This window comes from Haliotis rufescens, unplaced genomic scaffold, assembly GCF_023055435.1.
Source record: "Haliotis rufescens isolate VD_foot unplaced genomic scaffold, xgHalRufe1.0.p SCAF_3, whole genome shotgun sequence".
Taxonomy (NCBI): domain Eukaryota; kingdom Metazoa; phylum Mollusca; class Gastropoda; order Lepetellida; family Haliotidae; genus Haliotis; species Haliotis rufescens.
In genome coordinates, this window is record NW_025964001.1 from 29,090,563 (window position 1) to 29,162,651 (window position 72,089).

At 37.4% G+C, this 72,089-nt stretch overlaps 6 protein-coding genes across 6 annotated transcripts; all 6 read left to right on the forward strand.

Moving 5' to 3' along the window:
- Positions 1-8,753: 8,753 nt before the first annotated feature.
- LOC124146629 lies at positions 8,754-9,753 on the forward strand. Its single transcript, XM_046517009.2, has 2 exons — positions 8,754-9,006; positions 9,217-9,753. Exons 1-2 carry the CDS (start codon positions 8,793-8,795, stop codon positions 9,567-9,569), a joined length of 567 nt encoding a protein of 188 aa, XP_046372965.2. The 5' UTR covers positions 8,754-8,792; the 3' UTR covers positions 9,570-9,753.
- An 8,469-nt stretch (positions 9,754-18,222) lies between these two features.
- Positions 18,223-19,443, forward strand: LOC124146633. Its single transcript, XM_046517023.2, has 2 exons — positions 18,223-18,502; positions 18,666-19,443. Exons 1-2 carry the CDS (start codon positions 18,253-18,255, stop codon positions 19,064-19,066), a joined length of 651 nt encoding a protein of 216 aa, XP_046372979.2. The 5' UTR covers positions 18,223-18,252; the 3' UTR covers positions 19,067-19,443.
- Positions 19,444-31,100: 11,657 nt separating this feature from the next.
- LOC124146643 lies at positions 31,101-32,391 on the forward strand. The gene is made up of 2 exons (XM_046517035.2): positions 31,101-31,425; positions 31,642-32,391. Exons 1-2 carry the CDS (start codon positions 31,113-31,115, stop codon positions 32,196-32,198), a joined length of 870 nt encoding a protein of 289 aa, XP_046372991.2. The 5' UTR covers positions 31,101-31,112; the 3' UTR covers positions 32,199-32,391.
- A 9,247-nt stretch (positions 32,392-41,638) lies between these two features.
- Positions 41,639-42,901, forward strand: LOC124146289. Its single transcript, XM_046516526.2, has 2 exons — positions 41,639-41,888; positions 42,227-42,901. The coding sequence occupies exons 1-2, from the start codon at positions 41,639-41,641 to the stop codon at positions 42,643-42,645; spliced, it is 669 nt and encodes a 222-aa protein (XP_046372482.2). The 3' UTR covers positions 42,646-42,901.
- A 5,299-nt stretch (positions 42,902-48,200) lies between these two features.
- LOC124146649 lies at positions 48,201-49,281 on the forward strand. The gene is made up of 2 exons (XM_046517047.2): positions 48,201-48,459; positions 48,602-49,281. The coding sequence occupies exons 1-2, from the start codon at positions 48,210-48,212 to the stop codon at positions 49,027-49,029; spliced, it is 678 nt and encodes a 225-aa protein (XP_046373003.2). The 5' UTR covers positions 48,201-48,209; the 3' UTR covers positions 49,030-49,281.
- A 5,493-nt stretch (positions 49,282-54,774) lies between these two features.
- Positions 54,775-55,838, forward strand: LOC124146655. The gene is made up of 2 exons (XM_046517063.2): positions 54,775-55,075; positions 55,235-55,838. Exons 1-2 carry the CDS (start codon positions 54,781-54,783, stop codon positions 55,681-55,683), a joined length of 744 nt encoding a protein of 247 aa, XP_046373019.1. The 5' UTR covers positions 54,775-54,780; the 3' UTR covers positions 55,684-55,838.
- The last annotated feature ends 16,251 nt before the right edge of the window (positions 55,839-72,089 follow it).

The window sequence follows — 72,089 nt, forward strand, 5'->3', positions numbered from 1 at the left end:
TTTTGCTATTCTGACTTATAAAGAGTCAGGTCGGCAAGGAGGGCAGCACCATTGGTTCCCATGGAGTTGGCTACTTCGTGTCGAAATTTTATGTCCCCAAATTTCATAAAGATGTTATCTTTGAGGAAGTCCACCATTTCACATATTGTTTTCTCAGTAGACTTCAGATCACATTTGCTTTCATATTTGACAAATTGTCCTCAACCTGAAATTAGATATGAAATTGCGGTTAATTCCATTTGTCTCATATACTTTCTGTGAATATAAAGACAGTCCTTTGGTGATAGTATGAAGGATTATAGTTAATGTTTGAGACAAGAATTTTGTTGGTATATTTTCAGGACGCAGCAACATCTCTTTGGAATCTAGCACAAAAAGGATTGGATGTGTTTTCAGGTTTTCGAGTCCAAATGTTTGTAGTAGTGATGCGTGATTTGGCAGATTTCTTCCCTAGTGAACATACTTGCCTTATATGTGACAAATATTGTATGTGTTACTTGTACCAAGTTCTTTGATCAAATAATTGAGTTCTTATCATATATAAAACTGAGGTACAGCTCTGTTCCAAAAGTAACTTTAAACATTGAATATGTTAATGTTTCGGTGCCGCTATGCCAATCATGTTCATATATATATACTTTAGGCGTGAAATGAATTCTGATAAAAAGATTTTGAATGGCGAATATGCTGCTGTTGCCTGATATGGGTTTTTTTGTTGTTGTTGTTTAACGACGCACTCAACAATATTCCAGCTATATAAAGGCGGTCTGTAAATACTCAAGTCTTGACCAGACAATCCAGTGATTTATATCATGAGCATCGATCCACGCAATTAGGATACGACGATATACATCAACCAAGTCACCGAGCCTGACCACCCGATCCCTTTGGTCGCCTCTTGCGACAAGCATAGTCGCCTTTTGTCCGAAGCTAAATCTAATCAGGGTATATTAGAATTTGCAAGTTTGTCGAGTGGGATTGTTGAACAATTTATTTGATATGTCATTTATACCAAGGTTGTTGTTTTTTATCAAACAATAGATGCTTACATTATAATGGTTATGTTAAGTTTAGGCTTTGTCAAGGGGACAACAGTTACTGCAAACTGTTCATGTTGGACAGCCAGGCTTTGGATGACGGCTGCCTGGGATAGAATGAGTTTATTCTATTCAATTGTTGTGTTTCCTTTTCCAGTTTGTGCATTCTTCCAATGATCACACTCCAAAATGCCTTAACTCAATCCGAAAAACATCCATCCGGTTCATCTTCTCCTTTGGTCCATTTTTAGCATCCCCTTTGACAGGATCCATAGGAATATTAAAGTAAGAGGGTGGTAGCAGGCTGATATTTGGAGACATTTGAGTAACTGACGATTATCTGCCAAAACAGATTCCATAGGAAGTAAAAGGCAAAATAACGGTGAAAATGATACGTGTAGATCAATTCCCTTGTTTGCAAATTTCCAATTCAGGGAAATGCGATCTTTTGTGATTTAGTGGAGTCTGTTTCGGATTTGGCCAAATGTTTCAAAGAAATATCAAAACTATACTCTCTAGTCGATACTGTGGGTTCTTACTCACATGCTGGAGTCGTTTGATTTCCTTCAACGACACACAGTATAACCTTGTTCTTACTTTCTGCAGCCCCAATAGTTACTGAAGGAGGGTCAACTAATCTTCCAAATCCATGGTACCATTTGGCCTTCGTCCTTTCCTATGGCTGCGGTGGCGTCATTGGGATGCCGGAAAAAGACTAAATAAGTTGACGGTACGTCGATGGGAAAGTTAAGAATTATATCCACACTACGTAAGGTATTGTATATAAACAATTAAAATATATCCATCTATAAAACTCCCAGGCCCACTGTAAGCTCGCATAATGATATCGTAACACAAAATCTATTTCCACAATAGTACAAACATGAAAGTAAATTGGCATGAGCAGAAATTTACGTTTGTGGAAGTAAATCAGTAAAAGGGCATCCTGCTCTATGTAAATGTCTCTCCACAAAGACACTTTACTATTAACAACAGTTTGTGTACGTTGCCTTTAAGCCATGAAGAGGAGAACATTACGATTCACAATTAATCAGACTTTAACATGATGTTAAGTTGAATCGGTTTCATTCAATAATGTAGTGATGGATGGACGTGTATTGGAAGAATCTTCGTTTCGCCTTTTATCATTGTCATATAGGTTATATTTTATATTTGACCCTTTGGTTTAGAAATATTTAGACAATCTAATACTTGTATCATTAGAGCATACCATTTATTATATGATATTATTCCGACGATCCTTTTGTTAAACAATTAAATTTGTAATATGTTATTGTTAATTGAGTGATACCATCAATTAACCGACTTGTATAATCTTGCCTTTTACATTTGATACATAATATATATGTACTTGCTTTACAGAGCGATATTTATCACTTAGAGATGAACCTACTGTGTTTTGAGAATCTGAGGTAGTTACACAATAGAGTAGATGCTTCTTGATTTGGAACAGTGCGCTTTAGGATAATGCCATCGAAATCAACTTAAAACGTTTAGGTAAATATAATTGCATGTTAAGGTGAATAATATTCTTCAAATTTCAACATGCCCAATTCTGCGACAACTAATTTGTTGCCTTTAGCATTGCCTTGAAGGTTTATATTGACATATATAAACTTCATATAATATTATTACTAACCTTTTACTGATATTCATGTCCTCCGCAATGATAATACATGATTCTACTTAACAAAATAGGGAATGGTTTATTGACGGTTTATTCAATAGCTACCATGTATGTACATTGTAAATAATGAGTGAGTGAGTATGGTTTTTACGCCGCTTTTAGCAATATTCCAGCAATATCACGGCGGGGGACACCAGAAATGGGCTTCACACATTGTACCCATGTCGGGAATCGAACCCGGGTCTTGGGCGTGACGAGCGAACGCTTTAACCACTAGGCTACCCGACCGCCCCTGTAAATAATGTATTTATGTCTCTTTTGTATTTTGTCCCAGAGGTTTTAGTTCTATTAACATGACTGATATATACATCCTGTTCAAGCTGGAGGTGAAATGACTCTCTTTCCACAATTTTCATCTTTAAGAAATAGTTTAAGAAAATAGTAATTTCTTTGCTTCATAAAAATCCTATTATGTCTCCTGTATGTAAATATCTAAGTGATTGATCGGAGTCAATTTTATGACATCAAAACAGATGTTTCAAACATGGCTGTTGTCAACTTGCCCTGTGGCACCCAATAACGACTCAACTGATGACGTTCAATGAGACTCCTGGGCTTAAGTAATTCGCTCAGGTTAACACATTATATCAGTAAATCCTGTGCTATGACGCAGTGAGTTTTATCAGTTATTGAAGAAGAAGAAGAAGAAGAATATTTTATTATAGTGTCACCCGCTGTACATATAAAATGACAAGGCAAGATGTAAAACTTCAGCGGCCGGCCAAAATGGCCTACGAGACACTAAAAGACTCATAAAAACATTATTTTATATATGTACACACCACATTTAATAGCAATTATGAAAATAACATTCATAATATTATCCCCCATACAAAAATCCTATATACACACAACCACATCCATTCCCACATCCAGACCTTCACTCACATCAGCTTACGCAAACCACGCAAACACACCCGCACATTCAGACACACCCAAACCCTCATTGACATCACTTCAATCACATCCGAACCCTCACCGTCACAAATCACTCTCACACACACCCTATTTCTTAAACACACCCTCACCTGTATCCGTTCCCGCATCCACACCAACTCCCTCATCCGCACCCATCAACCACGTCCTCACTCGCATCCTCATCCCTCCCCGTCTCCACAAAAAAGAAGCACCAACCACGCACAAAGACACCAACAAAGTAACAATCTACCGCCGCATACACACACTCCCTCCCAACGACCCCCCCCCCCCCCCCCCCCACCCCCACCCCACACACACACACACATACAACATGAAACAAGCACCCATCACAACCTCTCGGGCCAGCCACCCATCACAACCCCCACACATCAACCCTACAACACAGCAAAACATGATAGATGATAAGAATTATCACACGCACACAACTACCCAGTTTATTGTTTTATATATTTTCTTCTCCGATACATTGAGAAGATTAATGCAGCAAGTGGTTTAACCAGTTCGTCGCACTGCATTAAGAATACGGTTTGGTCTGCCGGAGACATCGTAATAAACGAGGGGTTAATAAGGGATACTTTCTGCCAAAGATTAAGTCTTAGCTCTCTATAACAGTCACACGTTACCAAAAAGTGAACTTCATCTTCAACAGTTTGGCCGTTACATAGTTTACAGACGCGTTCAGAAACAGGGGTTTTCGGGCGTGTATAACGACCTCTTTCTAATTCTAAGGGTAAAGTTCCACAGCGAAGTTTAGCTAAAGTGCTTCGTCGTGATCTATCCAGAATATGGCGTACATAAAATGAAACATTCAGTGTATTTTTAAACAATCTAAACGTTCTAAGCTTATTGCCTGTAGTATGGCCAGTGTCATTCCAAACTCCACGCAACCAGTTTTCTCTGTCAAGTTCTATCAGTTTTGATTTCAAAATTTGGAAATCTATATTACCAATATTATAGAGATCCAAAAATGGTAGATCAAAAGAACCAAACATTCTTACAACTCTGCTGTCCCAGGACTTTCGGTATGACAGAGACCAATTTCTGATACGAGCTATAATTCTCTGCGGGGGAGCTGAATTCAACTTCTTCCAGAAACGCACAACTTCGATTTTATGTTTAGTAATAATCGATGACCAACCCATCTCCCCTCTTACGGCCAAATTAGAAGTAGTTTTTCCTACACCCAAGAAAAAGCGGCACGCTCTATTTTGGATGGCATTTATGCAACTAAATTCTCTGGTTCCCCAAATTGCTGCACCATACGTTAAGATAGGTTGTACAAGATTGTCATACAAAGTACTGAAAACATCATAGGTCATTCCTCCAACTAATTTAAATTTACTAATAATTACACTGAGGGCTCTTCCGGCAGATTTAGCAATTTGTTTAGCTGTGAAATTTAAATCTAGGTGTTCCTGGAGCCAAAGTCCCAAATATTTATATGCATTACAAATTTCAATATTCTCTCCTCCACAGTGAAAACTGACACTGGAACGCGTAACAGACTGCTGTCTATAATGGACAATTTTAGTTTTTTTGGTATTAATTTGAAGACGCCATCGTCTGCACCAATTATCAACGCTATTACTCGAGTTAGGTAAAAAGACACAAAGAGCCTTTGACGCTTATTGTTATACAGCGTGCTTTATAGCCCACTTACAAGGCGATGGTGTCATTTGTTTACAACGCGCCCATAATGGTAGGCTGTGGGAGATCTGGATTTAGTGACGTTACTCATTGTATGGTGACAGTTGAATCCAGCTCTATTGCGTCTACGTTCACAAGCCGCTTATATCATTTAGCCTTAGAGCTTTAATAATACATTTTAAAAGTTGAAAAATGCAACGTACAGAGATTTACAGCTAAATTTAGATGTGGTACCCTCCCTCTGGAAATTGAACTCGGTCGTTTCTTGAAACCAAAAATTCCCTTACATAATCGTATTTGTAAACACTGTAATACAAACAGTTATGTTTGGGGTTATGCCTCGTCTCTTTGCCCAAAATTTTGTCTCATGACCCCTATAGATCAAACCACATTCCTTATGAAGTGCGATAATTTATCCTATTCTGTAGCTGCACTAATTAAATCCATGTACAAACGTAGGTTATATAACAACGATTCATAAACCCATTCCAGTATTGTATGCCTCTGTATATTTTATATTTGAGAAAACATGTAATTGTATGGCAATGCTTGTCATAAATGTACGAGCATTATACTTTTATCTCGTATTTTGTGCACCATTAACAAATAAACCACTGTCCACTATAACTATTTTAGCACTTGCGGTGCTTTTAAGAACATTAGTGTCTAATAGGCCCACGCTGGCCGGGCGATGTATATCTTTTAATATATTTTACCTCTTGTATAAATTGAAGTAATTTTATGTATACACCGCTGGACACTTAAATAAACTATTTTTCTTCTTCTTCTCTTTCTCTTTAAATTTGAAGATGATGAGCGGTATAATAAATGTATTAAAATACAATATGCGTATAACACTTGACAGCCTTCACAGAAAGATACGTGGAAAATAAAGATTTATTGAAATGTTATAAAAACGTACGAACGTAAATTTCAGTCTTTACTTTTCACCTCATCAATGTATGGTACCAAGAAGGAAATAAACGATAAATAGTCGAAAGAAACAATATATTAGCCTTTGTATGTGCATCCTCCTTGGTAATCTGCTCCTCTCGGTTGATTTTATTATGTTTCATTTTCATTTAAGAATAGCTTTTTGACCGTCAAAGAATACTTCTACATTGCTTCAAAACAAACAACTTATAACAATCAAGTTAAACAACCGTTCTTTTAATTTACATAAACGTATCCGGGGTAAATGTTTGCTTCTCCGTTTGTTACCCTGAAACAATGTATTCAACCGATAACGGTTTCGTACAATATTTTAACTGAGAGCGAGATATCCCTATGTTCTGAAACTTTGATCTATCATGAAGTGATATCCACTCATGATCACTTCACAGGGCGTTTTCACACATATCAAGCATCCTGTGTCAAATAATTTCCGCCAGCATCCAGCAGGTCTAATCATCAATAACCAACGTATCCGTCTTAGATTGTTGTTTAATTGCACATGCCATCTTGACAGGCATCAATACACCGACGTAATCCACTCATGTAGATTGCTTGTGGTGTCAATTAATTTCTGACTGATCACGGGGAGCGCAAGGGTCATTAATCACAATTTTCCTTGGCATGCAGATTACGTCATGAAGTTTACGCCTTTATGTATTGTTCGGACTAATTTTTTCAAAAAAGTAAATACAAACTTATTTTTCAGAAATTGTCTGGAATGATTTACATGCCACACAGCTCCAAAACATAATGTGAGGTTTCTAAAACAAAAGATACTGGAGCAATGTAAATCGAAAATATATTTGACGTGTTGAAAGTATACCGGTACGATAAGACATGTAAAGATAGTGTATCGGGGTAAAATGAAACTTTTGAGACTTACAGTTAACAATGTCCACATCTTTTTATCATTCATAGTTTAGTATTTCTCCCAATAATGGGCTTTCTTCGACGTGCTCTAGAATATTAAATGCGGTAACAGATTAATTACAAAACTTCAATACATCTTATCATCAGAGGACACGTATAACATTTCCACAAATAGCGAAATCATTCACAATTCCAAATAGTTCAGGACGTTGTAGTGCTACCACCTGCAGAATCAATCATTGGCTTGTCTGGTCAAGACTCGATCATTTTTCAGACCGCTGTCATATAGCTGGAATATTGCTGAGTGCGGCGTTTAAAAACAAACAAACAAAACTACCCTGCAGCGCATATGAACACATTTTTCAAGCCTATATCACAGTATTTGATATAATGTGGCGTGTTTGATTTTGTAGATTTAAAATGACGAATGACTTGTTGGTTCTTTCACTAAATGTAGGAAGAATTTCATAAACATACCGTGCTCGACATAATAGGTCGAATCTGGTAATAAAGAAGGTTTTAGGTAATTCCAAACATACTCTATGTTAAAGAATCGCTTCTCTGATAGAAGTTTGGGGACAGTGTCGTTCATAACAAAATCAAGGTGCATTAACTGTAATTCTCAATATTCTCCAAATATTTGAAACATATTCCACAATTCTCAATCTTTTCCACGTGATAGTAATTGTAATGTGTTCTGTTGACTTATATAAAGAATTGACTAGGTATTGTGACTTAATGTGTTGGGTCCAAACCACTATCAGAGAAGTCCAGATGAAGTCCAGGGATTTCTCTGAAACACACGCACAATCTTTCATATGAAAATTATATGTAAAAATAATTTGACAAATATTTATAAGGGACGTATCTTCAGTAAGTTTCATAGCTGAAGAAGTGAGTGAGTGATATGCGTTTCTGTGCAAGCAATATTCCAGCAATATCACGGCTTTACACGCAGTACGTGTGCATGTATGGGGTGAATCGAACCCGGGCCTTCTGGGTTACTAGCCAACGCTTTAAACATCAGGCTACGCCCCCATAGACAGAGACACCGCCAACAGAAAACAAATGAAAAATCAAATGCCATCCTTACACAGGGAAGACGCGATAACCCAAATTAAAAAATAATACTTTTGTAGTCTCACCAGAACTTAATACCCATGGGTGAAGCATTAAATCAACAAAGCCAGCTATTTACTACGATTACACAGCGGTGAATTGAAAGCGTTTCAACGTGTGAATAATTACAACCTCCTCGTATAAATTGCCAGACAAAAACAACATCAAAGCTGATTTGTAATCCGCGAGTATTTCACAGGTATTGTCAAACAAACACCCCGGGGTATACAAGTATTCAACCTCGGGGGATTGGAAGGGGACGGGGTGGGGGTGCGTGAGGCAATACATCGTGTCATTTATGTTAATCATCAGTCACACAATGGGCACCGCTGTGGGTAATTCTAACCGGCGCGCCATGGTTGATTAAATCCTCCATTGATTGGATGAGTACAGTCGGTCCCAAGTGATTTGATTGGACGCTGCCACAGTGAGTCTTAGTGACCTGAGTGACACGAGGGGTATAAAGTGACGTGATGTAATCGGTTGTGCCATCATTCATACCCAGTATCACGATTACCATGATGGACGTACCTCCCCACCTGCTTCAACCTCTGTGTATCGACACCAACATCACCTACGAACTGGATATGTCCAAGTTCCCAGGTCTGGATGACCCACAACATATGTACCAGCCTGCTCTGTTGATAGCCACTGACTGGAGCGACTACCATGAAGCACAACTTGTCACACATGACGCCGATGTTCCCGAGGATGACTTATACTCTCTCATAGGTATGTGTCTATCAAATCTATTAAATTGCATGAATCAGAAACATTTAAGTGTATCTTATACAATCCTTCAGCCAGTATTATTATGCAAAGGTTATGCAAATATTTCAGCTAAATCTAAATCTAGATATATCTAATCTAAATCATTACCAGATATTGCAAAACATATTGTTGTATATTATATATACTTATATCTGCATTGTTATTTTTCAGAATCCAGTCAGGTCCTGTTCCCGGAATTTACAGATTCAAGCAGTGATGAAAATGCCAATTTCGAAGCTCTCTTGGATGAAGTGATCTCCTCAACGGCATCTTGCGGCAACCTTTGGGATGAATCAGATTTCACTTTGTCGGATTTAAAATCCTCAACAGACTGTTGTTACCAATCAGAGTTATCGCCCCTAGGCGGAAGGGGCCAGAAGCGACGTCATTCCAGTGATACTGACCATTTGTATACCAGCAAGAAATACAGAATGACAGAAGTTGACACGCATACAGCAATGCTCCCATCGCTTGTTTCTGTGTACCCAACTTCCAATAATTGCATCTTTGGAAGAGATTCATAGACATTATTGAAACCAAAAAGAGACTTATTACTTGACCTTGTCAAACACGAGATGTGCTATGTTATGTCAAATCAGAGTTATTATTGAGCAATTTGGTGCCAAGAAATTATTTTCATGCAAATATAACCGTATTACTGATATTTAGTACATAGTGCCAAATCCTGTTACACATTTTTACAAATGGTTTTGCTTGTTATATTTGTTGTATTAAAAATGTATATATTCCCCTTTACGCTACTTTCTATTTATGTCCAATCTGTATTACAAAGGAGTCGACTCTGGTAAAAAGGAGTCCAGCAGCGCAAGATTACCATAATCCGTTTGGTTTAGAACGAATGTGTTGTTAAATGGACTCAGTGGTAGACTAGCCTGGAGGTCTGTTCTTTATCAAAGCGGTTGACATCACAGTGGGAAATCGACACCCATTCAGCATGAATGCCAACTGCGAACACAGGGAACGGCCGATCAACCTACCACCTGGGACGACGTCAGATTGGTACCCATTAACGGGATATCTTGCCGCACATATAAGAATGACCCCCCCCCCCCCCCCAAGTCACTTCACTTACACGTGGCCTCAGTTTGATGCCTTTGTAAAGGCATTGTTATGGCAAGTTGTATTACAAGGGTTATGATGTTCTTGTTTTACATCAGATGGTAAATCATAGTGGGCCAAATTTGGGAACCGACCACTGGTAGTTTCTTATAGATCGTAAGCTTACATCTTATCAAACACCCAATTCCATTCTCGTCCCTACTCTCTAGTCCTGAAAACAGTACATCAACTTGATGTAAATGTCTGCCAGGAGAACGGAAGGCCGATGGTTTCGTTTCCCTGACCGCGTCATACGAAAGATGGTACTTGTTGTTGCCCTGACTGCTTCTCGACAAGGGGTAGAAAGCAACCTCATCACATGTACAGCTCTGAAATAAGAGACTTGAGAGAGAGAGATGGTGTTTTTACGTGCGCTTTCCGACTTAATGCGTATTTCGCACACGGGCCCGCCAGGCCATTTAGTGGTTTTACCGAGTAGGGTATGTCCGAAAAGGGAGGGCATCCTGGGGGACTTTGCGGTTGGTTGCTTATCTAATTTTGGGGAAATATGAAACTTTGAAGAATGCCGTGCTATAGGTGAGAGACTAAGGGAGTTTGTGTTGTAGTGTTTATTTTTTTTAAAAAATAGGGTTTAAGCATGGTGATAGCCTGTTATAATTAGGAAAATGCCTTTTGCTGGTCGTTTAGTGGGTTTAGGAGTGTTGCTAGAGATATTTGGTTGTTACAGTTTATTGTGGATTTGGGGGTTATTCTGCGTTGTTGGTGGTGTGTGCAGTGTAAAAGTGCGTGTTAAGGTGTTTCTCTTAGGTTACAGCGAGAGCATCACCTGTGTTGTGTTTTGAACCGATGAAACTTGAACCAGGAATTCCTTGCATAGGGTTCCCGACTTGGCTCGAGGTATCTTTATATGACATGCAACAATAAAGGTATGCATAAGCTCAGTGCATATCGAATGTGCATTCGTTATCGCATGACAGGTTACTCAAACAATAGTGTATGATGAATCAGAAATCTTATTCATGAAACGATCGTAAGATCTATTATTATTATCCCCCAAACCGCCTACTATTTGGGTTCGGCGGTTACATAAAAGGTATCCCACCAATCAATTTTATACTTACATGCAAACATTGTTCTCGGACATCAAAGACGACCCGCGAGTTACATGGCAATTTGCTGCAATTCATTGTTGATCTCCCTAATCAACCATCGATTAGCACCGCGGTTGCTGATATGTCGTCTTTCTTCCTGTCGACATTGTTTATAGTTTTACGTTTGATATGTTCTTCATTGAATCAGAAACCAAGAAATATTACTTAATGACATGGTGTCTGCTTTAGCGGCACATGTACCCAACATCAAAGTAAGTCTCAAAACTTGTCCGTCACAATTGTAGGCTGTATACCTAGGCTGTATACATTTATACAAGTAACTTATAGCCAGCGATACCATCTTATTCATTTGTTTGATCACGATACATTTGAACGTGAAGCAATGCAGAACGTTGCCTATATCGCTGACGCATACTGTCTGTGATGGAGCGTATTATGTGTAGCAGGACGTGGAGTCATCCCACAGATGACATTCTCACCTTGTCAGCTTGATGACGGGGTTAACCTCTTTGGTTAACTTTGGACTTCTGATCAGAAGGTCCGTGGTTCGAATCCCATTATGGGACTCGGAAATTTTATGGACGCTACATGTGTAAATCTTTCTCACAGTTTATGAACAGTGAGATGAGCATGTACTAATAAATGTGTTTATATCGAAAAAATATTTTGGATCAAAGTCTTAATTTAAATAAAATGTATCCAGATTTTGAACAAATATCTGGTCTCACTACAAATCCCAGCGCCTCACACACACCACACCCTGTATGAATATTTAATTGTCGATTATGTAGAATAACGCACATGCAATGCCGCATAAAAGCTTACCACCGTGTTTCACGGTATCGTTTGAACGTTCCACAGTCCCGAATATTCACGTTTTACAGTCCCGTATATTCATCAGTTACGTATCTTGTGCCATTCACAGTTCGGTATTTTCAACGTTTCACAGTCCCGTATTTTCAGGTTGTTTCGAAACTGTAAAATTCTATGGTAAATAATACAACACATACTTAATGTGCATGAATGTATTTGCCTCATGACAAACGTACAAATAATAAATCCAATCTTTAAGTACAACGCTAATATGCTCACAAAGTAAAATCTAACAACGCACATTCGAATCTAATTCAAGAGTTGACTAAGATAGAAATAGAAAACAGGAACGCATATCACTAGACTAACAATAAGTTAGTCCAACATTTAGTCTCTGAAATCTTATATTACACAATCTCCTTCTTGACTACAAATAACTATGTGAAAGCTTATATCCATGAAATGAAATGTATTTTTACCAACATGGTTATTCTTTTACCAACAGTGCTATGCGGATATTCGCATTTGAGTAAGAAAGAGCACATTCAAACATTAGATTCTCTTTAAAACTTCATATTAAAAACTGGCAGATTTTCAATTAAGTAAATGAATTGTTTAATATAAACTTCAAATATTTTTAATATGTATACACATCTAGCTTGACATGTAGAATTTATGTGTTACATCTAACCTTCATTAATGTATTTTTTTGTATCAATGGAGCGGTATTAACCAGAGACCATATAATAGGTCTATTATATGGTCTCTGTATTAACATAGCGCTTCGCTTATTTACCAATCCATTTTCACATTTTGGAGGGAAAATAGATATGTTTAAATCATATAAGCTTTCCAGAACTCTCGGTATTTACACCAGTTATTAATCATGGGAATAGCTGGAATATTAACGTTTAATTATTTGAATGTTTTCTTTCTAAATCAAAATAGTTTGTAACACTGTAATTAATTACACTGTCTATAGTTGATGGTAAATAGCTTCAGCAACCATTAAGGTTTTTGTTGAGGACAAATGCTTAATATCTCCTTGATCTTGATAAAACATGCATTCCCTCTTATCATCGCGTTACAGAACGAACTGTAATAAATAACACTGTCTTTGAATTGTCTGGCACTCGATAAAAGATCAAAGCAATTCAACGCCGCGTGAGACAAATACCTCGGGATGTTTATTGTATAATACCACATCCAGATAATGATCTTTTAACGCTTTACGATGACAAAAATTACTCTAGACCGTCCAATACTTCAGCTAACAGATGGTACGTAAGGGACCACAAAGAATACACATTTGATAGTTGTTGCTCGACTACATCTTTCAGGATCTATTAAATCTTGAGATAAAGTTACGTCATTGCATCAAACAATGCGAGATTACGTAAAGCCAATATATACTGCTCAAAACAAATAAAAGACCACCCACAATTGGAAGGATGCATGTTGCAATACCTACCAGCCTTGACAAATTAACGATAGTCATATGAAGCAATAGGGTGTTCTTTAACGTCTTGTGAGTAGCATATAGTTATGTGCAGTAGTTAGTGATATGCTAGTCCTGCGCCATGAATGAGGAATTAACATATATAGATACTAAAACCTTGGCAAGTCTAGATCAAACGGCAGAAGAGGAAAAGTTCTTTTGAAGAACAAACTTACACTTATTTTAAAGAAATGTTTTCAAAGACTTATTGTTAGTCCGGCACCATGACCGTGGGATATATTTATTTTATGAAAAACAAAACCCATACAAAAGCAAGTCTAGCCAGCTCAAGCTAGCTCTAGCATAGGGATTTGTTTGGTACAAATTACTATGTTAAAGCTTATATATATGAACGTAACAAGAAATTATAATATTTCATGTATCAATTACATGCATGAATCATGTCTATATTTGTCTTGTAAGTTTAAAGAAGTATTTGGCTTTTCTTGTCAAATAAAATGCTTATCTTATCAAGCGAATTGCTATTTACTTAATGGCGCAGCCTCGAGTATATGTATACTTTGTCATCTCATGCAATAAACATCATGTGATTGTTTATCATTTAGTTTTTAATGCATACTGAAAGAAGTTCCCGCAGTTTTATCACTCGGGCGAGATATCGTTTTTATGCTTTCAGATAACATCAGTATTCGCTGCTAATTGCATAAGGTATTAGCATTTATATTTCCAGCCACATTGGGTCAACGCGATACTGTATTGATTGATTGTTCATGACGTTGTCTATCTTCCAGTGAGTGTTAACATTGCGTTTTTACAGTAAATATATATATGACTGTAGATGCTATTTACAGTTGTTAAAGCAAATACTTTTCACACAATGCTCACCCATTTGCTTATGGAGCGGTCGGGTAGACTTGTGGTTAAAGCGTTCGCTCGTCACGCCGAAGACCCGGGTTCGATTCCCCACATGGGTACAATGTGTGAAGCCTATGTCTTGTATCCCCCGTCCTGACATTACTGGAGTACTGCTAAAGGCGGCGTAAATTCCAATTCACTCACTCCATTTGCTGATGAAGTATTTAATGGGGACTTTAACACTGGAAGAACATGGAAACAAGATTGCATGGATATTGTTGCATACCGTACGTGATATAAACGACTCCAGATAAGTTAGCATCTATTGATGCATGTTTCCGATGCGGTTATATTCCTTTTTTCTAAACAGTACACGCATCACGTTTTTCCGTCACTAGAGAACGATATAATGAAACAAAGTAGACACAATTTATGGATAACAACATATTTAAGCAAGGTCTGAGGGTCTATACCGAAACGTCGCCTTTACAGTATTAAAGAAGTTGTTATCCATAAATTGTGTCCACTTTGTCATCCGCCAACTACTAAGTAATGCCTATCAAACAGATATAATATAAAACAGAACGATTTAAGATTTAGGTCTGTTTTGTAGGCATGGTAACCAAGTTGTCTAGGTCGATGAAGTATGCTGCACAGAGTGTCCTTCTAGGGCGTGCCTGAAACCTAATGTCGTGAGTTCGATTACCAGATTCGCTCCAAATATGATTCCCGGTTGATCAGCACCAGACCTGTGCGCTCGGGAATCATCGTATTGTAAATTGTTTAAAACCTACGTCACTTCCCGCTTTCTTCTCATAAATCGTCACGCCGTGATATAACTGATATACTGTTCATATTGGCGTTAACCAGACCCACTTACTAAACCGTTAGATGTTTCCTCCCATCCTGTAAGACAGTTTCCCGCTCAACAAGAACTGTTTCATTTTGTCCTTCTGTACCTATGCTGGATCACACCCGTGAAGATCCGCCGTAGAATAGGTCTTCAGCAACCCATGCTTGCCGTGAAGATCCGCCGTAGAATAGGTCTTCAGCAACCCATGCTTGCCGAAAAAGGCGACTTCGCTTGTCGTAAGATGCGACAAATGGGATCGGGTGGTCATGCTCGCTGACATGGTTGAAGCATATCATCATATCCTAATTGCGTGGATCGATGCTCAATCACTTTATTGTCTGGTCCAGACTCGATTATTTACAGAACGCCGTCACATTGCTGCAGTATTGCTGAGTGCGGCGTTAAACAACAAACAAACTATGCTGGATCATGTGGTCATGCTCTGTGACTTGACTGATTGCGAGTCATCGTGCTTCGATGGCATGGGGGCGGTCGTGTAGCCTAGTGGTTAAAGCGTTCGCTCGTCACGCCGAAGACCCGGGTTCGATTCCCCACATGGTTACAATGTGTGAAGCCTATGTCTGGTGTCCCCCGCCGTGATATTGCCGGAATATTGCTTAAGCGGTGTAAAACCATACTCACTCACTCACCGATGGCATCGATCGTTGCTCTTGTTGGTAACGGGTTTGCCAAATCCATACCCGTGCAATTACAAGCCACCTTGATATAGGTAGAGTATTTTTGAATACCAATTGTCTACATACCAGCTGTGACAGCGTACATAAATAAGTATGGTTTTAGGGACAAAACTACCATACTTTTGTATAGACACAAAAAGTAGAAATTACACCAACTTGTAAATCAATAAGTTTATGGGCAACTGGTTATAATTATGGTTTATCAATGACAGTGGAGACATGTGTCACGTGTTTTTGATGTGTTTTCGATATTGATCTGAAATGTACTGCCGCGTTCCGGCAGCTTTAGGTTATTAAAGGATGACTTTGATGTCTATTAAGTCAATTAGTTTTGAAATATGAGTCTGTATTATTAAGTTCACATTTTTGGATTTAACCCCTTCTCATTCGTTTAAGCTTGATTGATGGGATTTAAGAAAATGTTTAACAAGAATAAAATATATACTCCAGATCAAAGTTCACTGGAAGTTCAAGGAATGAGGTGTTAATATATTTTTTTTAATTACTTAAATCACGGACCTACATAACCTATATAAATAGGTTATGTAAGTCCCTGCTTAAATTGGGAATTTAACGTGCGCTTTCCGACATATGCATATTTTGCGCACGGGCCCGCCAGGCCATTCGGTGATTGGTCGAAAAGGGGATATCAGAAAAGGTGAGGCAACAGAGGGGGGCTTTTAGGATTGCTTACTTAATTTGGAGAGCAAATTTGGAATTTTGAAACATACAATAACTTGCGAATGGCCAGAGTTTTATGGTAGCGGGATGAGAAGGGATGTATTATTTTGTTGCCTCCCACAAAACTCAAAAAGAATATTTTCCTATTACATAATCTGATTTATAACAATTGGGCTATAACAATCCTTTCAGGGACGGTTAATTACGGACGAGGGCTACCATTACCCTGGCATCAATGATGTCATAAAAGACCTGCACGTAAGCATCATTTACCATCTGTCGTTAAATTCAAAGAAGGACCGCCAATAGCGATGAATACAAGACAAAAAGCTAATCCCGGGCAGCCCCTCCACCCCTAACGTGACATTTTGTGTAAATTAGTCGTAATTGAATTTCCCCCTTAATCCACGGTTGGACTCCTCTGTCCCGACCAATGTCCCCTGGGGTCAGATGGTCGGTCAGTTGTGACACATGATGATAATGTCCAGGTAAGGTGTACATCCTGTTATTAATTCGTTCGACGCATGAATAGCCACTTGTATCAGCAAAAATAGAACTCAGGTGAAAGATGGCCCTTGTTAATGTAATCAGGGACATGGCGTCTCGGAGGTCTATAGTTCAAAGTGTGGCGGGTGCTATTATTGGAACAATACCTCCTTTTTAATCTCTGAATTAGCAAAGTAATGAAGTTTTTATTGCCCTTACTTCTTTTGTTGAAATAATCATCTCCAGATAAGATGAACATTAAATGTATTGCTGCATATTCGTGAAAGCGAGACGAACATTTACCTCCTAAAATGTAAATATTTAATATTGTTTAGATGAAATTTTTTTTTAATACATGATAGTAAGGATCTTAAAGAATTGCGTCAGTTTGTAGGCTTGACAGGGTGTTTCAGACTTGCTTGGTAGTTTTCGAATAGTTTGTTTAAGGGTCTGTATAAGAGATAACTTTAAAATGAAATTACCTCACTACATTTGAAACCATGTATTTCTGGTTCAACCAAGTAAAAAGCAACAAAAATCGTTTCCATTGTCATAAGAAATCTCTAATAAGTTCATTGTACGATTCCGGCTATATCATATTCATGTATGTATGCATCACTATGAAATAACAGACACCAAGTGTTCGTGTTTTTTAAAATTTTATTATTATTATTATTATTATTATTATTATTATTATTATTATTATTACATAAAGGTATATTGCCTATGTGGTTTTAGACATGTCTTCAAAATCGTATTGATGTAAGATTATTGTTAAACGAAAGAAAACAAAAGCGCCAGTGTCTGGGGGGTTATTTCAAGGCACATCTATAAACAGTGTACATCATAAGATGATAGATGATCCGATAATAGCTCGCACCCCAGCCGAGTAAATATCTTGGGGGTATTGTTTATCTCCTCCCACTGACAAGCGACGCCCTGGGGCGAGACGGTGCTCCGTGTCAATTCGGTAATCGCTTGACACATTGGCTCTCCTCGCGTTATAATTAACGGCGTCGCGTTTCTCATTATATCAACTCACGTCTGATTGGTTGTTTAGGATAAGTGTCGTGTGATGTGATTGGCCCATGTAAAGAGTCACGCTACTGACAGGCCTATATGTCCTTGGTGAAACGATCTGAGGCATTATTCCCATGTGTCACCTTCACTATGTTGGACGTACCTACTCATCTCCTCCAAACTCTAAGTATCAACACCAACATCACCTACGATCTGGATATGTCCAAGTTCCCAGGTCTGGATGACCCACAACATATGTACCAGCCTGCTCTGTTGATAGCCACTGACTGGAGCGACTACGTCTACCATGACGCACCGTGTGTCACACATGACGCAAACAGTGTTTCAAGTTCCCATGAATCGGACGGTGTCTTAGAAAGCGATTTATACTCTCTTATAGGTATGTATACATTGTCACCAGAATCTGAACGTAAAAGTAACGGATATTGAAAGGATCTTTACGTTTTTTACATTATTCATTTTTCATGTGCTTATGCATATAATTTTGAAAATGATCCTATAGTGAACAAATTTACTTATGAACTGCTCTTTTTTTCTTACAGAATCAACTGATGCCTTGCTGACAGACCAAGGTTTCGCTGTCGACGACATTACTATGCAGACACTCCTCGATGACGTCCTTGCAGATTCAGTGATACCAAGTGACATATTTGGATTAATTGACTTGGATACTGACAGTCAAAGTTCCTTGTCAACAAGTGATTCTCCACAAACAGACCATACAACCCCCAACATTGGATTAACCTGTTCCCCGGACATGGAAGAATTACTCCCTGTTAGAACTTGCGGTAGAGGTCAAAAGCGACGTCTCTCCGATGACGCCTGTTACCCGGATGTTGAAAAAAGATCAAAGATGATGGAGTCATTCACGCAAGCGTTACCTTATTTGGTAGTGAATTTGTGCCACGAATCCAAGAATGGTGGAATTGGCAGAGAGTCATAGACTTACAATCACAAGTGACAAACCAGTTCCATTATCATAAGATCAATGCTGAGTCCCTGATGCTGTACCGACTATCAGTATATCATAAGCATGTGTTAATGAATCACTATCAAATAGTGCTGTGAAATGCGAACACCCAGTATTGTATTGCACGCGGAACAGTCAGTATAGTATTAATGCGAACAATGACTATTAGTACATCATTAGCATGTGTTTATGAATCACTATCAAATAGTGACGTGAAATGCGAACACCCAGTGTTGTATTGCATGCGGACAAGGATGAATGAAGCATTCAGATAGATGAAGCCATGTAGCTTCTTGTGCAATACCCAAAAGGGATTTTTTAGAGATGTTATTTACATAATACGAGGACTTATGGTGCCATACATATTGTTACATATTTACATTTGTTGATTTGATTTATTGTTTTCAAATAAACCCTATTTCTTAAAAATATGTTGTGTTTTTCTCACAGTTGTTATGCGTGTTCCAACGAGAAAGGTGCAGGAAAGTAAACATTTTAAAACACTGGCCTTAAAAGCGGTGCCCCTATTGATAGTTTCCATACATTTAAAAAACTTGCTACAGCTCGTTTCGAAAATGGATGTCTGTTAGTGGCCCAAGGGCATTCAATGTCTGAGTTTCGTTTAACGCCGCTTTTAACAGTATTCCAGTTATATCACGGCGTGTCAGCTTAATGTGGGAGGAAAGCCCGAAGTGATGCAGGTCTCAGGAGTTTACCACTTCGGTGAAACCCACGAGCATGGGTATAGTGCTGACAAACCTAGAAACATAATCGGGGCGAACCGGGATTCGAACCCACAATCATAGGTTTCTGGCGTGCCCAAGGGACGCAACTCTGCACAGCGAATCGCGGCGCCTTAGACGACTGGGCCACCTGTGCCCCCTTCACTGTCTGAAGTACACGTTTCTTTATGCGTTCCATCATAACATAGAAACTAACAACTGAGATTATTTGAAATTTATACTGGTGGGTTTTATGTTTAACGCCTCACTCGGATACGTGACGGCGGTCTGTAAATAATCGAGTCTGGACCTGACAATCCAGGAATTCACATTAGGAACATCGATGTACACATATGGGATACGAAAACATGCAGCTTTAACCAAGTCAGCGAGCTTCACCGCCCGACTCTGTTACTCGCCTCTTTACGACAAGCATTAGTGACTGAAGACCTATTCTACCCCGGATGAGTGGACGGGGCGTATCAGTCAGTATTTCTAATTGATAGACATTACGTAACCCAAGGGATTAAAACCGTCGAATCCCCGAAAAGAACAGTGACACCTTTAGTTCTACACAGCATGTGCTACATGCTTCCATACACACATGATATATAAAAGCGACAGAACCCTTTCCATATTCATAAGTTTTTTGTTTGTTTTTTTAACGCCGCACTCAGCAATATTCCAGCTATGTGGCGGCGGTCCGTAAATAATCGAGTCTCGACCAGACAAATCAGTGATTGATATCGTGAGCATCGATCCACGGAATTGGGATACGATTACATGCATCAACCAAGTTAGCGAGCCTGTCCACCCGATCCCGTTAGTCGCCTCTTACGACAAGCATAGTCGCCTTTACATATGGTAGTCAAAATAGGGAATTGCATCGGACATATATTTATCACTGATGCGTCAAATTTAAAAATGCTTTCCACATATCTACCATAGAACCTTGAATGTTGTAACCATTCTTGAGAGTAGTATGACGCTCTTTGAAATCTTGGTAGAAAGAGCATGCTCGATTGTACCTCAAAAAATGTGAAATGGTAGGCACCAAGGGATGGAGCTGCAGTAATATTGCTCCACATAAAGGGAAAGTTGACCATTGGAAAGTTGAAGTCATCCCTCTTGTGGAGAGGTTTTTGTCCCTCTGAATCTTTATGCATACATGTAGATCTAAATATGAATCAGATGAGTCGGTCTCACTATTGCAAACCAGTTTACCAAACATCTTTTAGCGCTGTCGCATGCCAGAAACTAGTCCTGCACCATGACCGTGGAATATATTTATTTTATGAAAAAAAATAATCTAGAAATGCATACAAAAGCAAGTCTAGGCAGCTCAAGCTAGCTCTATTCCTGAAATCAGCATAGGGATTTTTTTGATTTTTTTAGAGTCAAGAAGGATATTGTGTAATATAAGATTTCAGAGACTAAATGTTAGTCTAGCCAGAAACCTATAATTGTGGTTATTGTTATGCCTCTAGGTTTGCCAGCACCATATCTGCGATCAAAACTGGCAAACGCCTAAGACTTCCATCACTTAGGTTTTTCTCTCAGATCACGCTGACACGCCGTGATACAACTGGAATACTGTTCATAGGGGCTTTTAACCAAACTCATACTGCAGTATCGCTCGTCAACATGATGCGCGAAGCTATCCCATTCTGTGGCGCTTTCACACCTCCTTTCTCGCTAGCACTTTCTTTTGACTGAAATTGTGTCAATGGCGGTGACTCCAGTTGAGCAGAACAAGCTTACAGCTTTCTCGAACACCTGGCGTCTTCGTTGATTTTCTGCAATCCATTCATATAATTGGCACCACTAAATTATCTCTTATCTAAATTATCCTGGCTCAATTAACTTGACTGATTGCTTTGTAACACATAGATATGCCTATATGTGCTACTAAATATGTCAAAAAGATGCAAGGAGATGATATGTCAAATAACATTTGAAACATGTTGTTGTAGTTGAAGGAATCCTATGCAGTAAGTGTGTCAATGAGTCGTACGCCGTTTCGAAATTTCGAAACCATAATCTTATTATACAGAAAAAAGTAGATAAGTATCACATACTGCTAAATACGGTAAAACGGTTTGATGCCTTAAACTTCATGCAATATACAGGTGTTAAATTCTTTGGGTGTGTGTGTGTGTGTGTGTGTGAGAGAGAGAGAGAGAGAGAGAGAGAGAGAGAGAGAGAGAGAGAGAGAGAGAGAGAGAGAGAGAGAGAGAGAGAGATACAACACACTGATATATGTCCCATAGTTTCTTACAGATCATAAGCTTACATCTTATCAAACACCCCAAACCATTCTCGTCCCTACTCTCTAATCCCGAAAACCGTAGATCAAGTAGATGGTACTTGTTGTTGCCCTGCCTGGTTCTCGACAAGGGGTACAAAGCAACCTCATATCACGTGTACAGCTCTGAAATGAGAGACTTGAGACCTTAGAGAGAGAGAGAGTTGGTGTTTTCAGGTGCGCTTTCCGACTTTAGGCGTTTTTCGCACACGGGGCGCCAGGCCAATTAGTGGTTTTGCCGAGGAGAGTATGTATCCTGGGGGATTTAAGGGTTGCTTATTTAATTTTGGGGAAATTTGGAATTTTGAAGAGATATAGGTGCTATAGGTGGGGAAACTAATGTAGTTTGTGTGGTTGTGTTTATTTATTTATTTTAAATTATAGTTGTAGGGTTTTTCAAGGGTTTTAGCATGGTGGTAGCCTGTTTTAATTAGGAAAATGCCTAATGCTTTCAAGTTTTATAGGTCGTTTAAAGGGTTTAGAAGCATTACATGACACATTGGGTTGTTACAATTTATTGTGGTTTTGAGGGTTGTTCTGTGTTGTTGTTAGTGTGTGAAGTGTAATAGTGCGTGTTCAGGTGTTTATTTTTGTAGGTGTTTTAAATATTTTTTATATTTCCTTTAGGGGTTTTAGCATAGTATGGAATGATTTTTTGTAAGATGTGGCTTAGTAGGCCTGTTTTAATCAGAAAAAATGCCTAATGCCTTAAAGTTTTGTAGGTCGTTTTGTGGCTTTAGAAGTGTTGCCAGAGACATTTGATAGAGTTTATTGTGGATTTGATGGTTGTTCTGTGTTGTTCTGGGTGTGCAGTGTAACCGCGGAGTTCCATATATACGCTCTCTCGTTTATCAGTTCAGTTCAGTTTATTATTCTCCAAACCACCGTCGGTGGTACAAAAGAGTACAAAAGTACAAGCATGTAAACAAAGTATTAATATGTGACAAGATGACAGTATGTCATGCATGAATATGTTATATCTTTTCTGTTTTGTGTTTTCTTACTGCTTTAAATATTTCATCAATATATCTCGATAGGTTTTTAAGATACCTCGTGTTTTGACTGGATAATAACCTCTTGAATGTATATAAATTAGACCAATTATCTTGGTAAGCAGTTGGTAAGTATACACTTCTATGTTTTGACAGAGGCTGGCATCTAAACAGATAATGGAATTCGTCTGCAACTGAAGGAGAGTTGCACAGTTCACATACACGATCCTCTTTCTTTACATTATTCCAACGGCCGGTTTCAATAGGTAAATTATGGTTACATGTTCTAAATTTTAAGATTGGAATATACATATTTTTATCGATGTAGTGGTTCTTTGATCTGTTGACTCCTAGACAAGAACCCCTGGGGTCTACTGCAAGACGGTACCGTGAAGATGCGGCATATTGACACGGATTACGTGTCATTTTACTGCGAAGGTCAACTGTAATTAAGTCTTCCAATGGATAAAACTGAACAGATAATCTAAACCTGAATAGATAATCTATTGTTACAACAACAATAATATTTTTTTTTTAAGAGTAATTTACGCTCACCTATCTCACGCATCGCTCAACGAAACAATGCGATGCTAGACTAATGCTGTCATTCATGACATGAGGGTACAACATGGCGGTCATCAATAAACGAATTGTGGGTCTGTTGTATTAATCAAAGTACATAAACATCAGGGGAGAAGCAGATTAGGGAACAGAGGTGCTGACATTATCTTTAGGCGTTGTAATACATGACGTAAGAGCGGCCATTGCCATTCAGGCGTAATATATAATGGGCATCCCATTCATGATGTTTACAAATCTGCCATGTCAAAGTGTTGTGCTTGTGTGCTTTGATCACAGAAGCTTCAACTTTAAGACTCGATTTGAGCTGAATGTCTTTGATCAGTGAAACCGCTTAATGCGACATTGATAAGATGTACACAAGGCTATTTGCATTTTATCACACAAACTGAACCCAGTTTACAAACATATTAGTATGATGAAAGAGGTTGAACTTCCGTTATGAGGATAAATCAAAGAAGCTGTCTTTGTAAACACAGCAAAACAAAATAGCTTTCATTGCTAGCTTATGTTTCGAGGCATTTAGATTGTTAAATCTTTTTAAATTAGTTCATGTTGGCGAATGTCAGTTTTATGCATTGTATGTTTAATTTGTTTACAACTGACATGTATATTTTACCAGCTATTTTAAAATGTATTCCTGGAGCGGCGTTTACGTAATCATTCTTGCTTGTTTACTTATCCAAATATAAGGTAAGCGAAATAAATTTGTTTAAATCAGATATGTTGGCTTATATAGTCAATTTATCTTGACAATGAAGACATACAATCTAATGACGCAATTCATTTGTGTTTAAAATATTGAATTCTTAAACTCTCGTAATACAATAATATCGCAATTGACATTAAATTCAGTTGTTATGAAAATAATAGTGTCGATGGTATACTAACTTCGGAATTTAACAGAAAAGCGTCATACCTTTTATATATTTAGGCAAAGAAACGTGTGTACGTTTGTGTGTCAAGTTATGTCGATTTTAGTATGAAATTATAAACTTATCAATCGTGCATTGAAGTTACACTTAGAAGTGTGTAGTTGTATAACTCATTTGGGTTTACCTTTATCTTTCTAATTATATCTAGTTTGAAGGAAGTAAAGGAATTTCGTACTCTATATTTTAAATCTTACTAGGTTCAGACAAAAAGCCAAAGCGTCTTTGCAATTATGGAAAAAATATCCTTAGATTCTTATCAAAATTGGTAAACAATTTCAAAATACACATTCAAATGTTCTACTTTCTATTATCTCTCCTTCATCACTACACCGGGGCAGTCTTTGCGTCCACATTGCTAAGCCATTCATAAAAGACATTTTGATTTAGGATACTTCTCCTAACCCCTTTCCTACCGTTTATTTGTTCAATTACTTGGTTGACATAACATTAGTGTTGGTACAAAAGAAAATCAACATTTAGTGGTGCTTACCAGTCGTCTCCACAGGCAGAGGAGCCTAGGGGTTTACTGGTCGAATGACAATTTACGGTTTGAACAACAAAGATCACCAATGCCTTAATTACGTGTCGGGATGCTTCATTGTTCCCTTACAAAAGACATATTCAAACCGACATTAACCTGCGTCTTTAACAATACCTCATGCCATTTCAAGGCTAATTTTGATCTCAATAGAACCATTCAACAACACGCACACAGCGGACGCGTGAAGATAAACCTGTCAGACGCCATGTACAGAAATCAGGGAGTGGGCATTAAGAACTGTAACGTACATCTGTTGTATTGATTAACGGCTACAGGAGATGAAAGGGGTGGCAGATAAGAAACACCATCAGCACCAGACACTTTAGTCTGGGTCTTCATCCCTGGCAATTGATGACACAATATACTGACAATCGTCACTCAAGGGAAATGTTTAATTAACGTTCCTGCCGACGATATTTCTTAAAAACCGACAGGAGGTCTTAACACATTTATGGCGTCCATGTTGATTATTTTACGTAGTAATCAGAGCAACCTTACAAACTGGTGGCCTTATGTAAGATGCCAGTATCCATTTCTAAATAGTTGATGACAACATGGAACGGGCTTATGCAAGCTTTGTGGACTTAATCTAGTTTATAACAAGTTCGTTTAAATCCTTGTGTCATTACAACACTGCCCTTAGGTTTCCGCTTGATAAAGTATAAGTAGAAAGTATGTGGTATTTTATTGTCTAATCTATTTATTTGAGCACAGAATATTTGAAAAACATAGGATTTCAAAAGTCACGACTTAGACATCTTTACGAGACGTTCATAACCGTCATAAGTTCATATTTGAAATATATTATGACATTGGTATTGCAATATATTGTTATGATAATCTTTGACTGTATGCTATACCTACTGATGGGTCCTTGAAATTAATGCTCATAAGTTTCTGAATATTCCGAGGATATGTGTTTTTGAAGTTTAGTTATTAATGTTTGTGTTTATACTGATTTGATCAGTTTAGATGCTTTGTATGGCTGTATTGGTTTGTTTGTGATGATATTATATTGCCTTTTTGTACATTGTTTGTATGTTATATATTACATTTTAAAAGCATTTTACATACCTCATAACCTACAACTGACATCGTGTACATTGCGTTAGATTGAAAATAATCATCAAATATATCATCTTACCATTCCAAGGCTTACATTGTAACCACTCTTCATACATGCCGACATTAATGAACGACAACTTTAACACTTCTGGCGTCATGTTCAGAATATAGTTATCAAGCATAATATTCAATAGTTCGCTTTTTTAGACACGGATGTACACGGAGTCAAGAGGCCAGCTCAATCAATTCAAGTGAAAGATACACAATTCGTTTGTTTTTTATGTTATGGAAACTGGGTGTCTGTGTAATTGTTAAGACTACCTGTTGAGCAGAATGTTGTAGTATGTTAAAATACTCCACCAAATTTTGCGTTTGTTGATTATTCTCTGGCGGTGACGTTGTATACGCATTTGATGATATATCTGCTCAAATATTCCACACAGGGTTAATCTGTTAATGGTTTTTTTCTGATAACATAATAAGATATACTGATATTTTGTCAGAGTTTAAAGTCACATGTTTACCAGCCAGAAAGCTGATTAAAAAGTCCAGTCCAGGTTTAGTTTGGACCTGAATAATAGTTGCAAATGTTTAGCAGTATATTAGTATCAGGCCATTATTTAAATGCCACTCATGTGAGAAGGTCATATCCTGTAGTTTATTAACTGAAACTAAACAAATTAAATCAGCCAGAGCATCGGACGTGCATGTTTCAAAAGCTGACCGTCCGTGACATAAAAGGCCCGTCTCGCACGGTCTGGCAAGGGAACATTTAAAATAAACTTTTTTGTTGAACATGATAAATGTCAGCCATTATGTCTGATAAGAACCCAAGCCAACTCACAATGCAAGTCGTCATGGTCACAGAATGTTGATCATGACCACTTTATTTCATGATTTACATAGCCCAGTGCACAAAGCCACTGGACGCCCATCACACCAATAATTACACCTGTGACTTCAAAAGGTAGCTCATAAAGTTCGTCGTTGTATTGTAATCATCTGAAACATAAAGAAGTCCAACCTGCACTTGTGCATTTCTTTGTCCGTATTTTCTTTTTTATCCCAATTTTTCCTTTAAAGTGAAATCGAGCGAATCGAAGAGGTCGTTTTATCGCCTTTCGTTTGATATTTACAAATTATAGCGTAAATCTCAGGACCACATTGTAGTTCTAATGCTGTCTTCCTGGCTTGAAGTACCTTGCTCGTCCTGGTTACATATGGCGTGTTAACGCGGCGCCTTTTATCCATTGCTAATGTCGTTCCTATTCCCTCCCTGTACAGCGTGACAAAAGATACAAATGTATACCTACACCAGGGTAATATTTATTTCTGGGATCAAGAGAAGGCTGTATGTTATGCAATTCAGTGGTGACTGAATAGAAGAACAAATTAACACTCTCATTATCGGTATTGTGCTTTCTCACGCTTTTTGCGGAAAGGGGACCCTTCACATAAAATGTGACTGATTACCACTACAAACAACTTTGTTTTCTGCATTAATTTAACATAACAGTGTCAAAGTGACCCTTAAGGTGAGTTTTAAAAAAAACATTTCCTTGTTGATTCTCCATTTTCATTCTACAGATATTTAAAAAAATGAACAGCAAATCATTGTGCAATGTTATGTCACAAGGAACTTTTATGGCACATACAAGTACGTCTATTGTTGTCACCACGCCAATTAATGCCATATTTTTATCATCGCAATGCAGAGCTGCAAAATCTCTATATGTGATTATCGACGACTTTGATTAATCAACACTCTCTTCAAATACATATTTAGACTTAATACCGAGATGGAAAGTAAATTTTAATCCAAATAAGACTGGATCAAACTTATTTTCTACAACATTCAAGGTTTTATTGTGGACATGTGTAAACAATTCTAAATTTGACGTATCATTGACAAAAATAATGTCCGTTGCAGTTCCCTATTTTGACATGTGCCATGTGTTCAGGTGGGTTTGTTGTCAGGTGAACAATTGATTTAGCATGTGTCGGTGATGCTTGGTATGGTAAATATGCATATATATATATATATATATATATATATATATATATATATATATATATATATTCTTCGAGCACAGAATTGCATAATGACATTATATGATGAAGAGATTATCGCGCTTGTGTATGGTAAACATATATATTTACTTTACAGGATCAGCTTGATAACCTCTATATATTAAGCAATGAACTTCACATATTCAAAACATACGGAACGAGAGTTAATCAGAATACTCATTGTAAACTTCCATTTGGTTTTGGCGACCTAAATGGACACAAATTTTGATTTTTGAGTGATATTTCAACTTGTGGCTTCGGATTTTACGACGGAGACGGTCTTCATTATGTATTCTTCATTATAGTTCAAATTTCAGCCATGTTAGATCTAACTGGTTATTTTCGACAATAAATAGTATAATAACTATATTGTTCGGTAATTCAGATTTGTCAGATGCATTAATTTAAAAATTAATGAATCTGTCCATGATTATTTTAACAAAACTAATCGCTTTAGTAGCTTGTAAGTGTTATTTATAATATTTGTACAAAACAATTACGTTGTGTAAAATCATGATTTACTGCCTAGTCGAGTTAAGTCATACTATTATAGAATTGTCTGAAGAGTGTTGTTCTGAGAAATGTATCGATAATATGTGTACTGAAGATGTCTTCAGGTGTTGACCAATCCAGGTTTTCATTCATGGAAATAAAATATTGTTTAAACTTAAATAGAAAATTATAGCTAAAACTTAGGTAGCTCAATAGGTTATTTAGACTTGCAGCTTGGCATTGACAAACTTGTATAACCAAGAATATATGCATTTATACGCAAATGCAAACAAAGCCATTTAGAATTTTATAAATATGATCAAAAATAATATATGTAAATCCTCCATTGTAACCTGTGCCGTGTGCTGCCCCTGGGCAAAGGTTAAGAATCGTTAATACCATTCTTTGAAAAGACTATATTTCTGCTAATGACAGGACATAGCCGGTCTTGCATTATACAGAAGGAAACGCTAAGCCGATCTTTACCAGAGGTTGCCATGGCGTTTACACAGTGATGATTATGGAGTTCGGAACTGGTCACTGGTCATTTCACACGCTCGTGTGTTAGTCATTAGCCGCTTATCGCCCCTCTTGTCACAGATGACCTTCCATGGAGCCATCCAACAGATGTTAGTCGGCCCCATCACGTGTGACTTAGCACAGAGCTTATAAATTCTGACCCTGGAATCTAATCTCCGGTTCCATTGTGTTGATGAAAGGTAATTATAAATGATATGTATCAGTTTGAGAACAAATAATGTTCACCTACATCACAGAGGTGACATTTATGAAGCCGCATACAAAGTGCGAAGTGCACTTGACGCTGAAGCGTGGTGTCAAATTGTGGATGATAAATACATAAAAAAAACATGTTGCTTATAACCCATATTCGTTATAGAAGAAGCCATAAAGGACAATCGTGGAATAATTGTAAATGGTATAAACATATACGCAACTCGAACGCATATATATTGAGCTAAATGTGTATGTGTGTAATACAGGAATTCACTTGTGACACACACCTTGGCACAGATGTCCAGCAACAGGTTTGGTTTAAACATATTTTTATTTCAAAAGAAATCTGGATCGGTAAACAAGCAAAACTTGCTTATGTAAATACCTCTCCAGGTAATAACTTTACAACAACTGGTTATATATCAGATTATATGTAAGATAGTGCTAAACATAAACATACTAAATGCACAAATGAAATATATGAAGCCAATACAAGTGGTGTCTGTGAAATAAGATATAGCAGTTTTCCATTACTACATGCATAAAATTAAGCTACTCGAATCTTTTGCTTTTGACAATGAAATCGTGAACTGATTTAAGAATAGTCATGTTTGTAGAACTGCTAACTGAACTATTGCCATGTAATATCGTTTTTAAATCATACCCATGTGTGTAGAAGTACATAGTGTTTCTGATATTTTTGACAGGTATAGAAAAGGTTTTACTGGGTACCCTCGCATAAAACCTCCAATCTAACACGCGTTGTATGAAGCATGCATGATATGAATACGGTAATATGTCTCATCATACATTCAATCAACCAATCATGTAGCATACCATATAGTCTATGGATTTTAATATTTTTACACAATAGATTTCTGAAACAATTCTAATGCTGATTTAATCTAGACTGGTTTTGATTAAAATAAATGCAGATATTCCACTCAAGTAGAAAGGCAACCAACAACGTGGCAGGCTGTCATGTTTACAGGACAGGATGCTATTACTGTCAGATCTCGACACTGGTCATTTCGTGCACATACAGGAGAGATGCTGATGAATGATACATTCAGAACTTGCAATGTCTTTTCTTAACAGAAAAACAAAGTTTGCTATCACCATCATGCACTATACTGACAATAAATCAAACGCGACAGATAAATAGGGTAAGTTAATGGGGATGGCAATGCTAGCATATTATGTCACGGGTGATAAAAGAGAATAATTTACGATTGTTGTAATAATTAAACACAGTTGTGTATATTGATTAATGATAGGCTCGCAACATCAGCCGGAGGCTATTATGCAATGTCCACAAGCGAGGTGATTACACAGCAGGTAGACCCTGAACACTCGTCACTTTGCCCACACACTATTCCGCCTTTCAACTTCCATCACAGATGACCCCGCTTAAAAGCTATCCATCAGACCCTGAGAGAGATTTGTTTGCCACATGATAACGATATAATTACCAGTTCCTAGCTGTCAATCATTCTAAGCTCAAACCTGATTGGCTGCTACTGGTGGCATAAATGAGACTATATAAAGATCAGGAGAATCCCAGCAGTCATTTACAGACAGACATGGGCGTTCCGACACATCTGTTACAGCCTCTTAGTGTTGATACCAGCTCAAGTTATGATCTCGACATGTCCAGGTTTCCAGGCCTGAATGATCCAAGATACAAAAATGAACCTATGTTAATGGTTGCACAGAGATCTACAAATTACTGTGGATATAACAACATTCAATGGACGTGTTCTGGCAGAAGGGAGAGTTCAATCAGGCTCCCCCAAACAATTCACCATGCGGATACCAGTTTAACTTCCAGATGTCCACCAATGCATTCTTCTGTGCACCCAGTGGATGTTCCTGACGATCTGCTTGAAATCACTGGTAAGTGGAGCTCGGTACTGATAATGCATACTTCATGCTTATGTTCTGGAAATATTTCTTCATGGATAGTCTTGGATGAATTAGAATTTTGTTGTTGTCAAATCGAATATTATTATGACCTCTACTTATACCAAATGCCAAATATAAATGTACTTATTTAGATTTATAAATAATTCAAATATGAATATTCAAGCCTTGCTTCTTTATTCTCCTCAGATCTCCAAGCTCAGGATTTGTTGGAACTTCTGGATACAAAAGAATATGAGATTCTCGTCGATGATATTAGTCAAGAACTGCAGAGACATGATCAGTTACCAGATATACAGATCCTTGCAGTCGAACAAAAAAGGGATTGTACTCATGATCAAAGACAATTGCATACAAATTACCATCGACCAGATCTACATTCAACGCCATTTGAACAAAGGAGATTCAGTTGTTACCAAAGTGAAATACCTCAGCACCATCCAAGGAATACCACGCCGTACAACAGGTCTTTAAATATGTGCAAGGACTTCAAAGGATATGTGTATCCCACATACAACATGAGCACAAACAGATGTGTGGCTGTAAATGCACCGGTTAATTCATTCGGAAATACTTTAGTAAACCCTGTCGGTAATAAATCTGTAGCCACAGCTGTCAGGAACAAGAGGAAATGGTCAAGTGATAGTGACAATTCCCATAAGAGGAGATGTCTGCAGGCGAGACATGTGGATTACCTTGGGCAATATTCTGTGATAAGACAAGGGTCTCAGATAGGAGTGATGTGATAGATGCCATCGATAAAACAGTTCCTGACGCATATGGATAATATTTCTCACGATGTATATTGTGTGCATGTGTGTAAAGATAACGCGTATGAAAAGCCAAATCGTGTATACTACTTGCAGAGTGCATGCAACTAATTCCGTCATTGTTATTTATTTGTTGCATATTTTATATTGAATAAACCTTATTTTCATAGTTGTGCTTTCGGTTTATTTTCTTTCTTTACTCCACTTTCTGATCTTCTCCATCTCTGCATTTCCATTTGAATTGTAGTTAGTTGGTAATAACTACTTTCTGTGCTAAGTATGTGTTTTTGAAAACCCAACAAAGAACAGTTAAGTGAAAATACGAAGAGAAAAGCTTACCTGCTGTGATATATTTCACAAACGACAATTACGCTTCATAACATATGTGGTTGCCTGATGTTGTTTGACAAGTCGACTTTCAAAATTCTCCACACAATCCGAATTTATCACGTACAAAGACGCCATAGACTTTCAAACAAATATCAAATTGGCGTTTTTAATCCAGCACAAAATCCCAAGGATTCTCCATATTACTTTCCATCTCTTTCAATGTAGAGCCACTGACACTTTCAACTTCTCGTAAAAGCTTTAATTGGGACCAACCAGAAGTCATGCTGGCTTTTTAAGCCATGAAAAACGCTAATGTGAATACCGGCATCGTTCTGTGGACAATGGAGCCTTGCTGTTGACCCCAGACTCCTGGTACACCCTAGGGGTGACCCATGCCCATTCTAGTCAACTTTGTAAATGGACATTGATCAGTGACCGTGGCGATAACATGAACGTGATAACACCCAGTGATTTCTTTGAAGTGACATGCTGCAAAATGAATGAAAAGAGCTAATTTATTCTTGAATAATGAATGATACAAGTAATCAATATGAACGTTATAAATACTGGATTTATAATTTAATCAATCCTCAATTCTTGCAAACTCCATTGCAAATGAAGTTTCATGTCTATTGTATTAATTAACATACGATTAAGGACCATTCATGAGAGAAAGGGTCAGTTGTTTAGCGTAGTGTACAATGGTGTTTCAATAGTCGCTATTTACAGGTATGTGAAGCGCAATATCATCAGGAACAACCATATGTGGGATGGTGTGTTGTCTATTTACGAATGATGTAATAAGGATAGCATGCCTGGAAATGGCATCGATAATTAGACAGTTATAATGAGTTATACTATCACGCGAAACGCGGTTAATTATAAAAATGAAATTGATAAGCTAAAACACGTGACATGAATCCTTGTATGGACGGTAGCGACAGCAGGGGTTGGGGATGGCTGAACATGTTCTGATTACTCCTGATGGTCGTTTGCCATCCTGTATATTGACCGTGGAGTGGATGTATTAGGCAGCGGTTGTGAGGTATATTCTAGTTACCTTCCATTGTTATAAAGATTCAACATGGATGGTATTGTGATGGGCAACAATAGAAGAAAATGCGTTCGATTGTAGCATTTTTATACCATGTTAGTTGATACCTGTATTATGTGAGTCAATACAAACGTTTCAGTTTTTGTAGATTGACGTTGATCACTTTGCCTTTGTGGAACATTCTACACCATCCAGTGTCCCTTGAATAATGTGGCCTTGTGTAATATTGGAATTCAATGAGTAACACTTCGAAGGGCGAAATGTACTACACAACCATAGTGAGTGCGCAAACCAAATCAATCGGAAAACAATATCATTCCTTATTCAGAATTATATTAAGATCAACACAGGATATAAACAGTATATTGATAACCCACATATTATGCCATCTGGCGGAAGTCTAAGGACACTTTTCTTACCAAGTCAGGGGTCTGTACGTAGGGGTCGAACGCCACCTTTAACAATTTGTAGTTGTATAATGCTGCTTGTTCAATGTGGGCAGATAACACATATAGTTGACTTACTTACTTACTTACTTTGGAGATTTAACGTGCGCTTTCCGACTGATGCGTATTTCGCACACGGGCCCGGCCAGGCCATTTAATGTGTTTCCGAAAGGGGCGAAAGTGGTCTGAGCAACCCAAGAGGGGGCTTTAGGGGTTGCTTATATAGAATTTGGGAATTTTGAGATTTGGAATAGATGCCGATGGGGTTGGGGAGGAGAACTAAGGGAGCTGGGTATGGTGGATGTTTGTTTGTTTATGTGATTTTGATTTGGTAGATTATTGTGTTTTTAGATGCGTTTTATTAGTTCCGTTTTGATTAAGAATACGCCTAAGGCCTTGAAGTTTTCTGGTTTATTTTGTGGGTTTAGTATAGCTTCTAGAGTGAGAGACTTGTTTAGATTGAGGGTGGTTTGTAATGCGGTTCGATGTGTTAGGTAGTGTGTGCAGTGGATGAGTGCGTGTTCTGGGGTTTCTAGTTGTTTGCAGTGTGGGCAGTTACCTGTAGTGTGTTTTTTTTATTTTTTTAGGTGGTTATTTAGGTTGGTGTGTCCTGTTTGGAGTTTAGTGATTTCTCTGTCGATTTTATTTGATGGATGGAGAATTTTTGGTTTGGTTAGTGGTTTGCTGAGTACTTTTTTGATTTGGCTATTTGAGTTTAGATAAAGGTTATGCCTTTTTTTGGGTGATTTTTTGCATATAGTTGAGAACCAAGGGTCATTATCAGGGTAATTAGTTTCCCACCATAGCCAGCAAATCAGGTAAGCTAATACCTTGACCATTAAGCCACCCTTCCCCCGAGTGTTGATGGATACTCTTGACTCTACTCTTGAACAAAGAACTGCATTGCGCAATCTAGCGTTATCAGGGTTGGTTATCTATTTGTTTCATTCACACACGTTTATGGGGGAGGAAATTGACAGGGACAACCCCTGTCCTAATAACCGTGAGCTGCTTGACACCGGTCACAGCAATCAATATTTACAGCTCTTGATTGTATTCGTAATCACGTAACCGTCCAGAAAGCCCACGGAATTATTTTGACAGTTGCGGTTAATTATTCATTCGTTATCAGCACAGAACGGCCATGTTACCATAAGCAAAGACATTACATAACTGTCTGGAGTATTGCAGTATTTGTCTCTGGTGGTAGCTGGCGGCCACGATTTCCGCCCATATAACGAGGGAATTTATACAAAGACTTATATGAAGTCCCTGATCCAGCAGTACAGATTTGAATCAAATCATCGCCTATAATGTCTGAATACATGGAAGCTTAGTCTGGGGAACCGTTGTGTTTCCACCGTTTAGCATGCCAAATCAACATAAATCATTGACATGGGTAGTGTTTGTTTGACATTGTAATTGGTGATTATATTTCCTACATACCCTTTATCACGCCCATATAGTTCCTGTACATAGCATAGCGTATAGTTGCCCTTCATAACTACTGTTGTCTCCCACATATACCTTATCAAGCCCAATAAAGTTCCATAACATATCTTAGCTTAAATATAAACCGTCAACGCCAGATAATAATCAGTCTTGATTGTCTGCGAAATAGATTCCATTGGGCGTAAAAGAGATCACTGAAAATAAAAATGACACCAGGTCTTCGCGAAAAGGATAGACATGCCCTGCCAACATTTTAACTACTGATTGGTGATAAAGCTTAATGTGCACACAAAGTAGTGGTTGGGGCTTAGTAAAACTATTACATGATTCAACCAGGGATTTTAAATACAGATATTTTCATCTTTTTCGTTAGCCATTTGGAATATGTATCCCCGTATTTCAAAAGATAAACTGCCCATATTGAAGATGGTTTTCCTTTGTTTTACGCCACAACATCTTAAAAGTCATTCAACAGACTTGAAAGACATAGACATGAATTTTGTTATGTTTTTCGAATCTACATTTCCGGTGCGTATTTGCAGCACAAATGTATACCAATTTTAAGGACGCTGAAAATGGATGCACTCTGTAACGTGTACATGCTATAAAAATGTGTTGTGATGAAATAGCGCAATAGAAAGGTTTGTATGCACACGCGCCATGTGTTGTTCGAACAGAACAAATTCATGTGCAATGTATGCAATCAACAATCACACCCCAAGACATCCAGATTCGACTGCTAGAACTGCTCGATATACTCAGCGGTGCAGATCAGCTACTTCGCTTTAAACAATATTTATTCCATTTCCCAGGATAGATGGACAAGCAACTAGATGTCTATCTGAACATGTCTCTTAAACCTTATATAACAAAGGGTACATTAATACATGATTTGGGATGAGTAAAAGATATTATATAGCATACTGGATATTTCATGAACGTGGGCGAAATTTGACTCAATAAGACTATGGTCACTGTACACATCTATATGTGTCTCATCGTAGACAAGATGACAGTAACAATTATGCACATACTCTCTTAAACAAAAGAATAGGCAATTCATAATTGTTGCTTGCTTCAATAGAATATCTTTCATATTGTTGCATGACAAGAAATATGAGGAATAAATGTATATGGGAAAACCTAGGACATTCAAGGGTTAATGATATTTATCTTCATCAGCTGTGGCGAAGCGAGTACGATTAATTGATAGTGTTACTAGGCAACAGAACCAAAGGGACAACGTCAAAACATGTACGTGATTACATTTGTAAAGATGAATACTCAGATTGTTTCGAGCCTTCAAGTTGCTCAGTTTCAAATCACCATGTGATAAAGCATTTTATGTGAATGGCATGTAAATTTCTGTGACACGTGAAGGCCTCGGACACAAAAGAACACGGTCAACTATTGTAAATACCATATTTCGGGCTCATAAATCAAACAGGCAGTCTATTTACATACGTGACACGGAAGGGACAAAAGCTGGTTATAAATAATCACAACCTTTGGAAAAGCCGTTTCGATTTACAGTGATGAGTACGTTTCTCACAAAGACTGATGACACACGCTTTACCTTAATCTTATGGAGAATCAAAAAGCCATGTGTGAATGTTTTTGACACAATGACAATAACTTTTGATTATGCAGTTGAAAGGGGAGGTAAAACAGGGTTTTTTCCATAATATGTACCACAAATAAAATCTATTAAAATCGAATGTACTTATGGCTTCCAGGGCACCTGCCATTTCGGTAAAATTGTTTGTAAAATTGTTTAGTTCATTTTCGCAAATTGATTTACGGACTTGATACCAGATATATCTCCTATAAAGAGGCACCGATTCTGTAAGGTATGACCAGAAATATTCAGTTCAACTGTTTATTGTACTGGAGTTACATTGGTATGTATAATAATATTGCATACGTGTATACATGATATTTAATTCACGTATTGATAGTTAAAGTATTAAATTAAATCGCAATATGGATGTATGAACAGAAATGCCCTTTTACATTACACATTCACATTTATGAACCAACCTACCGTCATATGACTGGATTAGTTATGATAACGTTGAAAACCATGCCGACTCATTTCACGAAACATTTCCTCTTGGCAAATACACCAGCAATCAATATATGGATATACATACATTTACCATTACAGTACATGTTTTGAAAAGAAGTTCTTTGCATGAGCGTCCTAACAACAGCTGTTTCAGAACAGCGTGTGTTTCCTCACATCAACATTACGCATGACGATGCCTTCCTTAGATGTCACTCATTGTATCAGTTTACAAATAATGGTGTTGCTTAGGTGGTTAAACAAAGGACACGTAATTGTAATATGCTTTGCATCTGGTGTGGATCTAGTATTTCCCAAGTGAAATTATCAAAGAAATGTGCCAGATTACATTCTAAGTCCCTTCTTATATCCATTACGTAATAGTATGAAACTTATTCTGTTCTTAAGTTCAACATTTTAGATTTTTTTCTAAAAACATACACAAACTTATGAAACAAAACCAAATGAGCTAATTTGACCAAAGACGGTCAAGCACAATTAGTCCCCTGCGGTCTTGGCTCAGATTGACTGGCGGACATGCAAGCTTTGAAAACCAGTCACGTAAGCACTCAAATTCGTTTTCATATTACAGAAATGATTGATGTGCAACACTAGAGCAGCTTAGCGGGGAATTGGGGAGATACCTATTAAACATCCATGTTAAGTTAAGAATGGTATCATATTGGGGCAAATTAGTTCTATCAGAAACCAAATTATCAGGTATAGTGTACAAACTTATGTTCAAACTCCAAATTGCCCACCCAGAGTTTAAGTTCCCACTTGTAAATGAAATCCAACGTATTTTACAAAGTACAGGTCTGAATCACATTTGGCTGCCTCAGGAATTTCCCAGTGTACAATGGATAAAGGCTAAAGTCAAAACTGTCCTTATAGATCAATTTTTACAAAGCTGAAGGAGTAGTAAAGTGAATTTCTCAAAAGGACACTATTATAATTTGTATAAAGATATCCTCTCAGTAGAAGACTACTTATTGTATTTACCTCATAATTTACGCATCTGGCTTACCAAAATCAGAACCACCATCCACCGACTCCCAATTGAAACTGGCCGATGGTATAACCTCAATGGGGAAGATAGGCTTTGCTCTCTCTGTAAAAATAAAATTGGTGATGAATTCCATTTTATACTAGAATGCCATGAATCGGATCATTTAAGAAATAAATATCTCCCATTATATTATTGTAAATATCCAAATACTGAAAAATATGTTGCACTTATGACTTGTTCTTATAAACCTCTCCTCTTACGACTAGCCCAGTATGTAAAATATGGACTGCGTATGCTCCACTAACTATTGTCTCATTTCTTTGTATATATGTCTCTCTTGTCAACTTCTTTATGTCACCTAGGTGATTCATTAGAAATAAACATCTTCATCTTAACTTTGCCTCATACAAACTGAACACTGAACAGTTCAACTATTTTGTTCCCAAATGTCCTTGGCATAATCCTAATGCTTTTCGGAAACGCATTAGCAGCGATGTCATAGTGTTATACACCTCTTTTAATTGTTTCACTTTTTGTTCTGCTCAACATGTTACCCGAGCACAGCTTGAAACTATTCCCTGATAGGATCAGAAGCCATCCTGTTTTAATTTCATAACATTTTATGTTCGTAACAGATGTACGAAATCAGCAATTATATTTTGTGCCATGTTTTCCGTTTGCGCAACTGTCTATGCCTGTTTCGAAATTAATAGTGGCTATATATGTTATAGAAATTATCCAGATTTGTATATCGGCACATCGTTGTTGTCGGCGTATGATTTCACATGTTTCAGTTATTTTGCTTACATGTCATGTTTTTGAAACTGTGAGCGGAAATGTACCTTCTTAATTGCATATGTCTCATTCAGAATGCAACTTCCTATTTTTAAAATTCAACGCAGTCTCCAATGGTGGATTATAATCATGTTTAGTGATGCCGACAATTTCTTGGAGAACAATAGTTAAAATTAAAAGCCCATATTAAAACTCTCTAACAGCTCCAACGGCTATATTTTGCAAAGCTGATGGGAAACAAAGCTGATTCATATAAGTGCCATTATTCTTCTTTGTAATACAATTTATCTGCATTTACTTTTAATATCCGGATAAGCTTACAAGAATCAGAACCTTCATCTTCCGACTTCATATTCATGCCTTGAAACTGGTCAATCGAACAAAATTCAACAGGAACTAAGACTCGGTTCATTTTGTGAAAATACGGTTTCGGTGTCATTAATTTGATATTATAAGATAAATATTATATATTCCATCAATATACTCCCAAAACAAATTAATCAGAAACGCCTCACTCTAGTGGGGTGGTCGTGTAGCCTGTGGTTAAAGCGTTCGCTCGTAACGCCGAAGACCCGGTTCGATTCCCGACATGGGTACAATGTGTGAAGCCCATTTCTGGTGTCCCCCGCCGTGATATTGCTGGAATATTGCTAAAACCATACTCACTCTCTAGAAATGTTTGTTTTGTAAGTAATTAAAAAAATGAATTGTTGAGAGTAAGATGTGTGACAACTTGAAACGGATTTGTCATGTGAAAGTAATCACGGTGTTTTACCAATACCAAGTATAACAGTCCATTGTCGCTGTTGCGGGTGTTATGATAAAGGATACGTCATTCTAATTGTCTTGTTGTGTTATTGTTATTCTTGTAGTGACTAATTGGCAATACGTTTGCTTAGTTAAATCGTGACAGCTTTTGTTAACAGTACGGGGTAATAATGTTGTCGTAAGGCTTGAGGTATAATTCGTTCTTTGTCATCACTGATTTTCAATGACCCATTCATATAATTTTCATCACCATTGTGCCTTTATCGCAAAATAGAACCTGCTCCAGCAGATATACGGGATGCGAGATTATTCTCTCGCGTTGACGTTTTGCATTTATTAGACAGGCATGTTCAGCATATCAATGTGAATATGACAGTGGCTCCAGTATATGAGCTGTATCTTTGTTGTTAGTAATTTGTATGCATGCAAGTAATAGCTGATATGCTGAACAAATGTTTAGGTCAGGAGAGAATGTTTGTTTTCTACATATGACATAATCGGACAAGCATATTAACATAATTATTGAAATGTAAGAAAATGCTTCTGTCCCACAAGAAGACCTTTTTTATGATAGAGACCCACGATGTGAAGTATATCTCATAACTTTCTTTTGATTGAATTATTCAGACAAGAAAAATGATAGGTCGTACATTTGGTAAAATATCATGCTCAAACATAGAGAAGACACTTAAAACATAAATTCGAAGCTTAATTAAAGAATCTGCTAGATTTGAAACAAATATGAAACGTTTAGTTTGAAGAAACCTTTTCCAAATTACAAAGGTACAAAACATTTTGGAATTGATTACTGCTTTCAATTTTCACGAGACAGACGGCAGAATGGGCTGACAGAAAGAGCGCATGTTCAAATAATTAAACGTCACCAAATATTGACTAACGGTATAATAGTGGTAACACTGAACTATTTGAATGCAATTACAATGCACATATCAGAAACTTATATTTGACACATCTAATGATCATTCAAATGGTGTCATTGTCCTAATGCATTGAGCTAAATAAATCTTTTAAACATGATTGTTGTCTTATTGAAGATGGAGTGGTATTTAAATAAGTATTTTCTGGTTTACCAAAACAGTATCACTTCTGTGGAAAATATACTACAAATATATTCAAAACTTAATAGTTACATAAAAGGCGTCCGATTTTAGTAATTCCCGTTTCATCAATGACGCGGGCAGATAAACATCAAAGCGCTACCGATTAATTATTGCCTATTTAGAGATGTTAAAACACACCATCGGACCACCAGACAGGCGGCTCCTTGGGGTTGCAACATGTCATTTGTGCTAATCACCTTTACACAATGAAAGCTTTCACGTCGTTTTAACAGCTTCGTGTTTTCATACGGTATCATAGGAAATGTCTGATTAGCTCGGTAAGCTAAACGATCTGATTGGATGTCTAAACGGGCTTACAGCACATTGTTTAAATACCCGTGATGTAACCGTGGATGGCATAGTTCCCTTCACAACCATGCCGGACGTACCTAGCCACCCGCTTCAACCTCTGAGTATCGACACCAACATCACTTATGCCTTGGATATGTCCAAGTTCCCAGGTCTGGATGACCCACAACATATGTACCAGCCTGCTCTGTTGATAGCCACTGACTGGAGCGACTATGTCTACCATGACGCACAGTGTGTCAAATATGACGCAAACAGTTGCTCAAGTTCCCATGAATCGGACAGTCTATTAGAAAATGATTTATACTCTCTTATAGGTATGTATATTGTCATTGTGATCTGTGTGACAGTATTAGTTTTAGCAATCATAACGTGAAAGTAATGCACATGGAAGGGATTTTGTCGATTCTATTTACATTTGTTATGTGGCTCATGAAAATAATGCTATGTAAGTGAGACAGAGAAGGCCACATGGTCATACGACTTAGATTTATTTGTAGACGGCTAATATTTTCTAGTCCCATTTATCATATGGTGAGTATCTGCCTCACTGGTACGAAGATCTTGAACCATGATGTATCAATGACATGGTAACCAGATTAATAATGCTTTTTTGTGATCAGTTCTGTTGTTCATGTTACTGTTTTCTTTCCAGAATCCAGCCAGGAGTTCCTAACAGATGTCGACACCAGCAACATAATTGACGATCAAACTTTCCTGTCTCTTCTGGATGACGTCGTTGAAGACAGTGACGTGATCACCCCCATTGACATCAGTCCAGGCACATCCAACACCATAACAGAATCTCTAGAAGACACCTGGGATTGTCTTGACGATGAAGTTCTTTTCCACACAGACGAAACAGAGCAGCACACCTGTGAATTTGTCTCAAAAGAACAGTTATCTCCCTTTGCATCATATATCAGGGGACAAAAACGACGCCGAAATGACGAGAGCATAAACGTGTCTGCTAACAAGAAATCGAAAATGGGGGATAGATCGTCTCTGCATATTCCAACCATGGTTACCGTTTGTTCTAGGTCTAATGGATGTGAACTCCAGAGGCAATCATAGCTGATAATTTCTTTTATTGCCTTTGAGCCCCATCGATCTCAGTGCTTGAACCTTTTGTCTACTCCACGTTACTTTGAATACTCAATATAGTGCATACGTTTGTTCCAAGTGACCTATTGTTCTATTTGTACAGTACATACACAAAAGTATCTTTTACACAGATACATGATACCTACCATGTTTCGCATGTTTTGGCTTTTGATATTATCTACATCTGTTACTTATCTACACCCATATCTTCTGTTACATGATTAAACTTATATCAGTGAAGTACAGTTGTTTTTTGTTATTGATGCTGGACAAAACATGATGTTTAATATGGCTCTGTTTTCAATACACATTGTAATGGTGTAATTCAAGTAAACGTTTAAACACTTGTTGACGATTAGACTCGTGTTGAAACTTCCAATAAGTTCAAAAGGACTAGTAGCCAACACAAAAACATTTTCAAAACATTTTCATAAGGTTTCATCAAAGCTTTTCGTTTTATTAACGTTTTGGACATGTTTCACAACCATTCAATATGTTACTAAAATGTTTTATTATGTTATTCAAGAACATCAAGCTATAACATGGGCGAAACTATTAGAAACACTACAAATATGTTATGCCAGAACATATTTGATATTTCAAACATTGTGGACAAGTAAGGGAAACCAACCCATACGAATAAGCGTAACTGCGTCTCACAATTATAATTAGCGCCATCGATGAACACTGTCTTGGATTGATAACGCCCTGGTATAACGATTTTACAACAGTTACAGTTAATCTGTGGACGAAGTGTCAAATGAAAATAGAGCTGATATGAGTAAGACAAAACTTTATATGATTTTGAGCGTGGGGTGGTTGATACATAGTACTTTGCCGTCACTATCCGGCCGCTATTGCATTCGGCTTTTGGTTGCCTACCTACCACTGACACTTATTGGCATTTCTTCCGTATTATATCTGAAATTTATGATTTTACAGTACTATACTACTAACTTTGATGTTTTTTGGAAATATGAGCAATTTCGAAGATTTCAGGTGATAGAAACGTTGTGAAATGGATTATATGGAAAATAATTACAAGACACATTCTTTAGAATTGGCACTAACTGAACTAAATATGGATCATCTGGTTCTTGTTTTTCTTTGCATGACTTCCCCGCGTGTATTTTCAAAAATTTAAATTGAAGCAACGTCTACAATGTGTATTTATAATATTTCCCCCAAACAATCAATTCATCATTTTCGTTTTTCATGAAAACGAGGAAAAGTAAAACGAGTCGGGTGCTGTAACGTGTTTGCATAAGTGGTCGCTCGCTAGTGAGTAGTCAAAAGCTATCACAATATATTTCCAGTGAGGTGGTCATCGTTTGTTGATTTTTAACATGAAAATATTAATCGCAAATGCTTTTGTAACAAGGAGATAGTTGTAGGCAACATAGGCTCCTAACACCAATGAAATATTCTTTAAAAAAAGATTGCAACCATATTCGTTCGGTTTTCGATAAACATGTTTTATCACTATATATTATATTGAATTTGATTTAGTTCTGTCAAAAACATGTTGGCCAAATAAAATTCATAGGCTTGATTCACTGTAACTGTAAACTGTTCCGTGATGAAGGTGTCAATCGCAGCTTGTTACAATGCCCGTTTAGACAACAGAAGTCCCCAGTATCTCATGTTTGTAGTAAGGGGCGACAAGCTGACGTGTTTGATTTGTTGTCTTCGTACCCGAATTCGTGGGATGTGGTTCATAATATCAGTCACTGGTTTGCCCTGCCAAGGTTCCATTATTTCATAAAGCCGGGGTATTGTGTGGAACAATTACGTTCGAATTGTCTAAGATATGGTTCTTAATTTACATTACTTCTCTGTCGACTGATATATTTCCGACGTTATTCAAGTGGACATTAAATTCGCACTAAAGTGTTCCCCCCAAAAATCATGCAATTATACCAGTTATTTCATCTTTGGATTAACTATATGCTTACTGATTACAGTTAAAGTTATGACTTTGTTATAACGTGGAACATTGTTGTTTTCGCTGCGGCAAGAGGGAAAAAGGAGACACGAGCATTCCAGTGGATACAAAATGACATTTCGGATGTACTGGTGAAAACGCCAAAGACACACGTGAATGTGAATTATGTGAACACATGTGCACAAACTGTTGTTAAATACCATGTTATATAAACAAGTATCTGTTGATGTCAGGTTTTGGCTGTAAATAAATGTTAAAATTGGATTTGTATCTGCACTCAACCGCTGATCATCAAGTGGATGGGTGTGGGGGTGGGGGTGGGTTTCCTGCTTGTACCACATTTTGCATTCCAGTGTAACTCGTGATGCTATTATAGTGACCACATCAAGCATTCAGTTCATCAAACACTTACATATACATCGTTGTTATAATACCGATAAAACTACAATTGAATATTATACTAAATATTTTATGCATCTGCTCAAAGCATTATCAATTGTTTTTTATTTCAGAAAGGTGGATAAAAATCAAAACCAAAGAATGAAGATTCTGCTGAAATCAACAATCAAAAGGTCTTTTTCTAAAGATATCAACATCTCCACAGACCTGTGTCTTGAAGTTTTTTGTTGAACGCTCACATGACCATTCTTAATTTCTTTCATGCAGTACAAGCTTAAAGTGTATACAGTATCCGACTCTTTGTCAGATGTATATTGTTAGTTGGTGTTTTACGTTTTGAACATTGGCAACAAAACACCAACTAACTGTTAACTGGGCTATTCCGTTTTCAAAACATTTTTGAGACGTTATAACCACATGTTGCAGGATATGTTGCTGAAACGTTTCTGCAACCATACAAATTCACGTGAATGAAACATTATTTAAAACATTCCGGAACATTTCGTGATTTCGTGTTTTTATAACATTGTGGTGTTAACCGGGCTGTGACGTAAGGTGCATTGCAAATTTGAACACAGATGCAAAGAAGTAGTACGTATATATATATATAAAACAATATGTATATATATATATGTAAACTGAACTGAACTGTTATAAAGGAATCTCGAAAGTTATGGACCTGCTCAAGACCTGCCCCCTTCCATGTTGACTGGAGTCGTGTCTTGAAAGCCAAAGGCAGTTTTGTTCTTGAATACTTTGGGTCAGTTGCACATTAGCTCATTTGTGTCACCACAGAGTTAAAATGAGAATATGCATTCTATGTCTCAACCGGATGCTTCCCACATTACTCCGTAACAAACGCTGCACCATGTCGAATGCATATTTTGAGGCAAGGTATCTATATCGGCTTATCCGTTTGCCAATTCTTTCTTTTCAGTTGTTGTACCATCTTTACATTTTAAAATAAGATACTGTTTATACAAAGCGCACATTTCCGGCGAAAATGTTGTGAAATATATTGCAGTAAACAAGGTGATCACAAAAACCTCATTTTGAAGGGAGTGATAATATGTGTGACAATGTGAAACGCATTTGTGATGTGAAAGTAATCACGGTGTGTCACCAATACCGAACATAAACAGTCCATTGTCACTGTTACGAGTGTTGTGATAAAGGATACGTCATTCTAATTGTCTTCTTTTTGTCTTGCTGTGTTATTGTTATTCTTGTGGAACCAGCTGTAGTGACTGATCAGCAATACGTTTGCTCAGTGAAATCATGACAGCTATTGTCACCAGCACGGGGTACTTGCCTGTAATCTTCTTTTCGTAAGGGAATATCAATTTGAATATGACAGTGACTCCATTGAATGAGATGCTTCTTTTTTGATAGTTGTGTGTAGAAGTGTGATTTAATTAAAGTGATGGTTGATATTCTTGCTGAACAAATGTGTCCCCAGGAATATAGTTTACATTAGCGATAAAAGAATATATCAAATATGACGTTGTTTTGTCATGATGTCAGAAGTTGATGGCAATGCATTAATATAATTATTTGTAAACTATTCTGCTATGTACAGAATCTCACATCTAACATATACATACAAGGTATTTACAGAGCCAAAAAGACAATCTTGTGTGATGACTTCACCATTGAAGTATGCTACAAAAATCTTCTTACACTAAAGACCCACAATGTACAATATCTAAGAATATATACAAATAGAGATAATAAAATAGACAACCGTGAAATAAAGAACAAAGCAGAGGATTATTCATAAAAAGACTCGGGAAGCGTCCCTCGTCTTGTCATATAGGTATACACATTATCTGGTATAAACTTAGTAATTTAGTATTGCACTTAAGAGGTGAAACAATTTGTGAAATAAAGATGTACCCCTGATATACCTTGTTTTGTTCTTGTAGGCATTACGTCATGGCGCGTGAAGTTATTTGTTTGTTTCTTTGTATAATGCAGACAATGGAAATGATAGGTTTGTCAATCGAAATTGAATACTGTATCATACTCAAAGTAAGTGAGGAGTTTTTAGACATATGTTCACAACCAAATTTAGGCATATGTTCGATTTGAAACTAACACGAAAAGATTATTTAAGAAATCTAGTTTCAAAATGACAGAGGTAAAACATAATTTTTGATTTTCATTGCTATGTTCAATTGGAGAGACGGACAAAACAATTTGTTTCATAAAATAAAAGTTATATATACAGATAAGAGCACATATTCAAATAATTAAAACGTACTATTTGATAGTGATTCATAAACACATGCTCATGATATAGTAGGAATTGTACTTTCGATGTTTTGGGCAGAGATTGCTTATGAATATGGAAAAGGTTTTGTCGCTTTTATTTGCAAAATAGCCAAATATTGACATTCGGGTTATTGTAAGACTTGTAATACATCAATATTAGAAAATGATAATGTTATTAGAATGCAGATACAAATATAAAACGCCAAACTCAGAGAATAAATAACAAGTCTCGATAATCCAACGAAACAGATTCCATTAGCCGCAAAAAACAAAAGTGAGGTGAACATTATTTGAAGTGATCACTGATGACTGACGACACTAGGTGTTCGCGAAAGGGTAATATTTGCCACATTTAACCTGTCGGAGTATTCAAATTGTGTCATTATATTAATGTATTGAGTTAAAGATTTGTGTGTACATCTTTGACGTTACATGGCATTATATCATGGAATGATATTTAAATAAGCAATTTCTGAATTACTGGTTTGTATATCCTGTTTAACTTTGGGGTTATATTCAAAAGGTAAGTAGTTACAAAATCTATTTCACTCAAAGACTAGGGAACGTGGCGATATATGCAGTAATTAATGTGTAAGCGATGACGCAGGCAGACAAACATCAAAGCGCTGCCGATCAATTATTGCCTATTTAGAGATGTTAAAACACACCATCAGACCACCAGACAAGCGACGCCTTGGGGTTGACGCGCATTGCAACGTGTCATTTGTGCTAATCACCTTTACACAATAAAAGCTTTCACGCCGTTTTAACAGCTTCGTGTTTTCATACGGTATCACAGGAAATGTCTGATTAGCTCGATAAGCTAAACGATCTGATTGGATGTCCAAACGCGCTTACAGCACATGGTTTAAATACCAATGATGTAACCGTGGATGGCATAGTTCCCTTCACAACCATGCTGGACGTACCTAACCACCCGCTTCAACCTCTGAGTATCGACACCAACATCACTTATGCCTTGGATTTGTCCAAGTTCCCAGGTCTGGATGACCCACAACATATGTACCAGCCTGCTCTGTTGATAGCCACTGACTGGAGCGACTACGTCTACCATGACGCACATTGTGTCAAATATGACGCAGAGGATTCAGCAACTTCGGACAACTTAGACGATTTATTTGTAGACGACTTACATTTCTTAATTGGTACGTATTATATTAACATCAGTCTATATCACTAATATCTGCCTATGCAGCTGTTAATCTATTATTGATTTTGGAAAATTTTAACCTGATTAATAATACTTTGTTGTGAGCAGTTGTTCATGTTGCTGTTTTCTGTCCCCAGAATCAAGCGAGGCGTTCTTCACAGATGTCAGCAGCAGCAACATCATTGACGATCAAACTTTCCAGACTCTTTTGGATGACGTCATTGCAGACAGAGACGTCATCGCGGCCATTGACATCGATCCTGGCACTCTAAGCAACATAACGGAACCTCTAGAAAACATCTGGGATTGCCTTGATGATGAAGTTCTTTTCCACACAGACAAAACAGAGCAGCACACATGTCACGACGCAGTATTTGTCTCAAAAGAACAATTACCTCCCTTTGTGTCATGTATCAGGGGACAAAAACGACGCCGAAATGACGAGAGCGAAAACGAGGTTGCCAACAAGAAATCGAAAAAGGCGGATATATCGTCTCTGCATATTCCAACAATAGTTTCAGTTTGTTCAAGGTCAAATGGGTGTGAACTCCAGAGGCAATCATAGTAGAGAATTTCTTAAATATCTTATTTTGTGCCCAATCAATCTCAGTGCTTTGACATTTTGTTGACTTCGAATTACTTGGAAAACTCCATATAGTGCATTTGTACCAAGTGACCTATAGTTCTATTTGTATTATACATGTGTATGAAACACTATTATTATATACAAACATTCAATGACCATTACACTATTTTGCGCACTTAGTGCCATTTTATATTGATATTATTTACATCTGTTATTTATCTACAATGTTCTGTTACCTGATTAAACTTGAATGAGTGAAATACGCCGTTCTTTTATTGATGCTGGACAAAACGTTGAAAAGGGTTACTCTGACGCTTATGCCAACATGGAAGTTTGGACTGGGAATTGTTTTGTGTTTACGGACAATTTACCTTCTGACTTCTATGTTGCCTGGATGCCCATATGACTGTTGTTGGTCCCAGTGTGCAGGAACAGCATATGAAGGAAACAATCATGCACTATACCTATGGGACACTCTTCTGCAGTGGTAACATTCAGACAGAGCGGTACTTCATGCAGGAAACATCCAATAATCATACGGGGTCATAACTGATACGGTTTGATATGCTTTTACTACAGGTTAGAATTTCAATGCTACCCGTGGTGATATCGAATGTATTGAATGCATTGTCTTGCTGTGGAATTCATTGAAACACTACAATCCTCCAATGTGTAAATTATTTGGCTGACAAATAATCCATACAGTCTTATCAAAACACAATGTGTTGTAAATAATTCTGGTCGGACACTCGTTGAATGAACATTGAATGAATGCCAAGCGGATTAATCCTTAAAACACTACTTTGTCAAAACCTTATACATCCTTCTGTTTAATTTATAGCTCACGTTATCTAACAATTGATCCCATTCACGATAAACCCGTATTGATAGACTTGTCGCTTCCTTGGCGAATAGTTTTAATCAAGGGATTAGTCCAGGGCCCCAAGCAATCTTTCACCAGATTGAAATAGTGTTAGCCCTTCATAGAATTACTTTCCTTGTTTCCATTAGAACGGCCATACCTGTTAATTGCGTGTCTTAAAGGAAAACAAAGGTTCATCAAGTGCTAAAGGTTTGAGCAATGCTTTAATGATTTCTTTTCTTTAGAGCACTTACTGCAGAAGCTTTGTATAGATTGTAATCTATGAATGCAAAATTGGAGGTATTGTCAATTCTTTAATAGAATGGTTTTCCAAATCATTTTCTGGTAATGACTGTGGTGTCTTATCAAAATAGTATTTACACTAGATGTACGCTGGAAGTTACCTTTATGTTTCGTGATTATTAATAATCTGTAAAATCTCTATGGATTACGTACATTATATGTATATCTACCTCATAGTCCTTATGGCCGGGTATTGTATTCATTTTGTGAATTTTATATCAGTCTTTAATACGTGACACAGTAATGAAATTATTTTCTCCTTCTTGCTATGGGCCACCGTAGTCATGGTTGAATGTCAGTTCTTGAGTATATTCATATTCGAGGAAGAACACTGACGTAATAATCTTCAAATAATATAAAAATATAAAAATGAAATCTGAATTATTCAGCCTTATGGGTTTCTATGTAATACTGTATACTCTTACTTAACACTTACAAGTACATAATACCAATTAGATTGAAATTTGAGTCTGTGCTGTATTTTAGTACCTTTGGTGTGTTTTATATCTAGTATTCAACGTGTATGACTCATTCTTGTTATAAGTGTGATAGCCTCGTGGTTGAACCGTTCGCTCGACACGCCGAAGACCTGGGTTCGATTCACCATTCCTGGTCACCCGCCGTGATGTTGCTGGAATACTGCGAAAGGCGGCGTAAAATACAATTAACTAATTCATTCATAGATATAGATAAGATGTTTTATTGGGACGGTGCCCTTACGCTTTATCAATTACCGTCAATATCGGTGTATATGTAAATGTACATTATCTGCTTCAAAGGTTTCACGTTTTAATTCATAGAAAATATTTGAAATTGCTTCTTTCATTATTATCACCAACATTTTTTTTTATACCAGGATAAAATGCATATTGTATATACAAATTCGTGCATTGTTGAGAATGACGCATGCAGTATAGTAATGTTGCTATGACCTTACATTGTAATCATAACTACTTCTGGAATCACGTAATATAGGCTGTTTACGTACATCTTATCTTAAGAGTGTGTTTTATCATACACCTGTAGATATCACCATTTTAAATAACCATTGTAACTTACCACTTTTAGGAAGCATGTGCTTCAAAATGTTTATGCGTAGAAAATTATTTTATGTATAATGTAACAATATATTTAACTGTTTATCTTATCATTTACATTCTTAATATTTATATTCCTAAACTGTGACTATGATTATAATATTATGTATAATTTTATCTCATTTTACATTATTTTATAAAGCACTTACATTTGTGTAAGATATAGTCTCTCGTAACCCCCTTTGGTGGCATTGTACTTATAAGTTTTTAGATATTTAAAATGCTTTATTTAAACCCCTGCTGTACAAATGGTGAGGCTTTAATAAACTCTTTTGTATTGTATTGTATTGTATATTGTATGTAAGTTTCTTATATAATGACAAAACGTACGAATAAAACAATTCAGTCGATCCCTAACCTATTTGGATGAAACATGTTAGGTAATATGATGCAAGTCGACTTCAGACACTGGCAAATATATAATCATTCCACCACAGGAATAATAAATAATAAAATAAACAATAGTCGTACTATCTAAGGCTTCTTTAATTGCAATTTATTTACACGCCCTCGCATGAAATTGTTATGCCAGCAGGAACAATCGTAAGCACTTGCATCTGTCGCTTCCGAGCTGACAAGTAATGGATAGCAATGAAGATAACCTTTCATTCCCAGATGCCATAAACACTATCCCAGGCAGTGATTCATTTCAGACGCGGCAATAAACTGACCATCCTCGTTGAGGCGTGATGTTTAATTTACACCTTGACCTAACGACAGGCTCATTTATGCTCAGGGTCAAAGCTGACCACTCAAGAATGTTATTTCTCGATAATGTTACATAAGAAGTAAATAGCCTGATACAGTGCCTCGCGGTTTAATTAGACAACAGCTGACATCCTTCAACACTGTTGATGCTTCTAATATAACTGTTGGATAAGTTTGATAACACTCCTACAAAGGAAGTTTAGAATAAAAGCATGGGAAATGATCAATATATTTAGCCTAAAACTTGCATCATGTGTTTAGTTGATTCACAAATAAAGTGTTAGCCAAATACTTGGCATATATTTTTGGTGCTACATGTATGTTTGTTATGATGTTGAAATTATTTCGGTTTCTCATTCCATCGTAACTGAAATATTTTATATATTAAAAAAAAAATCTATCTTTCTGCATCGTTACACTTATTCGAAGTGTTTTCTTGGCTGTTCACATCTACATTTTCTTGACAACACGTAAACATTGAATTACATACAACAGTGACAATATTCCTAGAAACCCAATAACTATAATAATTATATAATATATAAGCAAAAGCCATTTCTAAAGTCGATATTTATTTTTAATTCATAAACAGGACAGAAATGATCAATCTATCTATACAGAAGTAATTAAGTTACTTGCAAATTACATACACATTTAGTTGTTATGGCATATTGAAATACTGTGAGATGAAAGTGCATGTATGCGAATATATGTGGTTAGGATGTACTACACGCTACATACGTTTATATATGTACTTATAATGATATTGTATATACCATATACATTGTATTCATACATATTCCAAGGGCATTGTATTTATTTTCTTAAAGCGCGTAATACTTTCCATTAGGAGCATTTCCTACACACACACACACAGACACACACCCCACCCCACCCCCCACCCTACACACACACCACGCCCCGTTGTCACCCGTGTACCTGCTGTATCTGTCCAATTACTTCAATTGTCATACCTCTGACCTGAACTCTTTTCAACCTTTGTTATTTAACATCTAGACTATAGTCAAACTTAACACGTCCATATAATGCGAATTTAGGTGCAATTTATCTCAAGTTCAGATTAATGCCAACGTATTTCTTCAAATCGTCGACACTTTATAATTATATTTGATAGTTACATAACTTATCCGGAGGTGAAACCAACGTATTATCACGGTGACGATGATATGTTACAGCCAATCCGATTTCCATTACATCATAAACGTTTCATAGGTTGGCTTGTCTACCGCCGAAATTATGTTTTAGTCCTTTGATCTATACTATGTCTTCATTTAAAGGGTTTTATCAGGAATTCACTGGTTTTATCTTCACAAACAACGCTGCCCTTTGTCCGATGATGGTACAAGACGGCGATAACCATCTTCAAGTAGATAGTGTTAAGTAGATACACAGAGAACAGTAATGTTTAATTATAGAGCGGAAACACACATTGCGCAATAACTCCCTTTTTCCAACCATTTCAGAAAATACGATGCTTTTGAGGAATTTGAGAACAATCGACATTTGTTGAAGATGTAATTCTTTTCACTTTGATCTCTATTACGAAAAGCAAAAAGGATATTCTAGGCGATTACAAACATGTAACTAATCCAACTCAAGTTTAGTCGTTTGTAGCAGAAGGCAGATAATCGTGATATAATATGTTGGGTTAGCCAGATTCTTTGGTATCGTGATGAATAGAGAATAGCTGGACAACACAAGTACGGGCGACATGTCTATTACAGGGTCCCTTTTCTGTACAATGACGTCACCATACAATAATAACAATGTGGTACAGTGATAACTTATGTTAGTTATAATCCACTGTTCTTTTAACATTTTGAATGTAAATAATATTGAAAGGATCTAATCTTACAAAAGGTAATTAATAAATATCAGTACAAATTGTTTAGTATCTGAAATCAAAATAATCTGCCGGGCAGAGGAAAGTAAACACCCATGTTAGATAGTGGCTAAAAACGAAACGAACAAGAAATGGTTATTCGATGGTGATGTATTTCATACAGGTATCACAGTTGTGTTTTGGACCTCAAGTTTGCAGTGTTTCGCCGACTGCTTTCAGCCTAGTTTTTATAAAGTATGTGATGTTTTTGGTCAAATTCAGTTCTCAAGTGTATACTTTCTTTTGCCCGGCACCTTATGTTTATTCATTTTTTTTACATATTTTTACATGCTTAAAAGTATCTAGAGTTACCTTATATAAAAAACGGCTCTTTACAAGCAAATATTGCAGGACCCTCAAGGTTTACTAATTACTTGCTCGGCGCTTGATAACAATTGTTTCTACATATATCTTTCTTCAACAATATTGTATTTAATTCATTTAATAAAAATCAAATTAATTTCCAGCAATCACTAATCACCGTCGACCTGTTAAATCAGTTTCAAATTGACCGGTAAACATTGCTCTTGGCACGGAAATTAATAAGCTGTGTATTAAAGGGTTGAACGAAAGCCTGAGGCGGCGATGTAATGTCCACACAAGGCGATGGTGAACAATGGTCACTTCACACACACGTGGTATTTTCACCGATTGCTTCTGACCACAGACGACAGGACACAAAGGCTATTTATCAGACGTTAAGCTCATTTGTTCGCCACAAGCTAACGGTGTAATTGTCTGGTATGGTCACTTACCAGCTGTCAATCACCCCCGCTGACTTGTGATTGGATGTAATAAGCAATCTGAGCCGTGCTATATAAAGGCTCAAGAAGCCAATGTGTCATTACCAATTCAATATGGGCATCCCTGAGCACCTACAACACCCTTTGAGTATAGACACCAGCATCAACTACGATCTTGACCTGTCCAAATTCCCGGGGCTGGATGATCCACGATATCACAATGAACCCATGCTGATAATTGCACCTTGTTCCAGAGGATTTTTCGATGAATTTCAAAGGTCAAACAGTCAAGTTTATGGTTCAACCACAAGGAAATGCCAAAATGAGATTCACCTTCCAACAAGACTTCCAGCAGTGGCTCACCCAGGTGGACTAAAGGACATTCGGGACGATCTACGTGATATCATGGGTAGGTTTCTGAAGAATCTTCTTTAGAATAATATTGATCATCGACAATTTGCACAATGTTACCACATACAAGTATGGCGTTCGACAAATGTATTCTGAGACAGTTATATATATTCACTGCTCATTACTCACTCTATAATCTTTCATATCTTTGTTGCAGATATTCCAAACACGGACCTGATCGTTGGTCTTGGTAATACAGCTGCTTACCATTCCATCATTGAGGATGTGATACATGGATTACCATACTTTGATGACTTGAGATACGTGGATGGCCCCTCTGCGAACCAGAAACCTAAATGTTATGTTCCCTCCTCCACAAGACAATACCCAGAAATATGTACAACAGAAATCGGACAAACCACACTTCCAGATGTCTCAAAAGGATGTGCTGTATCATCTTATGTGAATTACAGAAATGTGTCTTATATGAATACACCTGTCTATTCCAAGAGGAAGCGAGTGCACGATGATAGTGATATTGACCTCAACAAGAGACAATGTTTCCGAACAGGACATAAGGATTACCTCTACAGCAACCACTATGCTGGACAAAGCTTTGGCACATATTCTGCCATAGGTTTCAGAAACCAAGTTCGAGTTATTTAACCTTGTGAAGAAAAAGAACATTTAGTAGTGCTGGACGAATTCATGGATCACAGATGTGCCTAAAGCTTTGATTCAATGAATGAATTGACCTGTTTATTTATCATTTGTTATTGTTACTCCGTGAAAGAATCAATGAAATAAATTGTTGAAGAAGCTTTATGAAATTTGTCACTGATTACCTTCGTCCCGTAATTACTATATACGATGACCTTGGATCTTTTAGCGTTGAAAGAAAGAATATTTGCTAATAAATTATCATTAATGCTAATGATTTAGATCCAATATCTATAAATATAAAGGCTTAAATGTTCGCATGAGTAGCAGAACTTTATACACAAACCTCACCATGCTGCAAACAGATAACATGGTCACCCAAGTATAATGTATACTGTATAATGTCACGATGCACACATGATAATATAGAAGGGGATGCGATGAACCAAATTTAAGTAAACCAAACTGCGTGTTCCAGAAACCATTACTTGCAAGAATTTCCTTCAAACATGTCTCAAACCTAATGCTTGTAACAGATGACACACAGGATCGTAGCAAAAACCTGTAGGCAAAAGAAGTAAGAACTAAACACTTTAATTAGTAATTTAGCCCTATTGACAAAGGTAACCCTTTCATGTATTTTTATGCGTGTATTGTTCTGCAAATAGCGTCCTCGCTCATACGTGACCGGAAACAGCCCATGTATCTTGCACATAATAGACAAGACCATCTGCTTCATATCTAATAGTATAGGAAAGCCTGTTTGACCATGAGGTGTTGCCCCAATCTGACATGTAAAACCTAATCCTACTATAACATCTAATTATATAAGAGAAGACAATCAATATGACCAGAGACCACACAGACGCTTGTTGGGTTTCCTAAGTCCCCTGGGGTGTGATTAGGCCATGGTAGTCAGTTTGAAGTCGTGCTATTCATCAATGTCCGTGTTGGTAACACCGTGGTGTAACAGGGCTGGTTGTCGTGGTATCTCAACCTGTTATCTACTTATTAGTGCAATTGGAGCTACTTGATAACGGTCAGCTGTTACTTAATGACGTCGCCAACCTAGGGGCTTGTAGAAATGGTAATTATCTTGTCAGCTTGGATAGGTTTTAAGCTTTGTTACCAAACCTGAGTAGCATTGTGAGACAGTGTGAACTTTCTTTGACCTGGATTTTCGACACATAAAACCATCAAGTTCTAAAAACATGCTTTTGATGCACTTTTGAATTAAACAAACTTCAAGTGAAAGCAGCAGGCTTTGTAAGGCCAATGCGTCCATATATACATCTTACATATTGGGAATGCATTTGCAAACATGCTATTTCACTACAAGGTTAAACATGTACATGCTTTTCCAAACTTAATAACAATATTTTCTTCAGTACGGTACAGAATTACGTCATGTTTAAATAATCTGCTTAATTTGCTTTATGTTTACATCCAGGTTCAATAGAATTATTTGCATATATAATGTCGGATCACCAAGCATGAGAGTTGTATTCTGTTCTTTAAAACTATTTACTTTGTTTCAGATGCAGTGCAAGCATTATTATAATTTTTTGTCATCCGAAAAAAAATTGATGTAGCAGATCGAAACTTTATCGAGTATGTTATTTTCGAAGCATCTGAAGAAAATGCTCTTAATTTACAAAATGTGTTTGTGGCGATAAGAAAATTGAGGACACACCATGATCGGAGCAGATAGGAGACCCGTGTTTGTGGTTACTCCTTCATCAAGTGATTAGTGTCAGAGTACAATGTGCCACATGCCAGGTTTACCTTTTTCTATTTTCTTCCGCATCAAGTAAAACCTACCCTGAGAATGACATGATGACCACAATGTCTCATGCATCAAATGGCAGGTCATTTGTTCGCGATGTCATTAGCCTCTATAAACTATATTATACGTCAATGGACCATGTGTTATTTGAACTATTACTTTCTCTCTGAGTGAATATAAATGACGCAATCTCATATGTAAGGTAAGATTTATACATACGTAATGTTAATCCCAGTGCAGAAGGTTATCGAGCAACCACCTTGGCATACATTACGTCACCACATGCGTGACCTGGGAATGACGTCATACATATCCCCCTTAAGCTGGATATGGGAGTTATCACGAGGAAGCAGTTTCTCCCTAAATATCTTGACGCAGTGTCTGTATGCTTATTATATCATTGTTGGTAATCCGCACATACAGATAAAATGGGGATTTACAGCATGCAGTCTACTTGTAGCCTACACGTAGCCAGAGACCATATACCGATATGGTATATGGTCTCTGACGTAGCTTATTGATTATTTTGTTAATATTCGGAAACTTTTCATTAAACAACCCAACCTGACTTTTACGGCGCCTGAAAATGTATCAGCATAAATATGGTTATTATACTTGCGTGGACCCCCTATCTGTAATTTGAAAGGTGAGGTGAAGGTGCGTCCAAGGTGACACCAATCTCCACATCAACAAATATAAAGTGCAATATTTCAGTTACTGCGTTTCACTATCATGAGACAAATCACTGCGTGTAAATTTATTATGTGGTGAAAAGCCAAAGATACTAAGGTCAAAGAAGCTTACTACTTATGTGACACGTATTATTCTGACAAAAGGGACAAACTGTGAATTCAAATCTACTCTGAGGGCGGCAACTTTGCACAGCATATTGTTGCGTCTTAGGCCATCTGTGTCTTCTCTATTATATCGTGTGTTTATATCACACAATAGTGTCGTACTGCTTCATGCTATTGTGGAAGAGTCTGTCGGTTAATCACGAGAAAGCAGTTTCCATCTAAATATCTTGACGTAATGTCTGTATGCTTATTATATCATTGTTGGGCATCCGCACATACAGATAAAACAGGGATATACAGCATGCAGTCTACTTGTAGCCTACACATGGCTTATTGATATGTAATTGGAAAGAAGGTGAGGTGAAGGTGCGTCCAATATTATTGCACTTATATAGCCAGGCAGGGTTAACAACAAGTACTATCTTTTAACGTCTTTTAGAATGGATATGCTCTAAACTATTCAATGAATTGAGGAATGTAGATACAAAAAGATGGAGATAAGTGATGAAATAATATGTGAGATAATGCGAGAAGGTATGGATGGATGGTTAGGTGAGAACTGAAATAGGTGATGTGGGCACTGAGAGTGACTTCGAATGTCAGAAAGTATTGCTGCTTATTTCATACATGCTACAAAATCTCCCGAACAGTTCCACAGATATCACTCCTTTGTTCAGCATTCACAATGGGGTGACACACTGGAAACCAGCGAGACAGATTTGTCGATAATAAGCTGCCAATAGGATGTGATATAACTTTATAACTCGCCAAGGGGGTCTGCAGGAACTTCATTAAGGTGGTCAAACTTTGTGCAATCAAAAGGCTTCCTGTAAGGAATCATGGAGCAGATGCTGCATCACAGATGCTATCGTTTCATGATGTCAACTGAAATGGTGAGTTAAGTAGTCTTCTTGAACGTGAATTGATATGTCATTACATAAAACACAAGTGGCGCGGATCATTCTGTGGAATGAGGCTCTGCAACGTGGTCTCTTGGCTTTGAGTTGCTGGTCAGATTTATTCTTGTTCTGAACCATTGTCAGCACCAAGCCACGTTCGTGGTAGACTCCTAAGACAAGTGTTATGTATTAGCCACTTACATAGTCAAGACTGATAGGACAGACGTACTTGTAAAAGCACCAGATTACATTATGATATCAACGAATTTGGTGCCTAGGTTTCATTAGAGTTTTAAACAAACAATTCCGCCACTTCCACCAAGGGGAAATATGATAACAAGTTTATGGTTACCAGGAAAGCATATTTCTATAAAACAGTATAAGGCTTCTGAAACTGGAATAAATTGTAATTTTTGTCTGAAGTAATCTTGTAGGTGTATTGAAGGTACGGTGAAATAGAAACACGACAAAAACAAAACAACAATATTGGAGCGTTCCTTTACATTTTAGTATCAGAGGTATATATCAGTGACCATGTCTTTAGGATTAGTGTTGTAGTAGTAGTTGTCGATACGGTTGTATTAAATCTTACATTGGTGACAGAAGGCCTTTTGATGTGCAGTCAAGAATTACTTCACTTATCTGCTTGGAGGTGTTTATAACTGAAGCTAGGTGAATTGGAGTTCAAAATTGAAACTATCACCTTATATATTTGGATTTGTTTGGGAGAACCAGTCTATTTATGATATAGATCCATTTGATTCTGAGTTTGGGCTAGAGTCCAATATATGTATCAACATGATTGGCACGCTTCACTTTCTCAGGGTTCAATATTCCTATTCAATATATAGACCCATATTTGTAGTTTCTCTATGAAACAATTTCGTGTTGCTTTGGCACTGTTCAGGTGTCTCTCGCAACGTTCAAATATAGAAAGTGGTAGGTAGTCCAGTAGATATAAGCTATACAACTTGAAATTGTGACTTTTGGCACAAAAGCATATAACTTGGAACATTGACAGTTCATTATGTGGGCTTTCAGAGGTGGAGCCACTTCACTGTGTATTTCCGTCAGTCATGGCGGCCATTTTCGAATACGATCTGTGTTCATGAGATCATGGACAATGTAACGTGCTCTTGTGGATACAGTCAACATGAATGTCAGTTTCTGTTGATATATGATGCATATGATTATCTGCAAAAAACACGTTTGATTCCAGATAAGTATTATGTATATCCTTGTTAATGTCGGTATACAATTTTGATATAATTTAAGAATGGCCATTGTTTTATCGCCCATACAAATATTGTGAGAAAATATGAAACACATACGGCTGCAATGCAAATATTCTGTGAAACGGGCCGATAGACTAAATCCATCAATGACAGAAATCGAACTGAAGATTGTTACCAAAGAGAAAGAAAGATTGTGTAAATGTTGGGACGTTGAATCTATAAATCAAATAATGAAACTACAATGGGTGTCGGACAAGGAAGGGGTAATATTATTATTAAACCGTGAATTAACTTCGACATCACGAATGGTAGTGAATAGTATCTCCATACCAGGACCGACACCAATCTCTACATCAACCAATATAAAGTGCAATATTTCAGTTACTGCGTTTCACTATCATGAGACATATTACTGCGTGTAAATTTAACATGTGGTGAAAATCCAAAAGATACTAAGGTCAAAGAAGCTTACTACTTATGTGACACGTATTATTCTGACAAAAGGGACACAATGTGGATTCAGATCTACTCTAAGGGCGGCAACTCTGCACAGCATATTTCCTTTTTGAACAGTCTAATGAAACATAGACACTTTTCGCGGTATCCATAAAAGCACCCTAAGTACCATCCAAGTACCAGCACATGGTGCTTTTACAACTGAAGAGCTTAGAACCATCATGGCCAGTGCCATGTGGAGTCTGTTTTGAGAAAAAGTGATGAAAACATATAATATCATGCATGTTGATGAACATTTTTTTACCGATAAATTCCTAGACATAAACGCATTCTGACAGCAGAGATATAAATGTTATTATAAAAAACAGTTAAAAAGGGAAATAAACTTACGTTTTTAATTTGTGTAAGGGTGGAAAGGGTCAATGTCTGTAGTTTGGCCCTAGACAAGAACTCATAGATGTTATTTATGCAATAATATGCAAAAAGAGCCAAAGTGCATTTTGGCCCCTTTTAGCTCTAAGCTCTTCAATTTGTAACCCTGTCAATGAAACAGTGTGTACTCAAATTATGTTCTTAGTTTCCTGCATACAATACCAACAGTAATATTTTGTTATCTGTATTTCCTTGCAAGCAGATGGATTCCCAGTTTGTCTTTCATCGTTCAGAACCATTCAGGAGCCCAAAATATACAATACTGCACGCCGTTGATCTTTACGACAACCATGGCAATAATTCTTGTCCCAAAATCTATTAAAGATTGTCAGTAATTGCTCGAACAAGGTACCTTTCATGAACGCTAAGCCGAGTCTCGGGGCTATTTGGAATGAATCGGTGAGTCATCCGCTTAATTAGTAGCCCGACAACTGTTTACAAAACCTTGGTGGTTTGCACCGGAAGGTGTCGCCGTGGGCAACTGGTCCCATTTAGCGCTAGTGTGACATAACGTTATCTCTAGGAGACGAGAATAATAGACATTACTTGAAGCAAAACGCAACACGTCTTCTTCGTCATTCACAAGTCGACGCTAATACTTTACATGTAAGAAAAATCCCAAGCCATATCTCATTAAAACCGTGGTAAACAGAAAAGTGAAGTTTAACTTGGCTTGGCAAACTGGTAGCTCTGGCGAACTGGAATGAAGTCCTTAAACACTACTTTCGCTGTCTGTCTCAAAGTCTATGATGGATATCTTTGTGATCACAACGTCCTAGTTTCATAATGGTATTCACTACAAAATCGGGACATCGACTTAAAAGGGACAGCGGACAGTGGCTGTTTACGATTGGATCATCCCCAAATAGAAATAAAAAGATTCACATTGTATCAGTTCCGAGAACACTTTCCCAATAAATTAATTGAATGGTGAATATGGTACTAATTACCGAAGTGGTTAAAATAACCACACAATCATTTATGTTACTTTTGCAAACAATTAATAAAAGGTTCTTCTAGTTATTCCGCACATCGGACTGGACGAACGTAAATGACTTGGTAGTTCACGCTGAAGACAATGTGGAATGAATGTATGACGTCGCCTTAATTCCACTTTGAATCATATTTCAATTATATAATGACGTGAAAACAATAGACAAATGTTAACAAATTATATGGCGGTTTTAAAACTGTTTGCGTTGTATATGAGGAGTGTGAAACTATTGAAGAAGGGAGATAAGAAAAATGTGTTGGTTCTTCGTAAAAGTACAGAATAAAAAAAATGGAAATATTGGCAGCGAAGTTATGTCGTTATTTTATTCTTCACAATGAATATCGCACGTGCAGACTCTGGTGAGAAGACTCTGGTTAATCAACTAAGGTCACATGAAAACAATAATTATTGTAAATATCGAATACGAAATCCCCCTCCCAAGCTGCCTCCTGTTCTAATTATGTAATATAATACGTTTTACGGCGCCATTAACAATTGATGACGTATTTTATTATTTTTGCCAGAAGGTATAATGGCGCCATATCACCAATAAAAGCACTGGGAAAATCGGAACAAAAGGTGTTGTTTTTGTCATCAATTAGAGCAAAGTAAACATGGCAGCACAAACATCGTAATCTGATTCTATGTTTCGAAAGGTTTACCATGCACAAAATATGCAGATGGTTTGTCTGGATCCCTCATAACCCTCAAGGGTGATGGGGGCGGTAGGAGAGCCTAGTGGTTAAAGCGTTGGCACATCACGCCGAAGAACCTGGTTCGATTTTCCATATGGGTACAATGTTTGAAGCCCGTTTCTGGTGTCCCTCGCCGTCATATTGCTGGAATGAGGGTGATTGGGTCGTTATGCTTGTCGTTTAAGCCTTCGCTTGTCACGCCGAAGGCTGTGTTTGATTCCCCACACGGGTACAGTGTGTGAAGCCCCACAATATTGCTTCAAACAAAACCATATTCACTCACTCACAGCACTAAAAACGGTGACTCGCGAAACTGTTTTATTGCAGCGCGTAGTTATTCTAATAGTACACTGTATAATGGAAGAGGTTTTTTATAAATTTTATGAATTACTTTTTGTATAAATTATATTTCTGTATACATTGTACCCAATTCTCTTGTTATGAATGCCTTTGTCGATACATACATGTTTTAAATAATTGGACAATACATGTGCATTGTTGACATTTGCTGACTAAGCGCCAAATCCCCCCTTGATAATCCCATCTGTCCATGTGGCCTAAATAGAGAAGATGCTTTCCACTTTTTTCTATCTTGTCCACGCTATGCCAAGTTTAGAATTGATAAATACTTTTTTGTTAACCCGCTCAGCATACATACTATACTCCACGGCAATGAAGATTCATCTTCCTCAGACAATGAACACATTATTAAATCAGTTCACAATTACATCATTGAAACAAACCGCTTTACGTAAGTTATGTGTCAACTTAAGAATATAAAATGCATTTGATATCTTGCTTTCCATTTTATTTCATGTTGTGTCACTCATTAATGTCTGCTCTATAGACTTCATTACAATCTACATGTATAATGTACAATATTAGGAGAAGCATTAATATAGGCCTTTTTGGCCTGTTTGCTAATCCTTTTTCCATTTTGTAATGCTATATATGTAATGTAAAATCTGAACATTAATGGAAATAAAATACTGTTTAAATCAAATCCCCCCTTATCAGTTATACAAAATGATAGCTATACATGATCCTATTCCAACGTTATTTAGTTCACCCTTTATAAATTGGCAAATCCTAAGCTTGCTGTGATGTAAAGTCAGTAAGGCAAGACTGATGACCGAAGGTGTGCTCCTTTGCGATTCACTGGAGTGAAATTAATGAGAGAGTATCACATCAAAGGGTAATAATGAAACGCTTGCCACAGACCTTTATCATCCCGATCAAGTACCCGTGTCAAAACCACAACTGACCAGCTTGGACTAATCTGACCCAGCGGCGTATGGGAGGTCCCGCATGGGTCCGCGTGGTCAAGGCTCAGCATTGTATTGCACAAAAGTCGCCATTAAAGGATTAAACGTTTCACACCAGATTGAGTTGCAACCAGAAAGTATATTAGTTCGGATCCACGTTGAGTGCAATTGGAACAGGTGTTCTCATTAGGTGATAGCCTGGCCTCCTTGGGGTTAATAGGTCTAAATGTATTAGGACACCATGGTTAATAATAACATAAAGAGAATTTAGCAGGTAACACAACCAGTAGGGAATGCGATGCATGCATTGTTGTCCTTTGTGACAAGGGTTGAATAGGGTTTATGAAGGTCCTGAAACAATAGCTTTGAGGAAAGAACCGAAGGCTTTGTGTTTGAAGATTTGTTTTTGGCATGATCTAAATCTGACATCAGATTTCTTTCTTTACTGATTATCTTTACAGATCATCAAGAAATAACAGAATGTTGTCAGTAATGCCACTACAGGGGATATCGACTGTTTCACCGGAAACTGTTGTAAATGAGTTTAACAATAGACTATACGTCGTCACATTTACTGGAAGGGCGTGTGCTTAAATACTTAGTATAACACTTACATAGATGACACTTATGCCACGTAATATAGGCATCTATTGGTTGTAATGCTATGTAATATATAGAATGTAGGGTTTATTTGTTTGATACAGGTAAAGAACAAGTAAATTGTTGATAACTTCTGAATGTACTGAGGTAAAAAACGAAATGGAACAGACAGTGAGTGAGTGAGTGAGTGAGTGAGTGAGTGAGTGAGTGAGTGAGTGAGTGAGTGAGTGAGTGAGTGAGTGAGTGAGTGAGTGAGTGAGTGAGTGAGTGAGTGAGTGAGTGAGTGAGTGAGTGAGTGAGTGAGCACACGGCTCCTCAATCACCTAACTCCCTGCTTACCAGGTGAGCACCACATCACTACTTTGGGATAACAACTAAGATCGTTTTTATCATCAATCCTTACAGGTTTATCTGAAGCCACGAGAATCTTTTTTGCAATGATGTTATCACGCCGTTTTGTTTAAATCGATCAATGAGGATCAGATATAAATATTCCGTATTAAAGGCAATATCACGATTAAAAAACTTAAATATTGAGAATTCCTGATTACAATGGTTGAAAGCTACCAATCCAGAACTTGGCTACCGAGCAACATCATACTTAAACATTGTGTCCAATCCAGATTTATGCATTTCCGATTTAACTAATCACGATTTAGCGTAGGCCGCTTCAATGCGTTACCAAAACGATCACCCAGAAGTCATTTGAGTTTTTGTGAATTGGGGTATCCAGCAAAGGACATTGTTTTTTATTATTTATCTGTGAATGCCCTTTCACATCACCCGTCGTCACTCACATGCAGATGGCCCATTATAAAGAACAAAAGCGACCACAGTAAAGAACTCTTTAAGGGCTGATGACGACATTCTCTATGCATTTCAAGCCAATGAAGAAAAACGATAACCGCCCCCACTGCCTGGGGGGATACCACGAGGGTATTTGTGAGTCGTATTGCCTTCAAAAGAACCTGCAATAAGCCGTCATAATAAACAATCTGACGACAGGCTGTGCCTATTTGAAACAAGAGAGCAAAGGTGCCTTGTCCCAGGGGATGTAACTGAAATACCAGGGGACCAAGGATTCTATCAGCCAGGGGATATATTTGACATACCAGTGCCGCCCAAGCCTATCTGGTGTTGGTAACACAGGTCATTGGGGGTTATATAACATGGATGTGAAGAGTGGTTTAATTAATCTGTTATGGTTTGTAAGCTACATATAGTGCCCCTTCTTTGCAACAGAACTAACATAAATAACATAAGATATATTTTATCATAGTGTCACTTATTGTACATAATAAAAATATAACATGTTATTTAAGCAATAATATGTACAATATCAAGCCTGGTAAAGGCTTATGAGCCACTTCTTAACACCTGATTAAAACATATTAATTATATTGAAAGCCACCAAACATTGAAATGTACCTGCATAATACATACATTTATATACGTACTTAATGTTTATAGAGTATATAGGTGGATGCCTCAAGCACAAGAAGACATGTTACTAGAATGTCAAGACCATGCCCCAGCCCGGGCTAGGTTAAAACAAGAATTGCAGTTAGATCCGCTATCTGTCATAGATAGCCTAAAGCCAAGAGATGCAATAGCGAAGGCCAAACTAACTCTATTTCTGAGAGATGGACAGCTACTCGAACGTATATAAGCCAAGGATAAACATGAAATCATATCAATATAAGAAAATAGAAATCATATTAAGACAAAAACAGAAATTATGTGAATACCAAACTCACAATAGATATGTGTACACTACTCACACACAGGAGTCCAAAAGAGGGACAGGTCAGCCGAAATTGCTTAGGCAGAAGGCGATCTCTTAAACACTTAATGTAACAACAACAACAACAACAACAACAACAACACAAGAAGACGTATTATCGGGGAGAGTAACTGGTAGAAGCGTCAGTAAACGGGCTTGCTGCATACTGTAAGGTAATCTGTGGCTATTGTATAAGGACAAAAGTCAGTGTTAAACTCTTTTGCCTTTTCTAGTAGATTAAAACGCTGACTAAAAGTCAAAAGATGTGAGAAGGCGGGTTTCATCTTCAACTTAAACGTCTTTGAGTTAAATATTAAACAATATTACACAATTGAGCACAATATTACACAGTCTTCTAACAGCTCGGGAAGTAAACCTGAGTGAATGTCCGTTTGAATGAAAACTTTTCGGTTGGTAAGTCGTGAGACAATGTATACTGTTGGTGTTTGTCCCTGTGTGTACATTAAACATCACCATTGTCATTTGGATTTCAAGAAGGTACTTATTCATTGATATGAAACTATTGTCCGTATCTCCACGGATTGGTTTGGGGAAATGGCGTTGTTCGGCATATCGTCTGTCTGACAGGTGGATAAATGTAGACCAAAAAGTATTATTGTCTTTACATTTGCATATATGGGTTTCAACAATTTGAGTGAACTGTCATAACATAAAATTTCCTATTAACAAATCATATTTTGAAATATGTCAAAAACAATAGGATCGGCTCAGTAGATAGCATGTCTGATTAAGCGTATTCAAATAAAGTTCAGCTTCGATTGAACCTTATGGCATATCAATCAAGTAAAGATCGAGATATCAGTTTCATATGCAACCATAAGTGAACACAAGGGACACAAACGATCACTTATACCCATACTATCCTTTATCTAGTCGTCTAAAGCGCGCTTATTTGTTGTGTAGAGGTGCGTTCCTTAGCCATACAAGTCGTTATTTTGAGTTGTATAATATGTTGCCGTGTATATTCTGTGAGGGTGAATACTTGTTAAGGGGCTAAAACAAGGACTGGTCGGCTCGGAGTCAGTACAATGTGTTTGAGTGGGGTATTCATGTTCAACTGCGGCATGGTATCCCCACGCTAAGAATACACAACAAAAACTCTATTGGATATGCCTCAGTATTTTTATATACATACCGGCATCTATGTCAATACCTCCGTTTTGGTTGTGTATTTCAAGCATGGGTGGTTTAAATCAATTAATGCACTTATTTCTCACTAGACTGACAACGGGCTTGAACCTGAGAAGCATTTGAATTGCTCCGATATTTTCTGGTTCGACTGATATTTAGCTTTAATGTGGATTAAATTATTACTCAATGTCTACTTGAATTTGACGGATCATTGTGCAATTACTATTCACACACTGGTAGACATACGACAAAGATTCTCCGGGAAACAACAATGTCAGGTGTTACGCTTAATTAACGGAGCTAATTACGTACCAAGTATACTGGACGTAAACAATGTAATATTTTGTAAGGACAATGCGTTTCAATTACTGAGCCCAAGGCTGTAGTGAAAATCACAGTGTGGAAAACAATGATGTGGAAAGGGCCATCTAAATGTCAACCAGTTACTTTACTTTCCTATTGGACTGTGCTGTTGCGATCATTATGAATTTGTGTTGATAGTAAATTGGTAGTAGATAATACAGGTTTATTTTTCCCTTTCCCTTTGCCATTAACCGTTGACAATTCCAATGTAGGATATTCATAATCGTCGATCAATTTAACAGCCTAGTCAATGTATGCTTCGTACAACCATTATTATTATTATTATTATTATTATTATTATTATTATTATTATTATTATTATTATTATTATTATTATTATTATTATACCAACAAGTACGGGTATGGTGATGCCAAAACTATAAACACAGCGAGGAAAACCGGTATTCGAACCCACAATCATAGGTTTCTGGCGTGCCCAAGGGACGCAAATCTGCACAGCGAATTGCGGCGCCTCAGACGACTGGGCCACCCTTGCTACCAATAATAATTCTTATGTAGCGGTTACTCCATACCCGAGTATGCGCAAAGCGCGATTACCTAAGCTACCCCGGTCAATGGATGAGTGTGAACTCGATTTACATTCTCAGCTCTCTGGAGAGTTTACAAACCAAGCTGTCTGTGATGTGCTAGAACGTTACCAGTCACATTACAATCTCATGCCACCGGGTACCCATTCACTGCTGGTGAGGAAAGGCATGATTCGAAAACGGTCACTTGCGCTAGGAGACGCCACGTGGCTCGCAAGTGCACGTAGATTGGATTACAACCAGACAGGATGCATGGTAAACAAGACATAACTACATATATTCTGACATATTCATATATTTCAGTGAAGAATAAAACGATAACAACAAGATAAAGATAACATAAGAAAGAGGTATAACTGTAGTGTTCACGTCAAGCACTGGTTGTACGTTTGTTTCCTTTGCACTATATAAGTGCCAGAAGTGATGGCGGTCAATCTAGATTTGTTTCTGTGGCACTTCTGATCACACTGATTCTTTGCGAGTTTTCATTAAAGCCTGGTGATTGAAAGGGTTGACAAACATGGCCCAAGGCACATATTGAGTTCAAACATATGATCACGACAGTCTGGATAAGTCACAATGCCCATATGTTGAACACACAGGCACAATGGAGGGAAGAACTGATGAATCGTCCGTCAACTTTGATTTCTTTCTGGTATCAGCATCTTCAACAGCAGATCGGAGTCTTTTCTGTCCTCTACCACATGACGCCACAGCTGGTAACCCATCGGCAGAGATCCCATATACAGTGTCAAGAAAGCAATCTAAATCACAATTTCCCACATCATGTCTAGGTGAGATGTCTGTGTTCACACGCGTATTTTGAGAGAATGTATTGTCATATGAAAATGACAGTTCCTCAACGACGTCATCCAATATAAACTGGAACGTGTTGCTGTCCAAAGCACTACTGGGGTCAAGGTCGGAGAACAAACTCTGGTTGTAATCTGAAGATAAAATCATTGATATTAATACATGTGAAGTCTTGTATTATTTACTTGTGTCGAAAAGTACAAAAAGGAAAGATAAATTATCCTTCATTTACCAACATCCTACTTCGATTAACAGTGGTTTATACAGCCATTTAACAAAAGGTGTACAAGCAAAGTGGAGAGGGGGCATCACCATCTAAACATACCTTGAAGATAATCAAGATCGCTAAGAATAGTTGGAACGCGATTTATATCTGCGTCATGTGTGACACACTGTGTGTCATGGTTGACGTAGTCGCTCCAGTCAGTGGCTATCAACAGAGCCGGCTGGTACATATGTTGTGGGTCGTCCAGACCTGGGAACTTGGACATATCCAGATCGTAGGTGATGTTGGTGTCGATACTAAGGGGTTGAAGCAGATGGGGAGGTAAGTTTGTCATTGTGAACTAAAGAGAAAAGTGTGATTGTTGATCCCTCATTTGAATCACTAGTTTTTAAACTGCTGGTGTCAAGCTTGACATTAACTTCAACCAATGAGGTCCGTGGGCCCAGCTTGCAAAGCCAATCAACGGTCTATGAACACTTCGGCCGTCCCGAGCCACTCCGTCAGAGCATGTTTTTGTTAAAGTGATTGTCACAAATTACCATGAGCCTGACCTAATTAAAATGTCTATGCATTGGAGTGGATGTCGGCTTGTATTGTCATGGACGTTGTTGTCGATAAGCTATTGTGTATTAATTCTCTGTAGTCGACTGATTACGATCGTTGTTTTAAGCTGCTTTGAAATGAATTGGTTAAAAAAAGAAACGTTCGCTTTCATATTTTGAAGCGCTAACATCGCTCCAAAACTGCCATAGCAGTTAGGTTTAATGTGCATTAATCTCCATTTGAAAGGAAGTTTTCTATGCGTTGTCACTCAGCTACTCAGCGCTTTTCTTATTTACTTTGTACGAGTATTAGATTACACCTTACTCTCAGACATAACCACAGGGTATTATTTTGTTTTAACTAAATTTATATTTATTTTACTCATCAGCATATATAGCTGTTTGTATGCCGTAAGGCCGGATATAATATATATTTATGAATTATTTTAATGGCCTACTTGTATTATATACAATATGTGACACAATAATTGAATATACTTCGTCTGTATTTTCTTCCGTGATGTTGAGACATAATCCTAATCATATGATTAGTGTCGGAGCATGCACCACCCCCACCCTCCATCCACCACTCACCACCTACCCGCACACCGCTACCCCCTCCCCATATTGAAATATGAACTTCCAAAAACGCAACTTCCTGAAATCTGAGACTAATCTTTTCCAAATGAACAGCTCAATGTTTGGCAAATATACATAACGTAACTATAGAAAAACATAGAAAGGACCACATTGCAAACACTCCATGTATTTATCTTGAAAGCGGCATGTCACAGTGATATACCCGTGTAAAGTACAACTGGTCCAGGTGTCAGTTGAGACCACGCATACACACTGGCGAAAGTAAATCTGATGAGAGTAGGTTTTTGTTATCATACATAAGCATGATGTATAGGCATACATAATGTATAGTCGTAAGGTTATGAATAATATATTAGGCCAAGATCTGAATAATACACACATTACAATTTACTCCAATTACAATTATATCATAGACTGAATTTACTTTTTTATAAATTCAGATTGATATTTCCTGTACTTTCAATCACATTTCGATCATAGAACGGCAACATGTATGCTAATATACTTAATGTCGTTATTACTGGTATTTAGTTGAATAATGAAACATGTGTCTGTATTATCACAAACATCTTGTGTTTTGATCTGTTACCTTCTTCATGAAGTCGATGAGAGTCGATTGTTTTGCATTTGTCGATGTTTCTCATCGTTTAAATGATGTCGCCGTTGAAGGACCCGTGCTTGCCGAAAGAGGCGACTAACGGGATCGGGTGGTCAGGCTCGCTAATTTGGTTCATGCATGTCGTCGTATCCCATTGCGTGGATCGATTCTCATGTTATCAATCACGAGATTGTCTGGTCCAAACTCGATTATTTACAGGCCGCCGTCATATATAGTTGGAATATTGCTGTGTTCGGCGTTAAACAAGCACACAATTATTATTTCATATGTGATTGATTCACGTGACATTTTCAGTCGGCAAAGGACATTTTGATATTTTACGAAACTTCAACCACTAAAACAATAATTACAATGTATGCATATTTTCCCCGGAACATAAGTAAGGCTGATGCAGCCAGAGAATTAATTAAAGAAAAATAGCATTGCACTGTATGACAAAACGAATTTGGTCAACAGGTGACCACAAAGTAAATGACGGATTAAGTGAAAATGATGTCTTCAAAAACTAAATTCTTTGATCGGCATAACAAACACAACATGCTTTAAAGTAAATTTCATCCTCCACGATTATTCTGTTCAAAATTTGACAAACACTTCAGGCGACTTC

Excerpts from the sequence above, each read along its gene's own strand:
- LOC124146289 (XM_046516526.2), top strand. The coding sequence starts at position 41,639 with ATGCCGGACGTACCTAGCCACCCGCTTCAACCTCTGAGTATCGACACC. Across the intron at positions 41,889-42,226 it reads TGATTTATACTCTCTTATAG|AATCCAGCCAGGAGTTCCTA; the intron begins GTATGTATATTG and ends TTTTCTTTCCAG.
- LOC124146643 (XM_046517035.2), top strand. The coding sequence starts at position 31,113 with ATGGGCGTTCCGACACATCTGTTACAGCCTCTTAGTGTTGATACCAGC. Across the intron at positions 31,426-31,641 it reads CGATCTGCTTGAAATCACTG|ATCTCCAAGCTCAGGATTTG; the intron begins GTAAGTGGAGCT and ends TATTCTCCTCAG.
- LOC124146649 (XM_046517047.2), top strand. The coding sequence starts at position 48,210 with ATGCTGGACGTACCTAACCACCCGCTTCAACCTCTGAGTATCGACACC. Across the intron at positions 48,460-48,601 it reads CGACTTACATTTCTTAATTG|AATCAAGCGAGGCGTTCTTC; the intron begins GTACGTATTATA and ends TTCTGTCCCCAG.
- LOC124146629 (XM_046517009.2), top strand. The coding sequence starts at position 8,793 with ATGATGGACGTACCTCCCCACCTGCTTCAACCTCTGTGTATCGACACC. Across the intron at positions 9,007-9,216 it reads TGACTTATACTCTCTCATAG|AATCCAGTCAGGTCCTGTTC; the intron begins GTATGTGTCTAT and ends GTTATTTTTCAG.
- LOC124146633 (XM_046517023.2), top strand. The coding sequence starts at position 18,253 with ATGTTGGACGTACCTACTCATCTCCTCCAAACTCTAAGTATCAACACC. Across the intron at positions 18,503-18,665 it reads CGATTTATACTCTCTTATAG|AATCAACTGATGCCTTGCTG; the intron begins GTATGTATACAT and ends TTTTTCTTACAG.
- LOC124146655 (XM_046517063.2), top strand. The coding sequence starts at position 54,781 with ATGGGCATCCCTGAGCACCTACAACACCCTTTGAGTATAGACACCAGC. Across the intron at positions 55,076-55,234 it reads CGATCTACGTGATATCATGG|ATATTCCAAACACGGACCTG; the intron begins GTAGGTTTCTGA and ends TCTTTGTTGCAG.